The sequence below is a fragment of the Lissotriton vulgaris genome, chromosome 3_1, assembly GCF_964263255.1.
Source record: "Lissotriton vulgaris chromosome 3_1, aLisVul1.2, whole genome shotgun sequence".
In the NCBI taxonomy this organism is placed as follows: Eukaryota; Metazoa; Chordata; class Amphibia; order Caudata; family Salamandridae; genus Lissotriton; species Lissotriton vulgaris.
In genome coordinates, this window is record NC_141689.1 from 1,870,422,965 (window position 1) to 1,870,495,053 (window position 72,089).

Here is a 72,089-nt window from a genome sequence, read left to right on the forward strand (position 1 = left end):
TTGTTTAACATCGTTGCTTTTTGACACTCTGCTTCTGTCAAAGTCTACCTGCCTGAGATTCGTGGCCAAGGGTTTCATGTCGGTGTGACTTTGGGTGAGGAGTTTTTATTTTTCTCTGTCAGATTGTTTTGTTAGGGGAGCTTGTAAAGGGTCTGTGTCTACGCTTGCCTTTGTTTTTCAGGGGGTTTTCTCTCTGGTGTACCCAGTTGGCAGCATGACCATTTTTCTTTGCTACTATGCTCTTTATTCATCTATGCCATGCTTTTACTCTAAGGGAAGGGGATGTGGCATATAGTAGCATTTAGTGATTTCTTTCCATCCAAATTTAGCATGTTATTCTATTTCTGCTCATACTTATGATTATAGTATTTCTGTTCATGCTAATCATACCTCATGCAGTACTTGTTGTACATTATTTATTTGCGTACTTCATTTTTGTACTTTTATGCAAATGTCACACTTGAGGTATCTTTGTCTATGTTTCTTCTTTCTTTTCTCATTCTCTAAGGAGAGAGGATGTGTAGTAAACTACTTCTCTGTGGTGCTCTACTGATTAGAATGTTGATGACATCATAGAATGCCTGGGGTGACTCTCTGGCCCTTAACGTCAGTTGATCTACTCAGGCGGAGCTGATGAGAGCTGGCTCCTGGTTTTATCTATCTTACTTCTGTACCTGTTATCTTGGAAGGAACTTACATTAAAGGAACTTATATCTACAGTGGACTCCTGTACTTCCTTTTACCACACTTTACACTACATAGAAGTCCCTAATGCATAGGAAATGTACCCAGGTCCTGTAACTTAAACACCAGCTGTTGCCTGCAGCACCTATTTTGCTATCCACAGAGTGGCCTGGAAAACATACTTTCATGCCTACTATGTGTAGCCTGAATCCAGCAGCCTAGAAAGCTGCTGAATAACATGAACCACCAAAAATAACCGTCTTTGACAGGTGGAAAATCCTGCTTTTAAAGTTTAATACGTCACCCCTAAATATACCTTGTTGCCCACAAGATAGGGTGCCTGATATTTAAACGTGGAATATATGTAAAATTAAAATTACCAGATGTCTCCTTTGAACAGGCCTTAAGAGATTTTTTCAGTGGCAGGGCCGATGCTCAATCTTAGAAAATATCAAGGTCCTGCTGCTAAACTTTAATCTGTACCTTTTCACAGGAACTGACTATAAAACTAATTAAAGAATTTAAAAAACATTATTCAGTAAGAATTTAATTTAATGGTTTATTGGTTTACTAAATACATATTTCCTCTAAGTTAAGCCTGACAAGCTTTGTGCCAAGCTACCTTAGGGTTATGCCCAAGTTAATTTAGTGTCATTTCGTGGTTTTCCCTGACAAGGATTATGGTAGTTGCTTGAGTGGTACTTCCACACCCTCATTCAATAACCCAATTTCTTACAAGCACCTATTCTGCTACCACTAAAGTGCTAATGCACAACACGTCTTCAGTTCTCCCCTACAGCTTGAGTGAGCAGATTGAAAACTGCAAATCAATATAGCAAAGTAAAACATTTTCCAAGCCGATACCTTCTTTTTGAATGCTGCCATGTCACCTCTAAAGTAGGCCCTAATAACCATAGGATATGGTGAGTGGTATTTAAAAATCAGGACACATCTCTTCAAGTTTAACATAATCCGGGAGCAAAAAAACTCAATAGTCATTTTTTTCACTGTCACAATCCTTGCTATCCCATAGAAAAGCACTGGGTTACATTATAACACCATATTTTACATAACTTCAGTTTTGAGAATTCTGGGCCATATGTATCAAGCAAATTCACATTCGCAAAGGCCGAAATTCGCACAATTTCGGCCTTTGCGAATGCGAATTTGCTAAATGGTATGTATAAAGCAAAATCTAGTGCAAAACAAGGAATCGCAAATTTTGCGATTCCTTAAATGCAATGTATGAAGCAAAAAAATTAGCAAAATGTCCTTAAGGAATCGCAAATTACCACCAACTTCTAGTTGGTGGTAAGTTGCGAATTCCTTGAAAAATGCTAATTTTTGCATTTTTCAAAGTGCCATGTGACGCGCATACATGGGCATGTATGTGCGCCACATGTGCACCCATGCATATTTCAGGGGTGCAACAGGGTGTCCTTTGGACATCCCTGCACCCTTGAAATTATTCTCAATTTGTGATTATCAAATTGCGAATCGCAATTTGAGAATAACTTCCCATTCATTCCTATGGGCCTCCTGGCCCATAGAAATTAATGGGAAAGTATTCCTTAATTGCGAATTGCAATTTGCTAATTGCAATTAGGGAATTTTAAGAAATCGCAAAAAAATTTGATTTTGTACATACATACCTATTTGCGATTCTCAAATTGAGATTTCTTAAAAATCGCTATTTGAGAATCGCAAATCAGGTTGATGATACATATGGCCCTCTATCATTTAAGGACTCAAACTAATGGTTATTTTAAAACCAATCTAATGACAAGCCAGATTTTATATTACTATTTTGAAAATGCTATTTTTCGAAAGTTGAAATTTTTCTGTCTAAAGCCTTTCAAGAACTCTTTCAGATGTAATCCCCAATTGTCATTTGGCAGCCTGCTGGTCCACTGAAAGGGGGTGTGAATGGTTGCCAGGAAAGGGAACAAAGGGGCCTTGGCTGGGAGCAGGTGTAACCTTTTCCTGGAAGGATTATATGGGAGGTGTGTGCATCAAAGCGGCACAGGCAGATGTAACATACACCTAGGTCTGCCCTTACCATTGTCGAAGTAGCCAGAGTGGATATGTCCAAGTGGGGGGACCTGCTTTTGAAGTGGTTTTCAGGGGGAATGTTGTCATTTTCATAAACTCACCTCAGCGGTGTGCCCAGAGGTCTGCACAAGTGAAGAAATGTTCTGCCATATTGGTTTTAGAAATGGATAGAGGCATTCCTGCGAACTTGAACCCTATTGATTAGGAAGTGACCTGGAGTTTCCCCCCAAGGACATGCTGGCATGGGGCATAACAGTGGCATCCTCAGTTCCCTCTTCAGGACACCTCCCGACTTGTGGAAGACAGAAGAAGGGCTGCACCTGCAGTTGAAACTGTGGAGAGAAACCCCAAGGGTTGGACCTGCCTCCTCAACATTAGTACTAGGACAAAAGATTGGACTCCAAATGCTAGTTGGCTTATCTCCTGTTCAGCTCCAGGAACGCAAAAGCAGCAAGATGACCATATCTCTGCTGAGACCAGCTGACCAGCTCCAACTGGATTTGCCCTGGACCCTGCTTGTGGCTGCTGACAGTGCGGGTCCCAAATCCCAACTAGTGTCTACAGGGCCTCGGTGTTAGAGTGTATCTGCTCGCTCCTGTGAATGAGTGGAGACCAGGACTGATACCAAAGCTGTAGCCACCAATGGCTAATCACCAGTCAAACTTAATTTCCAGGTTTTCCCTGCTATTAGGATTTCAACTTGAAGAAACGTTTCTAGGTCAGCACGTAGAAAGGATTCACTGAGGTTGATGCCTAACAGCATGTGACCGCAAACAAGACCTTCTTTGTTGGTGGGCTTGTCTACTCTTGTCTTTTCTGCCATTGATGATGAAATTGCCAATTTTCCCACTGGAGCAGAGGATCCCACTGAGGAGCCGTAATTCACGTGGCTGCTGTTGTTGAGCCTTCCTTTAGACCTAACCTGCTGACAACCTGTCAAGAAGGTTTTTTCTCAAGACAATCTTCTAAGTAAGAAGTGAACTTTCCTCCAGGAAAATCTGCCCCTTGTATGTATCCTGCACTCCATTGCGGTCTGTCTTAACATTTGACTGTGAATTGATCTAGCGCAACCAGATACCCCCTATTGGAACTTTGAGCTTTTTTGAATCTAGAACCATCTAAAACTTTGACAAATCTTATCTCTGGTTCTCTCCTTCCGATGCTTGTTGTTTTGATGTCTATTTTTTCATAAAAATGTTTTCTATTTTTATAGGTTGGAGAGGAATTTTTAGTGTGTCGTTTTTGCTACTTTCTAACTATATTGGTACTGACAAATGTTTTAAGCATTTCTCCTAAGTGAAGCCTGTCTGCCGCATGTGACATCTACCAATGGTTAAGCTAAGATTCAAATGATTTGACATCTAACTAGGTCTAGTCGGGAATAGTGTCATTATTACTTAAAGAGGGCTTCCTTCCACTTCAACTAACAACCCACTTTATCACAGTTCCCTAATGTGAACATCTGCAAATGGGATGATCCAGAAAATGACTAACATGCCCACTGGCCAGTACTTCAAAGGAGCATACCTGAACAAGCTGATGACCAAAGAGGGCTGGCGTAAAGCCTCTTTCTGAATCTTATGTGTTATATATATTTGTGTTTGGTGCATTGTTTATTCGGTGTATTATGTTTGGTGACGTGAACCCTTTCCATCCATAAAGCTGTATGTAGCTGACCATGGAAGGGTCCGAAAAAACTGTTGTCTCTATTCACTTTTTTATCTCTTAATGTATCAATTCGTGTGTCGAGTGGTGTGTTTTTTTAACTAGTCTGTTGAACTACAAGAAGCTATTTTATTGGAGAGGGACACATGAGAAAATGTGATGAGATGAGCGAAAACACTTCTAATCTGTATGAATTATGACAAGAATGTTTGCACTTATTTATATTACTTCGTACTGCTGACTGGCAGTCGTATTATCGTCACCATACCATGCAAGTTGCTTCCTTTTAAAAAACAGTTAAAGATAGATTGGATTTTTATCCCAGAATACCAATACTGGCCTGTTCTTCGTTTCTGTTAATTAGCCTTTAGGTGGACCGACATTAGAACATCTGTCCTTATTGAAAATCCTCCCTGTACCACTTTGAACATCCCATCAACGAAAAAAAATCAACATAACAATCCCAGGGATGCGGAAGTGCATTATGGTACATTAATTTGCCACAATAAAACAACTTGAATTAGATTAAAATATGTCGCGGATAATGACTTGGGAAATTAATGGATATGCTTTCATAAATCTGTGCCTTGATATGAGGCATAAGCAATTAAAACACCAGAAACATATTTAAAATAATTAGCAATCTTATTAAGACAGACTTAGAAACATGGTGCATTATTTTTCTACAGCTGATTTTCTCTGCCAGAACAATTACATTTTTTGTCTCATAGCTTAATAACAGAGTGAAGTTTGACATCAAAGTTAGTGATTTCAAGTTGATCAGTACTTTGAACGATTAACCACCTGAATTTTCTCTTGCATGAAACATCATTGCACGAATTGTTCTTTCCGATAAAAAAAATGCTATTTGAAGAAATGGGGGAAATTAAATGACATTATGATTACACTGTTATGTTATGTTGTGTTATGTTATATAGTTTTATTTAGCCCAATAATGGGCATCTTGGCGCTATTGGCAAGGATACTCTTGATATTGATTGACGTTGCTTACTGAAATTCGAAACATATCAAACCCATAAATCAAACGTCTCTTTAAAAGTGCCAGCTAATGTTCTCTTGAAACGTTTTCCACACTGAGTCTGTTGCTGTTGTCAGCAAAATGTAGATAATAACAAAAACGTTTTTTTAATGTGTATAACACACTAAATCCTTACAATGTGCATACAGTATCTATCAAATCACTCAGACATCTGTGATCAGGACATATAATAACTTGTCATAGTTTTACCTCAGTATGATTACCCCAGGTTAAACACTACAATAAATACAATGAAAATTGTATGTAGCATCATTAAGAGTAAAGAAAATCCAATGTGTGTGCCTAGCCCAGGTTCGCAGGCTCAGGGTTCAGCCAATCACTATACCCAAAGCACTCTTTAATTCATGTTGTCAGAGGCGACCACATCTGCATCCCCCGTTTTCTGGCACTTTTCTGGCACTCCTCCCCCTTCTTATACAATGCTTTCTCCATATTGTACATACTCATTGACCGAGACAACCATTGTTGTACCGTAGTTGGCTCACTATCCCCCCAGCCTGCTACATCTAGACATGTTTCTGACCCCCTGAAGTGGGAGCATTTTGCTCTCGAGGGTCAAAAACAAAGCCTGCTCAGGATGGAGTTGCTTTACACCTGCCCCCAAGCAGGAACAGCATAATAATAATAATAATAATAATAATAAATAATAAAGCATTTATAAAGTGCAATAGTTACAACATCTCGGCGTGTCCCCGGGCTGGGTGAGAAGCAGAAAGGCAGAAACTCCTCCTTACGCCATTACATGCTGCAAGAGAACAGGTGAGTTTTCAGCATCCTTCTGAAATTAGTTTCAGAACTTTCCAGCCTAAGTTTCAGAGGGAGCTTGTTCCACAATTGAGCGCCCCGGAATCTAAAAGAGCGGCCGCCCACGGGTAACCAATGCAGTGAGGTGAGGGCTTTCTTTGAAGCCGCCCTCCTAGGTTGATTAAGAACAAGCCTCGCAGCCGAATTTTGCAGAACCTGTAGTCGGCCGAGACTCTTTTCCGTTGCGCCAAGATAAAGAATATTAGTATAGTCGAGGCATGACTTTATAAGCGCATGAACCATGGTCTTGTGTGCCTCAAGCGCGAGCAGATCCAGAGTTTTTCACAGAGACTCTAACACTCCAAAACACTTGCCGGCAACTCTTCTTATATGTCCTTCATAGGAGAGTGTAGGATCAACCCACACCCCCAGATTTTTTTCCTCATTACATGGGAATGGGGGTAGAGCCTAGGCTCGAAGGCCACCATTCCGCGGACCAACTCTTGCTACTGCCCCCTACCACCAGAACCTCGGTTTTGTTGCCATTCAGTTTGAGGCAGTTCTTGCTCATCCATAAAGCAAGCTCCTGCATACAAGCCCTGAAGTTAGAGGCAGTGCATTCTGGGGCCTGTGATAAAGAGCTCAACAGCTGGTTGTCGTCCGCATAAGAGACGACCCCAACTCCATAGCCCTGCACTATCCCTGCAAGAGGGGCCATGTATAAATGAAACAGCGAGGGGCTCAAGGCAGAGCCCTGAGGCACCCCCTGCTGCAATTCAATATCTCTGGAAAGATGCGCACCCAACCTGACCTGGAAGCTATGTCCAGTCAGAAAGGACTTTAGACATTCCAGAGCAGATCTCGAGACACCACCTTTGTTTAGACACTGCAGCAAAGTGTAGTGTGCTACAGTGTCAAAGGCTGCGCTCAGGTCTTACATTATTAGAGCCATGGTGTGTCCTGCATTCGCCTCCTGCCTGATGGTTTCTGTGGCCCTTAGGAGAGCAGTTTCCATAGAATAGCCTGCATGAAACACCGACTGAGCAGGGTGCAGGAGGCTAGAATTTTCCAGATGCGTCATAAGTTGGTCATTGACCAATTTCTCTGCCACTTTTGCCAAAAAAGGCAGAAGCGAGAAAGCCTGAGGTTGTCCAGTTTGCCCAAGCTTACGTTAGGCTTCTTCCTCACTGGAAGGACTAATGCATGTTTCCAATTTTCTGGCAGTGTGTGTGAGCTAAAAGAAACCTCTATCACATGTCTAATAAAAGGTTCAAGTACATCCAAGCTTTCCGTCATTACCTTGACCGGAGCGGGATCCCTGGGTGAGCCAGATTTAACACCGAGTCATATCCTCTTTATCATCTCCGGGGAGGGGACTGTGAAAAGGTTGAGTTTGGAGACCCCTTCAGACTCAATGATCTGAACTTCAAAATCTGCCCCTCCTTTCAAAGTGCCTGAAAAGGACGAGTAGATTGCCTTCACCTTCTCGGAGAAGTGGGCAGCGATACGATCACACTCCTCCACGTCCCCTCTGCTGGGAGCGGCCGTCTGGGTCAATGAAGAAATGTCTTTATATATTTTAAATAATTCCTTGGAAGCATTCTCTGCCAAGTCAATTTTAGTTTTGTAATACGTGGCTTTAGACTGTCGCAACAATTTCTGATATTTCCGATGGTGAGTCCTGTACACCAATTTGTCCTGACTAAGGAAACTTTTACTCCATTTCCTCTCCGAACGTTTACATTCCGTTTTTATGGCCTGCAACGACTGGGTGAACCAAGGAGCAGTTTTACGTTTCCTGCCCCCCTCCTTGTACTGGAGAAGTGGCGCCACCTTGTGGTACACCTTAATAATACGTTTCTCCAGATTCAGACAAGCGGTGTCACTATCCAGCCCACCTGGAGGCCCCCCTTCCATCAGCTCTTTGTTGAACCTCTCCTGATCTATAGTATTCCACTTCCTAAATTAGTGGGTGCCCATCCCTTCCCTTTGATTGTCACCTTTCGGTAGTTTAATCACCACCGGAACCAGGAAATGATCTGACCATGGGACTGGGACCGGCTTAGAAACTACCACGTCCTCCCAATTTGCGAACACCGGGTCCAGCAGGTGTCCGCATTGATGGGTTGGGGCTAGGGATTTTAATTGCAGTTGAAATGCCTGGAGATCATGGCGCAGATGAAGAGCTTCCTTGTTCAGGGGATCCTCAAAATGCAAGTTCAGATCACCCAGAACCAACAGTTTATCATGCCTTAGAGCTAAATAGGCCATAATCTCCGGTAAATTTGTCAGGAATCGGGTCGAAGGACCTGGGGGTCTGTAAATCAACAGTCCTTTCACTGGCATAGCTTTAATGAGAAAGCCCTCGCCTCACAATCAGGAATAGATGAAAGTTCGATCACACATTCAATAGAGGACCTATGAATTACTGCGATCCCCCCCTCTACCGACCGCTCTATCCAGTCTTGCTAGGGTATATCCTGGGGGGAGTGCCTCAACAATATGCGGGTCAGAATTTGCGCGTAACCACATTTCAGTTAAGAACAAATCCAGTTCTTGGTCTAAAAGTAGATCTAATATTTCAACTTTATGTCTGCTGAGAGATCTACAATTCAGTAAACCCCCGGACAGAGTAACCTCCCCTGCCTTCCTGGCCGGGATTGAGGCTAACTTAAATGAGCAATGTAGATAGCCACCATACTGTGTCTACATTTCCTGCTCATGGGAGGGCACCAAGCCAGCAATTCCTCTCTATCATATTGCACGTACCTCGCATCTTGACCAGGGGTAGTGGCCCCTCTCCCCGTCCGGCCGCGGACGGGCGCAGACGGGCTTGCCTTTGGCGCGCCTTCGGCGGGCCACCGGAGCGCCTGCTGCACACGTCCGCTGCGTGAACGCGGAGGCATTGTCCTTAAATCCCTCCCAGCTGAGTCCTGTACTGTGAACTAGAACGCTAACCGTCCCGCCCCCCCAGCCGACCGGAAGTGCCTGTCTCTACCCCTCCTCGCCCTCCGTGCAACAGTGCTATTCACCGCGTCGGACCAGGGCGGGTAAGGAGGAAATCGAGACAGGTATCCCTGCTTAGTAATGTAGGTTCCAGCAACATTCGTGGTTTAAAAATACAATATCACAACAGAGTTTTTAAAAATTCAAGTTTAAAAGTGCACGCTCCTGGTGCAGCACCTCAGTATTCAGCAGCGCGCCAGCATTGAGAAAGCCCTGCCACTGCCCACTCAATGCCGCATAGAAAGGCAGTGAGCCACAAAGGCTTCCTGTCCTTTGCTACGCTGGCCAGGCCCTCGCCAGCTAGTGGAGACGACACCCCCCCTCCCAACCAAGTCCCATTTTTGGCAGCAAGATCGGTGGGAAAAGTAGTAAGCAAGAGACATTTTTCCCCTTTCAGCTAGGGCCAACCCTAAAGTGCCCTGAGCTGAAGTGACCCCCTTCCTTGAGAATCCTCCAAAATGTTTTGGAGGTTTCTAGCCAATAGGGTTAGAGAGCTGCTCCCTCCCCAGAGGAAGTGCACATACAAAGGGTGTAGGCACCCCAAAGGTAAGTAGGCCATAAAACCCCCCTAAAATTTGTATTTAGAGGAAACCCTGAACCTTAAGCCTCAGGTTACCGATGACCCACGAAGAAGAGGACAAAGAAGAACCAAGGCTTGGCCCAAGCCCGGTCATCCTGTCTGTGAACTTTGAACATTGCAGGTATCACACAACTTGTCCTGCAGACCAGCGATCTCCAAAACCCTGGGACAAAGACTCCTGATCTGGCGAACATTCGCATTTCTAGCAATAAATGCGCGGGTTCATGCAGTTTTCTCAAGGATTAGCGAGATGGCGAGGAACAGGAGGAGGACAGCCAGGGGACGCCGCAGTATGGGTAAGTGGTTTTAATTTTTTTTAGATTATTGTTTAATCACTTGTTAATGGGGGGGTGTAGGCAGGGGTTAGCCAACTTCACTCCGCTGTGGAGTTTTTCCTTCTCTGCGCTCTCCGCGGAACACAGAGCAGAGTGGAGGTCTCCTCTCGGGGTTAGAAATATGCTTCATTAATTTATTAATATTTGACTACTGATTGACTTTAAAAGATTTGATTAATTAATTATTGATGAATTAGTTGATGGCTATATAAAAATCATTTACTACAAGACTTTTATTAATAAAACCCTTAAAACTTACACCTTATTGACTTAAAATGATGATGATGATGATTGTGATAAAAATATACTGGATGTATTGGCTTCCTCTTCTAAAAAAAAGCAAAAGATCCGTCTCGGCCTGGGAGAGCGGGAATTAGTCTTATGAAGGTAAATCAGAAACGTTGAATTTAAACCTTACTTCAGCAAACTTGGTGGTGGAGATATGGTTTACTTTGAGAAGAGAAGCTCTAAATAATTACCCCAATTTCGAGAAATGCCTGTGTCCTATTACATAATGCCGAGAATTTGAAGAGAGACAAGGTGCGATTTTGTGTGAGTATGAATAGGGTTATGCATCATTCATTTTGAACATTGTTGTGTTTACTTGTGAGATATTGGTATACTTGTGTTGAATAAATTGGTGATTTTATATGCTTATTTTGAAGAAATTGCAAAAGGTATCGGGCTTGACATTGGCTAAGGTCCTGAGATAGATAGATAGATAGATAGATAGATAGATAGATAGATAGATAGATAGATAGATAGATAGATAGATAGATAGATAGATAGATAGATAGATAGATAGATAGATAGATAGATAGATAGATAGATGGATAAGAATTGATATATGCTTCTTCTTGCCAGCTAGACATTTGTGGTGTAGGGTGTGAAATACAGTCAATGCCGGATGTTCTGGAGACAACAGGAAAAGAACTGTGAGGATGTTGGCAATCAAAACATTTCAAATGACCTAGTACTGAGAAAATAGGCGTACCATAGCATGCAAGAAAAATACTGTGTGTCATTTTGAGTAAACCTCTGCATGGCATGTCCTACTTATATATCTACACAGAAAGCCAACCAATTTGGGCAATGAAAGTGGAAGCCATCTTATGAGGCATCACAAAAAAAAGAAAGAGTCTCGGGGACATATTTACTAACTTTTCTTGCAATGCAGCGCAGCACCGAAAGTTGCTGTGCTACGCTGCCTGAAATGGAGAGAGCATAACAGTCTCATATCAGCTAAGAGGTTTTTCCTTTCTCCATCTGCTGGTACACGTTAGGCTGCATGTGACAACACACACACCCTTGAACTATGGTGCAAAGGTGTTTACATTCTATCAAGCATTATTTTTTTAGAAGAAGGGAATCAGAAAGAGGTAAAAATTAGAAGAAATAAGGATATTTCTCCTGGTTGCATCTACCTAGCGCCGCCCCTGGAGTTGCGTTACAATCTGATGCATTCCCAAGTTTACCATTCCTTGTAAATCTAGGAATGCATCACATTTCATGGGTGTTGAGAGGGAACACCAACAGCAAGTACCCAAGAAACACCCCTTTCACACAATGTTCTGTGTGAGAGGGGCACATATTTAGGCCTAGTAAATGAGCTGTGGCACATTGCACCACCAGAGCATCACAAAAGTGACACTCTGGTGACAAAAAAGTGCTGCTAGGGGCCTAGTAAATGAGAACCCTAGTGTGTAACTCAGGAACACATATCACTGCAATTACAGAAGCAGCATCAGCATCAGCAATCTTTATTTCGACAAAATATTGCTATAAAAGATACAAAACAGCTTAATAAAATATGAATAGTACATTAAAAACAAACATCTACAAAGCATTTTAAAACGAATGCATATTTCAATTTTGACAGTTATCCAGCATCCCTAATTAGTAGATGTCTTCTCTTATGCCATATACTTTCTAAGAATTTAGCTACGGCAAAAACAATCATATCAGATAAGTCAGTTTTAAAAACCCTGTATGCCTGCAAACAGTGAGAAAACCCTAGATTTTTGCAGGCCAGGACAATCCAGTGCCTCCTTGCCTGCGCATAGGCACGGCAGAAGAACAGTATATGCAGCTCAGTTTCCTGCTCTAATTTGCACCCGGGACAATGGCTTGGGGAGGACTCAGACCATTTGCTGGTATACGCTTGGATAGGCAAATTGCAAAACCTCCATTGTAGGTACAATTTCCTGGTGGTAGTTGGGAATATAATATCTAAAACTGGTTCAAATTTGTACATGTCCTTAGCCTTTAAAAATGATTCGGTCAGGGTGCCAGGATCTGTATTATGTATGTGTGCCGCAAGTTTACTTTCATAATACAATGTGACCAAATGCTTCCGTGATACCCTGGTGCTAGATGATAGAGGATCTGACCATAAGAAAGCTAATCCCAATCGCCCTAGTTCATTCTTTATGTAATTAAACCAGGGGATTTCCCCCACATTTGGGAGGGTCAGGATTTCCTGCAACTCTGACCTGTAATTAACTAACTCTGGTGTAGTCCATATCCTGCGCCAAAAGGTTAGGGGCCTAACGCCCAGTTCTTCATCAAGGGGTCTAAGACCCAGATCAAGCCTTATTGGCAACAGGGGAGTGCTAGGGGGTAGTAGTAATAGCTGCCTAATAAATTTGTTCTCTGTTGCCACTAGTTTGCGTTTACACATGTGGCCCCAGAGCTCGCCTCCATACATAACCGCACCCCTGGCCTGAACTTTATAAATCTGTAATGGCGGCCCAATCGGCTTAGTGGAAGATTTATTTCGGTTTGTAAGCCTAATAATTCCTCCCGCAAATTGGGCCAGTTTTAGTTGTGATTTTGTTTGATGGTGCCCCCAGGTCATTTTCTCATTTAGGGTAACCCCCAGATACTCAAAGGTTCGGACCCTTTCTAGCCTGTTTGCACCAATATGCAGGTTGGGGCGAGATTTTAATAGTGGATTAAAAACCATGAATTTGGTTTTCAGTGCATTGATCTCGAGACCATGTTCTCCACAGAACGCCTCAAAACCGTCTAGCACTCTTTGGATTCCCATGGGCGATTTAGACAGCAGCAGGGTGTCATCCGTGAACATAATCGCCGGCACCCTGCAGCCTGCCAGCTTAGGGGCATCACTGTTTTCCACCCCATTCAGATGGGCAATGACCCCGTTGACATAGAGGCAAAACAGGGTCGGTGCTAGCACACAGCCCTGTCTTACCCCCCTGTCAATGGGGAATCTGTTTGATAAGGTTCCCCCCCTGCCACATCTGACTTGTACAAAATTGTCTGTATGTAAACGGATAACTATATTTAGTAGGTGTTGCGGAACCCCCAAATTTGAAAGCACAGACCAGAGTTTTTTACGGGGTACAAGGTCGAAGGCCGCCCGTAAATCAACGAAAACAGTGTTGAGGCTGCCACCCTCCAACTTTACCGTTTTCCAAAATATAAGAGCCAGGCAGAAGACTTGATCTATAGTTGAAACTTTGTTCCTGAACCCAGCTTGATATGGGCTTAGGACAGAGTGATCAAGCATCCATGCTAATAGGCGATCCAGAATCAGCCTCGCAAAGATCTTTTGTGGGACATTGATTAGGCTAATAGGCCTGTAGTTAGCTGGAAGCAGAGAAGAGCCCTTCTTGAAGATGGGAACAATCTCTGCCCACAGCCAAGTACTAGGCACAGCCATCCCTCCCAGGATTGCATTAAATACCACCTGAAAGTATGGGGCCCAAACCGTAGGTTCGTGCTTGAACAAATCTCCTGGTAGTTTATCCAGCCCTGGAGCTTTTTCTACTGAGAGTCTGGAAATAGCTGCCTCAACCTCCGCCACAGTAAATTCATCCCACTCCATTGAGGGAATAGGGGGAGGGTCTACTACAGAGCTATCTGAGTCCCCTAACTGATCTATAGCTGCTTGGACATACAAGGAGCAAATATGGGCCTCCCACACACTTGGTGCGATGTTAGCTTCGACTGCTGGGGTCGGATCAGCAGAACCGGTTTTAACAATCTGCCAGAATTTGCGGGCGTCTTTAAATTTGAGAGCACCCATCATGTCGGTCCAATTGTCATTGTCCCTTTCGATCTTGGCATTTTGGATTAGGTCTTTATATTCCTTCCTCTTAGCCCTAACCAGTGCGATGTTGTCCTGTTGCTTCATGGCTTCCAGGAGACCAGCTTTGGCCTACCTACAGGCAGCGTTGTACCATGAGGCTCTCATCCCTTTGCCTTTCTTTTTCTGCACTACGGGGTTCAATACCTCCGCCAGGGTGCCAGATAGTTCCAAATAAATATCCCCCAATTTATTATAATACTCCACGCACGGAGATTGCGTGATAAGAATTTATGTAAGGCTGGGACTATTTTGGCATAGAGCCACTGAATATCTTTGGGATTTCCTATAATTTTTGCCCATCTAACTCTACGTCTATTACTAGATAGAATCGCTCTAGGGTCCGGGAGGTCATCAACCCACTGGGAATCAATAGTAACATCCGGAACTGAAAAGGTTAAAATCAACGCATTATGGTCGCTTTCATCTCGAGGGATTACATTAAAACCAATGACTCTAGCCCAATCACGCATCTCCACTAAGATGTAATCCAACCGGGATTTGTGCCCTAGTTTGTTAAAGGTGGGTTTTGGAGGGATATCTCCATTGAACTGAGGGGTCCGCCAATGGAGGAATTGACCAATGGTCATCTTCCTCCATGGTTGCACCCTCCAAGAACGATGGTAACGGCTCGAATTGGCAATTGAAGTCACCCCCTACCACGTAGGAAGTGCCTTGCGGGATAGTACTCAGAAACAAGGCTAAGTCCTCAACGGCAACTGAGACATTAAATACACCCACTGGGCTAGAGTATACATTGACCAGTGGCAATTTGAGAGCATTGGCCACTCCAATAATACACATTGAACATCCACGGAGTTTGTCTCAAGGGATCTTGCCTTACACCCTAAGTGGGAGCCCACCCAAATATGGAGTCCACCAGACGGACGACCCTTCCCCCCCATTTCGCTGGGATTGAGAAAATGACAAATCCTGTACGCCAGTAATCTTCCCTAGCCCATGTTTCCTGGAAGAGGCAGACGTCTTGCATGTCTATAAATGACCCCCATTCCGGGGACTCAAGTTTATTCAGTAACCCAGCCAAATTCCAGGAAACAATTAAGATTGAACCCAAAACCCCATTATCACTCGTAATACAAGTACTTGGCCTATCTGCATCCGGGTTTTGTAGAGCCTGAGATGCTTGGGAGCAGTTCAGACCACAGGGGTGAGTACTCCTGTCATTAGACCTGGAAAATAGTTGTTCACATACCCCTATTTGGTTGGATGATTCACTATTAACATCTCTGGACTTGCCTTTACTCGAGTTGTTAAGAGTGGGTGCCCTTATATATACACTTCTGCTAGGGTCAGCTGGAGTAGTAGACCACCGCTGATCTGCCCCCGCCCTGTTGTGATGTCAGTCAACCATATCCAGACAACTGAACCTATTGGGATGTGAGGATTGGCTGTACAGACTACAGCAATAGGGAATATTCCAATCGCCCCTCCCACAGACTCTAGGTGGCGGCCTAGACCAGTTCTCTCTTTGTGGTCTTCTGGGTATTAATCAGGACCAGCCCTCATCCGCCTCTCCCCCAAACCGCTCAAGTTTGTCAGGGTAGAACACGGACAATGGCAAGGCCTGAATGGAGGTATCTGGGGTTGCTAAAGGCCATTTACAAATGTGGGCCACTGTCATCGGGTCCCTGAAGTTTATTAGGACACAATCGCCAGTGGTATTTCTCTTTGTAGAACCCACCCACTGTACTCGTCTGACTAGGATAATATCACTGTTAATCCCAGGGGGGAGGGGGTCTATGTTTATTAAGCCAGCTTAGGACCTTGTTTTTTAGGGATGGAAATGTTTCATTCACAGAACAAACAAGCTCTGGACCCCCGCTTAGGACAACCACAAACGGGGCTGCCTCAGGGGGAAGGTGTATTGCTCGCTTATTATATTGAGTTTTTTCCTCCAAAACGTTACGCCCCTCTGTCTCCGTGGTCCTGTTTGTACCAGTGGCAGAATTATTGGGAGGAATAACAGGAGGAGGGGGCTGAATGGGTGGGGGTGGGTTACTCGGGAGAGAGGGCACTGTTGTAAGTAACGTCCCCACTGGTTTGGCAGACGCATTGTTGTTACCCGTGTTCCCCTGTTGGAGACTAGCTGATTTAAGGTAATCTATAGTAGCCCCTGTTACCTCTCCTATTTTGGCCAATCTAGCCTCCATTTTAACAAGTCTAGCTTCTAGCAGATGGATTAAGGACTCCAACAAACTGGCCAAATTGTTGTGCTCTGCTACAACTTCACCCACCCCCGGGGACCACTAGCTGATAGTGAACTAACTAGATGTACAGGCTGATGATCTGCCTGATTACTATGTTGAGCACTAGTGTCTATAAATGTTTGTTCTACGTCGTTCCTCCCCCTGTTGTTCTCTATAAGGTTACAGTGCTTGGCAACCTTCGCCTTTTTACCCCCTGATGTGTGTGGCCCACGCTTCCTTTTGGGGATTGCTCCTTCCCTATGCCCTTGGGACAATCGATTTTGTGGCCTGGCATTCTCAGTTACAGGTGAAGCTACGGTAATATTCGAGGTTGGGACCGACTCCCAGATGACAGAGACATTCAACAGAGGGTCCCTCAGTAGTGCAGCGGCACTCCCCAGGTTCGACGGAGTACTAATTATCACATTTGTCTCCACAGGAACTGGCAGTCTAGTGGGAGTCAGGACTTTCGCTATGTGACCAAGGGAATATCGCTTAGCATTCTCGATTCCCTGGGAAAGTCTACGCTCCAAGGTTGCAATTTTATGTGTCAGAAGAGAATTAGCTCTGACAATAAAATTATCCATAGCACCAACTGTATGGGCAGCAGAATTTGCAGCTTTGCTCCTAGTTTCTAGGCTCGCCATATTATACCAGAGTGTTTTCGATACCTAGACAAGATAAAATTTGAGTCTTACCCCTATAAGTAGTTGGATAAATGTCCCAGAGCAAAGGCCAAGGGGGGTGGCCCGGTCCGGTCTCAACCTGTCTCGAACGGGCTCACACAGGCCCGCCATTGGCCCGGGCTTCGCCCGGCACCCGTCCGCGTAGCTTAGAGCGCTTTGATAGGAGGAGGCTGAAAGACACCACAGGTGTGGCAGGTTGCTCAGCCGCAAGGCACAGTGCTCGTCGCAGTCCCGACAATCAGAAAGGCTTCTAAATCGCCGTTACTCCTCGCAGTCAGAATGAATAGGTCCTCGAAGGGGCAGAGAGCAATGATTTTGAAACTGGCACAAGATCCCAACTTCGAGCGGCTCCCGCGGAGCGGGGGCCGCAAGTCATTCCTTAAACACCAGCGGGAGGAGGCGGGAAGACACCACAGGTGCGGCAGGTTGCTCAGCCGCAAGGCACAGTGGTCGTCGCAGTCCCGACAATCAGAAAGGCTCCCAAATCGCCGTTACTCCCCGCAGTCAGAAAGAATAGGTCCTCGATTAGCAGAGAGCAATGATTTTGAAACTGGCACAAGTTCCCAACTTCGAGCGGCTCCCGCGGAGCGGGGGCCGCGAGTCATTCCTTAAACACCAGCAGGAGGAGGCGGGAAGACACCACAGGTGTGGCAGGTTGCTCAGCCGCAAGGCACAGTGGTCGTCGCAGTCCCGACAATCAGAAAGGCTCCCAAATCGCCGTTACTCCCCGCAGTCAGAATGAATAGGTCCTCGAGGGGCAACGAGCAATGATTTTGAAACTGTCACAAGTTCCCAACTTCGAGCGGCACCCACCCCAACTTCAAAGCAAAACCTACCTATCTGATTGAAAGGGTGCTTTTTGATATTGGCCCTGATTGTGGCTGTACCAAAGGAGGAGATGTTGCTGCTGCAACTGTCACTTACTATATAGCAAACATTAAGCCTGTGGAAAGGAATGGTAGAAAGCATCAACATAAGTACATAAACACCTCACTCTATGGGTAGCAACCTGCACCTGAACGACATGTGCGTAATGTGTACCGTTTTATGAAGGAGCATCACCATTAGTATATTTAATAATCACTTTACGAGGAGAAAGGCTTACATGAATGACGTAGAATTCGTACCTATTTGTGGAAGTGGAGATGTCTACTGTTTGTAGAGAGTGTGAAATAGGTTTGAGTCAAGAGCTTGTTGAGACATAGATGGGTGTTGATCTAACCTGACATGTCAAAGCGGTTCACTGGAACAGGCAGGCCATACAGCAGGTTATACGTATGACAGAGAGGGGTGTGAGACGGCCCGGGATCTCGGTCTTTGACACCTCTCTCCTAGGAAGCTCGTCCTTCTCCTGCCTTCTTCAAACTTGCACCAACTTCTTGATGCATCTGAAATGCATTTTCCACCCCAATACATTCCAACATTTAATGAGCCAGTGACCTTCTGCCACATAGACACTTTCTGCAGTGAGGCTGAACTCTAGTTATAATTCTTCCTCAGTGAAGCTCCTCTTATTCATGAGTGGGATGGTGTGGACCATGGTGTCTGCAGGTGATGTCGGCATTTATGTTGTCTCACAGCTTAGGGGAAGAGGGCAAACCAAGGGTGTGGCTTGCATGTATGTGCTTCCAGTGTAATGTTTGTCAATTATGTGTGTTTTTTATCAGGCCATGCCTGTTTTACTTTCTTTTCAATTCTTAGTTCTACGTAGCACACACATAGATGTACACCTATTGTATGTAGAACTCTCTTTTAGTGATGTACTCCTAACATACGTAAATACATTTACTAGCAGTGTTGCCAGTATTTTCAATTGTGTGTGACCCCCACCTTCACATACTTCTACTGTTGGGCATAAACCTCTGCCTTGAGTTGCTAGGTTGCACCTAGGGGGAGATTTACACCCAGGTGTAGGTAGAAATGTGTGTGTGCAGAGATCCCTACAAGTATATTTTACTTTGTGAGACTGACATATTTTTTTAACCTCTGCTTATTGGTTTATCCTCTTCTCCTGTTCTTGTATAAGAGACCCATTTCATCATTTGGAGCACTGAGTAGCTATCCATTCTCCATCTACCATTAAACCCATCAAGTAGTATTCATTGTCCTCAAATCTTACAGCTCTGACAGGTGGTAGTATTGCTTTTAAGTTGAGAGATGTTCTTATCCTTCTGTCCACCTCAGCAAGCCTCAATGCAGCTGTGCTCTTCTGCGTTCAGCCATGCAAAATTTCTCATCGGGCATGGCTTAGGTTTCTGCTTGCTTTTCTACTTTATTTATCAATACATGAATGGGCTGCAGAAAGGCCTAGACACAAGTACCGTATTGCAATATTGGAGGCAGCTTACCTGATTAACGAAAGTTAATTGTATATGGGAATCTATGTCTCATCATATTTATTAAGAATGATGAATTCTATTACTACAAAGTTACTACAGTGGTGCTCTAGTATCCTTGTAACTCATAAAAACTCAACTTATAAACTATTACAAAGGTCCTTGGTACTCACTGAGGGCAAGCTCAATCTACTTTATTCTTCTGAAGTAGTCATTTAAGAGGAAAACTTCAGACTACAAATTGAAATAACCAGCGACTTAGCTCTGTTCGGATTGCTTATCATTTGTTCTGTGCTTAAAAAATATGGTTATGCTATGCTGATGTTTAAAAAGCCTTTTAGGCAATGTGCATAGCACACCTTTCATGAAGCGTGCCCAAAGTATGCTTTAATAATGCTTTGTGATATAATTAAAGAGTTGAATAACACCGACTGAATGCAATGTGAAAAACATAATAAGGCAGACTCTTACTCGGAGCTTAACGTTAAAGAAGCAGGAACTGTCTCATTGAAGAGCAACTGCCAACAAGGAGGTATCATATTTTCAAGGATGACCCCGTTGTTAGCAGATAGGTTGTGGTTGATGAAAGACAGTGGCATGGTCGCTAAAAATTGAAATTGGGCACAGAGCTGCCACAGTGTTTGAATAAAATATTGAGTCCAAAATATTGTGTGGACAAAAGTATTTGTGAAGGTATTGTTCTATGGGTAAGAAAAATGTTACTCTGCTCCACGTATATGTCCCTTGATGATATATATATCTTCAAGGTAGGTAAATACCTATTTATACTTACCTTCTCCGTATTTTGGTCCTCAATATTTTCAACCGGTTATTGTGTCCAGAAGCTATATTTAGCATCGATATTCTATCAGACAGTCACTGTCACAGCACTCCTTTTAATGAGTGGGCTTTTCAATGCCTCAGAGTCAGATGGATTTGTTGAGCATCTGTCAGAAACAATGCACATTGATTCACAAAAATCATGTTTGCAGGAAGACTGTTGGTGCATTTTATTGCACAAGGCACAGGCTCTTTTTTGAATTACTATCTTTACTGTAGGTTGGAAATAATCCATTACATTTGTAAAACTTCAATGACACGATTTAATCCATGAGAAAACGTTCAAGTGCCACATGTGTTAACCTCGCTGAGGAGAATCATTGTCACTTTGTTTCATCATTCTTATTTTTACTGTGGTGATATCAGTTAAATAGTCCAGCTCTCATACTTTCATACTTTTCACATTTTGAAATGTCAGCTCAATCTCATCTGAATTATACTTTGGTGTCAGTACGTTGGTATTAGTACTCGTATGTGTTTAGTCTCCCTTCATCCAGGCTGTGGATGTCCAGGCTGACAGGCTACGACACGTTTGCCCTGCACAAAAAGTCAAAGAAAATAATGCTGGGTGCTCGTGTAAAAGTGCCTGTATTCCATACTCCATGCCCTTTAATGACATAGATTCCGATTCCCTTTCTGAGTGGAGCATGGAGAGGTCTGTTTTGCATCGGTTCTTTCACACTTTGATAATTTGCTATCTGCTTAGAGATTTGTTTCTTATTTCTCTTCGGAGAGAGTTATTTCAAATTGTCAATTAACAGGAAGGGGGTTATTAACTTGCAAGGAGTATACTCCTATCAACTTAATACATCATCTCTAGTTAGGTCAAAACACAGTTCTGAGAGAAACTCTGCTCAAACCACAGTAGCTCTGGCCCAAGCAGCAGCCAATTCCCAGCGAAGTGTGTATTAACTTTGAAAGGTTAAAACACAAAACAATACCGTTACCAAAGTAATATAGCTAAAATCTGAAAAATAATAAGCAAAAAGAGGCTATAATTAAATAAGAGCAACCTAAGAAATTATTTTTTACAGTTTTAAGATAAAAAAAATCACTGTTGGTGGTTGACCTGGACATAAGTGCAATTTCATGGCTGACCATGATGGAATGGAGGTCGAATACACCAAGAAGTTCATGCTGTAGTGTAGTTCCTATATTCCCAATAGGCTCTGCGCATTTAAATAATATTTCCTATAGATGTGACGAAGGACTTATGTCTACTAGGTCGCTATCGAATATATTAGACTTAATTGTGAGTGCCAGCTATCTCAGAGGTCACTAGAAACTTTCTCGAGTTCACAAGAAGGGATAAGTTTCTGGCAACCGCATAAACATGACAACTTTGTTTCCTCAAGATGAAACGTATCTTCAGAGTCGTTGAAACAATAGATAGATATTTTACTCAGTCATTTGTTCATGCTTCGTTTCACCAGAGGTGCAGAGAAATAGAGAGAAGGACGTTTTCAATAAAAGAATTTATTGAACAGTCTTCTTTCTCATGCAGAAGAAATGAACTGCTACAATCGTAATATCGGTTGCAAAGTATAATGCGTGCAGTAAAAAGAGTAGGATAAAATAATACTGTAAGAGCATTGTATGGTTCCGAGACCATATATAAATACGTACATAAATAAATAATGACTAAAAGTACTCAACTAGCGCTTCTAAAGTACGCCTACCCCGATGTATCTAACCTAAGTCTAGTACGAAGGAAGGAGTAAGTGAGGTATAGCATAAATGTAGTATTCTTTTGCCAGGAATTCATCCAAGATTTCTCTTAAGGTCTGATCAGCTCCGTACCTTGGTTTAAAATGAAGAAGGTCAGGCTCAGGACTCGATTTCCCAACAACCCGCAAGAGTAGCTTGGAAACACTAGAGCTGGATTTCTCGGCAAGAGAAAACACAGCATCTCTCTCAGTGTGTCTGCTGGAGGGTCGGCTTCCTTTGGCACTTGATTTAGCAGGATGCGTCGGGCAAGTAGATAGTCGAACTGCTCCAAACCACAGCGTGTTTGCTTGGGCAAGTGTGGGCATATTAATACTTTGAAGGTGCCAAGATTGACGTAAAGGTGGACATAATAACGTCATCAAAGAGACTCAGGGCCAGATGTAGGTAAATTATATTTACCGACCTCTTAAATACCGAGTCATACCGACTCGGTATTACCGAGTAGGAAAATGAGATGTAGGTAAGAATGCCGGTAACAAATACCGACTCGGAACCTGTCGGTAATCGGAAACGGTATTTACCGTCTCGGAATATACCTACACGGTAAAATCCGAGACGAAAAAACCCAAACCGATCCACCGGTGCCACGGCCCATAGGAATGAATGGCAACTCCCGACCCGGAAAATACCGAGTAGGTAAAAACCGACCCGGTATTTACCGTGTCGGAACTAACCACCGAAGAATTTGAAACTGACAAACATGTGTGCCTGTGAACCAATCAGGTACTTCAACCACACCCAAATTCCTAGCCACAGGGGAACTAACCAATCAGATCCAACCACCACACCCCAGTACCTGGGACAGGCCACGCCCATGCAGGTGCAGAAACAAACAGTCAGGAGAGCAGGAGGACAGAGTGTGGAGCAGCCTTACCTGAGACAAAATACACAGCAAGATGGAGAGCCAGGAGGCACAGAGAGATGCTGCAGAGCGCAAAAGGAAGCAGAAGTTCAGCCAGGAGGAACTGCAGGTGCTGATTTCGGAGGTTGTCAGACATTATGGCAACATTTTTGGAAAGCAAACTCTGCATGTTGCTGAATCAATCAAACGCAGCACCTGGTTGGACATACAAGGCAAGGTAAATGCCATTGGTGTCACCCACCGTGACCTAGAAGACCTAAAAAAACGGTGGTGTGACATCCGCATAATCACCAAAAAAAAGCTTGCTGCCCACCGCAAGGAAAGTGCTGCTACAGGCGGAGGAAGAAACAGAGCCCCCAGACTCACCCACATCGAGGAGATGGTCGCATCCACCCTTGAGAAGGAATGTATTCACGGAATTGGAGACGCAGACAGCTCAGCAAGAGGAGCAAAGAAACCAGGTAAGATGCAAGAACATTATCATTTACCCTTTTACCTATTCCCCTCACAGGACAAATCAGACTCCACAACAGGTTTAACTAATGTCCTGCAATGCATCCTGTGAAATGTAGTCATATGTAGATACCTCAGAGCAGTCAGCGTGCATTGCAGCAAGGGGAGCAACAGACAAGTAGCATAGGCAAATGAGAGACAGGCTAAAGTGCTATAGAAGTGTATTTTATCTCATGACACAGGTGAACAACATTACTGACACAATGTCCATGTCTGTCCACAGGAGAGTCAAAGCGCAGCACAGCTGAGGTCAGAGAGAAGAGGAGGGAAGAAGCCGGACCTAGCACATCTCACGGAGGGCAGGACCAAGAGCAGGCAGCCCCGATACCTGAGGAGGCAACTGCAGAAAATCCACAATCCCCTCTCCTATTCGGTAGTCAGGACACAGGAGCGGCAGAACTATCACCCACCCCCACATCACCATCCCCAGTGCTGGGAAGAGTCAGGAGCCATGATGTGCCCCCTCGCAGAATACTGCAAACATCATCGGAGGAGGAGGAGGTGGAGGGTGACACACAGGACAGAGGCAACACCGAGCAGCAGCCCAGTCCCAGAGTCACGCGGGCCAGTGTCCGAGGGTGACGGCCACGGGAGGTAGAGGATGTGCGGCAAGTCCAAGGTGTCTTCTGCGGACTGGAGGCCACCATGGTGAAGGTGCAGCACCTGCAGGCAAAAGCAATGATGGGGGTTCAGAGGCACGCACGCACAACAAATAATAAACTGGAAGCAGTAGGCAAGGGCATAGGGGAAATGGCAGAGAGCATGCAATCCATGGCGTCAGGAATATCAGATATAACACAGTGCATGACTGTCCTGTGTGACAAATTGGACAGGGACCATTTGGAGAGACGCAAGGCCCGTGTGGATGTGCGCCAGCAAACCAAGGCCCTGAACAGGTCAGTCACGATGCAGGATGCCATAGTGCAGTGCTGCAACAATTTAAGTGAAGGCATGGCCAGGATGACCTCTGCAATGGAGCTGGTGCTCGCGCATCAGACTGGCACTGGAGGCGACACTTGTGCTGCCGAAAGCGAGGGGTCCACCAGCAGGAGTGGTGCAAGCACTCCTGTGCATGAGTTACGGAGGAGTGGCAGGCGTGGGGGAAGTGTGACAGGCCAGCGTGAGGACATTGATTCACAGCCACAGCAGCCCCGCCCTGTGGCCCGTGCCCACAAACAATGACTTTGCACTCCACCCAAGGCTGTAGTCACGGTGGTGTTAACCGTGACATCACACTCATGGAGTGTTTGTATTAGTGAGCCCAATGTGAGCAAACAATGCTGTGGCGTAGTGAATATTAAACTACTTCCACAAAGTTACATTCATGCCTGTGTCTCTTTACTCACTCAGAAATATTGTTGTGTAACCTCTGCCCGTCTCAGTCTCCCATCTGTAGCTGCTGCTGCCACTGTAGCTTGGGGCTCTGCCACCTCTGGGTCGTCATCAATGTCCTCATGATATGTGAGCTCCACCTCAGTGCCTTGCTTGGTGGCGAGATTATGCAACATTGCACAGGTCGCTATTATTTTGCAGCAGATGATTGGGGTGTACTGCCGTGCACCTCCACTCTTGTGGAGGCAGCGAAACCTGCTCTTTAGGAGTCCAAATGTGCGCTCAACTACGCTTCGTGTGGATCTGTGAGCCACGTTGTATCGCCTTTCACTCCTGGTGGATGGGTTGAGGTAGGGAGTGAGCACAAAGGACCGCAGGGCATATGCACTGTCGCCTAGGGGGAGAAAGATAGACATTAATTGCAAGTACATGAGACGTAGATCTAATGTGAGTGTCAGGGTGTGTCAATGTGATTTACCTAGCAGGTATCCATTTCCAAATTCTCCGGCAAGTAGGCGTGTGTATATTCCACTATTCTGAAAGATGTATGAATCATGGGTACTTCCGGGGAACTTGGCTACGATGTCAGTGATGAGGTTACCTGCATTACATATGACCTGGACGTTGATGGAGTGCGTCGATTTGCGATTCCTGTATATGTGCTCTGTGGCTGCAGGTGGACAGAGTGGGACGTGGGTGCCATCGATGCAGCCGATCACGTGAGGGAAGTGTGCCAGTTGATAAAAGTCAGTCTTGGTTTTGGCTAATTCTGCCGGTGTAACAGGGAATGAAATATAATGCCCCATCCTCTGCATCATGGCGTCAAGAAACCTCCTGAAGAAGCGGGACAGGCAGCCCTGGGACACGCCACCCACTACAGCTATCACACTCTGGTAGCTCCCTGAGGCCAGCAGGTGTAAGCTACATAGCACCTGGACATGAGGTGGGATGGCATGGGCCCTGGGTGTTGGGTGGTCCAGGAGAGGGTGTAGGTCCCTGATCAATTGCTTGATGGTGTCTGGGTGTAGCCTGTACCTCTGCAGTATTTCAGGCTCTGTCAGTTGGAACAGTGTTATCCTCTGCCTGTACACTTGTTCCTCCCTTAGCCATTCTCTCTGTCCTGCTGCCTGTAGTCTCTGCCGTCTTGCTATGATGTAAAAAGCCGCCATCATGGGTCCTGAGGTGCATTTTGGGACTTTTTTTATAGCCCTCCCTTGGTTACCACCTGCTTTCAATGCATGGTAAATACCGACTAAAAAATACCGTTTTTCGGCAGAATCGGTATTTTTGTGCTTACCTACATCTCCAAGGCTAATTTTTACCGTTTCTGATTTACCGAGTCGGAGAATACCAACTCGGTATTTATGTATACGGTATATTCCGACACGGTAATTTTACCGGGTCATTCTTACCGAGTCGGTATGTTTCCGACTTGGATTTTCTAAAATCGGTAATTAATGGCCTCCTACATCTCATTTCCTCGGTAACGCCCGATTTTACCGGTTTTCGGCCGTTACCACCCGGTAAACGCCTACCTACATCTGGCCCTCAGTGTGGTATCGTCCACATATAAACTCCCCCGGCGCCTCGCATGTAATGGGGCTGCTCGCGGTGACATCACTTAGAATGTCACCGCGACCAGCGTTCCAAGGCGAGCGCCGGGGACTGTGAGGAGCGGCTCTAAGAAGCGAGGCTGTGGCTGAGGTCACAGGAGTTGTATCTTGTGAAATAAATACTTCCTTTGTCAATCACCATCCTGAGTCGTGGTCTTCCCTTGGTGATTGCTACACTGGCGACGAGGGTGAAGCCTTCCTGTGACCTCAACACGCCCAGGGAACGTGAAGGAGCACAGCCGACCATATGACACTGAAGCGGGCGCTGGTGAAAGCTTCCGATCGCCGCGGCAACAAGTGGTGACAGTCCGGAGGATCATCGGGTACTGGCAGCGGTGAGCGGAACTAGGCGTATTGAAGACGAGAACCAGCCTGAAGTAAGGTATTCCCTTATGCCCACTGCGCGCACTCCAGCAGCACAATTACAGATTGACTCACGCAGGCGCTGGCATTTGTGAAGCGCTGGTATCTCAGGAATTTGAACGTGCCTCAGCCTGGCGAGCAGAGACTAATAGAATAACTCTCGAGGAGCGTAGTATAATGAAGGTGCGAGCTCCGCTCGAGCTCAGTCAGTGACGGACTGTCACGAAATTGTCTTTCCTCAGAGAATTTCATTGCACGTACTTTCAAAGCGCAACAGGGCAGCGTTGTGTGTTGACGCCTCAGGGGCGTGGGAAACCTGAAAGAAAAACCACCCTCCTCAGAGACTCCTGTGTCATGGTGGCGCGTGACAGTGATATGCCTAAATCAGAGGAAGTGCACAAAGGGCAGCGCGTGAAGAATAATTAGCGGGATTGGAGGGTGAAGATTCCCACCACGTTGGATGTCAGAGTGTAGTACATCGGGCTGCTATTAGAAGTGACTAAAGTTGAGCGCTGCGAAGAACCAAGGAGCATTTACGGCGGCAGGAATGATTGTGAGCGGCACATCAGAAGGCATCTAGAAGCGCGACGCAGGAGGCAGAGTGGTGCATAGGAGCGCAGCATTTCGTGTGGAAATTTGAAGCATTGTACTTCAATAACTTTGAGTTTAAGTGACAGCGCGGCGTGGGAAGTGCAGAACGCGAGGGAGTGCAGCCGTGGTGTAGTAGCACAAGCAGGGTGACAATATTGACTGCACATGGGTTTTTGTTCTGAAAAAGTGCTCATCCAGATGCATTGAAGGGTTCCGGCCGTTTTGTCTCTCCACCACAGGCGTGGGTAAAGCCAGGCTACACTGAGAAATGGTTGGAGCGTAGTGTGGTGCACCAGAAAAACGTGACAATAATAACCAGCACTATTCTACACTCGAAGTTTCTGCTCTTCATCCCTTTGCTTTAAGGATTGTGCAAGCATTTTTCTCTCCGTCTGCTCCTGTTTAATGTCACTGGGGGGAACTTGAAGTAAAGGATGTGTACTTTTTATGGTGTATGCTAACCTACTTTTATTTTTCTAGCGTCACTGTATCTTGTGGGTGCGTATTTTCTCTGGGTGCCAACAGGGGAAGACGTAGCACCTAGTATGCAGAGTGTGACCCCTCCACCTTTTGTCTTGACCACCCCTGGGGATCCCAATATTCAGTGGAAGAAATGGAAAGAGGTGTTCTTAAATTACGCCACTGTTTGCGGGCCAAACCTGGGTTTAGAAAGAAAGGTTGCATTATTTGCCTATTATCTAGGTGCGGAAGGTGAGGAGGTCCTGGATCATCTCCCAGATTTAGGGACGCAGGAGGCGAGAGGTCTGAACGAGTTTGAAGTGAGTCTTAAGAAGTTGGATTTACACTACCTTCCTAAGACAAGCACGATTATGGAGAGGTATCACTTTGGGAAGAGAGCACAAAAAGAGGGTGAATCGATAGAAGATTTTGTATCCGAGTTGAGAAAGTTAGCCGCCACTTGCAAATTTGGTGGAGCAAGTGAAGAAAGAATCAGGGACCAATTTGTTTTAGCATGTAGGATGGAACGAGTGCGTGAAGAGCTATGGCTCAAGGACGACCCGCCACTGCGGGAAGTGCTCATTATAGCCAAGCAGGTGGAGCATATGCTTCAGTGCGTCAAAGAAATAAAACAAGACGCAGGGGAGAAGAAGAATGAGGAAAAGGCTAATGTCAGTGAGGTGGTGCCTGAAGGTGAGGCTGTGTCGGTAGTCAAAGGCCAGAAAATAGTGAGTAGAGAACACAAAGAGGGCAGGCCGGGGGGAACGTTTAGAGGCACTTGCTATAGGTGTGGCAAACAGGGGCACCTGGCCAACGACAGAGAATGCCCCGCTCTCAGATTCACGTGCAACAAGTGTGGGAAGAAAGGACATTTCAAGCAGTACTGTAAGAGTGGGCAGGGAGTCAGCAGACAAAGCAGAGACAGGACGAATGTAGTGTGCGACGAGATTGTTGTGCAGGTACAGGAGTTACAAGCCCCCAATCCTAGCAACCCTGCGTGTGCGGAAATAGTGGTGCAAGTCGAGGGAGGACAAGTCAGCAGTCCTAAGGACACCATAAAGGTTGGGGAGGTTGAGGTGGAAGCATTATTTGACTCTTGTTCTAGAATTACCATTATCAATGCCAAAGAGTTCTCACGTGTGTCAAAGGGAACGATAACGTTGAAAAGAATGGATCTTAGGCCAGGGGGGTATGCCGGTCGCCCCATCTCTATGAAGGGGTATTTCCTTGGGAAAGTAGAATACAGCAACAGAACAACGGTCTCCAAGGTGTATGTGTCCACGGTAGGAGACAACATTTTGGGGTGGCAGGCACAGAAAGAGCTAGGGGTCTATTTGAATCCTAACTGTGATCCCCAGATTCTGATACAAGAAATTATTGAACACAAAGCAGATGTTGTAACAGAGTTCCAAGAGGTGTTCAGGGAAGAATTAGGGTGCTTGAAAAACTACTGCCACAAAATAAGACTGAAGGAGAACGCCAGGCCTGTCGTGGCCAAAGTCAGGAAGCTCCCCATTGCCATCCAGGAGGAGGTGAAGTCTGAACTGGAGAAACTGTGCAAGGCCGGAGTCATCGAACCGGTGGAAGCAACAGAATGGTTGGCCCCCATTGTGGCAGCCAAGAAGAAGGATGGGTCGGTCCGGCTCTGCATAGACTTAAGGGCATTAAACAAGGAGGTCGTGGTCGACCGTTATCCCTTACCCAACATCACCCAGATGATGAGCATGCTAGAAGGTGCCAAGGTGTTCTCCACCCTTGACCTCACCTCAGCCTATTTCCAAATAAAACTACACGAGGAGTCTCAGGAACTCACGGCATTCGTGACACCCATGGGCGCCTACAAATTCAAAAGAATGCCATTCGGGCTAGTCTCGGCGGCCGCCGTGTTTCAGAGAATCATGGGCAACATGTTGAAGGACATCCCAGGCGTCATGTGCTACCAGGATGACGTACTCATATTTGCAAAGAACCATGAGGAGCACGATGGTAGGCTGAGATGCGTGCTTGAGAGGTTTCAGTCACAAGGTCTCACAGTGAAAAGAGACAAGTGTGTGTTTGGCTGTGCTGAATTGAACTTCCTGGGACATAAAGTGACCACTGAGGGTATATGTCCGAAAGCTGAATTGCAAAACACCATCGTGAACCTGACACCCCCCAAGGGCAAGGACGAGATCAAGTCGTTCATGGGGATGTTAGAGTTCTACAGAAAGTTCATAAGGAACCTGGCGGGAAGGACATATGCCATCAGGTTACTGTTGAAGAAGGAGAATGAATTCCAGTGGAGTCAGGAGTGCCAGAAGGAGTTCGAGGACGTAAAGAAGGCACTCGCAGAGGCCCCCAGCTTGAAGTCGTATATACCCAACCGGGCAACTATAGTCACCACCGACGCAAGTGCGAAAGGTTTGGGGGCTGTCCTCACCCAAGTCGGAGATGAAGGAGAAGAAACCATAGCTTTTGCCTCGAGGTCACTCCATAAGTCCGAGAACAACTACTCGGTTATCGAGAAAGAGGCTTTGGCAGTATATTGGGCGTTGGGAAAATTCAGGGACTTCCTCTGGGGAACTCAGTTCACCCTCCGAACTGACCACAAGCCGTTGGTGGAAGTATTCAGTAAGAAGGGCTTGGATGCCATCTCCAGCAGGATAAGGCGGTGGGTAGTCGGCCTTCAAGAATACACCTTTGATGTCGAATACGTCCCCGGGACACAGAACCTTGCAGCTGACTGTCTATCCAGGCTCGTCGGTGATGAAGGAGCGAGAGAGAAGCAGGAGATGGTGGATGAAGAAGAAGAGGACCTTCAGATGGAGGATGTCTGCACCATCCAGAGGGCGTTGGGAGAAGAAACGTGGAGAAAGGCGTTAGAAGAAGACAACATTTTGGAGGAGATTTACAAAAGAGTAAGAGGCGGTTGGAAGCACGGTGACAAACAGGATGAAAACCTGCAGCCATACCTGGCCATTAAAGACGAGCTGTCCATAATAGACGGATGTCTATTCAGGGGTATGAGACTGGTACCTCCTGCAACTGTGAGAGACAACCTGATCGAGCTAGCCCACGAGGGGCATTTGGGCATCACCAAAACCAAGCAGAGACTCAGGGAGAGCTATTGGTGGCCGAGCATGGATCTGGTCACCGAAAGGAGAATCAGGGAGCGACAAGGTCCTAAGGCAACAGACGCCCCCTATGGTGTGCAGGCCGCCCCCTTCAGGACCGTGGGTTGAGTTGGCATTGGACATCGTGGGCCCCATGTCTGGGGAACAGCGGACACCCTACATTTTGGTGCTTGTGGACTTGTATTCCAGGTGGCCAGAGATAAAGTTTGTCAGCGAAGTCACGACCAAAACCGTCATCAGCTTCCTAGAGGAGGTATTCATCCGAGAAGGTGAGGAAATAGACATTTTTATGTAGCCAATGTTTCCCCCACTCGCACCCTACCCATGCACCCATGTTCCATGTATGTTGTGTAATTCCTTTCCCGTGCCTGCCATGAAGACGCATATGCATTTGCGTCCATCATTAGCATGTCAGTTATTCAGTTCACTTAGAAAATCACGTTAAAGTGGCTTTTAGGCCTATGGTGCCAACGTCTTTACATGGTGCACTTTTAAATTTTGCCAAGCACACGTTCTTCACGTTTTTCTGGCTCAGCCGAGCCAGGCCCTTAAATTAAGGCTCCGAGTCTCTTCTGCCTCTAAAAGCTGCAGTTTAGGTATGCATCCCTGACCTCTACCTTACATCCTGCCCAGGCGAGCGGTGCCCGGCTCGGCCTGGCCTGCCTGCCAAGACGGTATTTTGCCTACAAGTTATCTGCTCAGCCTCCGCAAAAACACATTCCAGTCTAGTAAAATAGGTAAACATATTTCCGGCTACAGAGCAAAGGGCCCAGCTTTCCTGTCTCCTTGCACGTAATTTACTGCACCCGTTACCATGGTAGACCCATGGCCCCCGCGCATTACATGAAGAAACATATGCACCCACTAGCATTCAGTATTGAACGGCCTCTGCCCGAGAGACCTTTTACTTCAGACAACACATCCTCCAAACATAAGATATCAGATATGCTATAGGTGCAGGTCGTTCTGACACCCCAGACATCAGTCTCCTCTACTAGTGCTAAAGTCAAGCCCCAGTTCTCCCCAGTTACACGTCTACACCACGTCATGCTCAGTTGCGCGCGCATCTGTATCAAAGGTTTCTGCTGATCCTGCAAACTTTCTCTAAGCATCCACCCACTTGTGACGTTTCTCTGACTCATCAAGTACACGCCTATGTGTACGCCCTTTTACACGCCTCCTGTTACGCACATGTGTTCTTATCTCTCTCTTTTCGATTGTTACGCCTACTGTATTCATTTCCATTATACAGTTTTACTATTGTGTGATGTTAATAAAATGTTGATATGTCCCTTCCTGGACCTTAGTGGTGATGGAACTCGATGTCCAGTATCCCGAGATACTTAATTAAAGCCCGTATGACTCAGATACCACGGACTCTGCCTCTCATTTCTGAGCTATCTTTATTGTCATGTAATGTATAGAAAAATAGTCCGGTAAATTTATTTACCACATAATCTGGCGCCCGAATAGGGACCCCTCCCCTTCCCTACGCGCCGGCGATGTAACGAAGGCCCCTGACCCCTTCTACAGCCGTGACTGACTCCTGTGCACACCTGCGGGTTTTCCTGCTATCTCCCTCAGGCCCACGCAGGAGACGGAGACTGCGGTCCGGCATCCAGACGAGGCGGTGAGGAATGCGGAGAGTCCCGACCAGAGCCCAAGCCGAGAGAGCAAGGTCCGAGGTATCTGGAAGCCCACCTGTTCCGAAGCGAAGTAGTAGTAGCAGCCAGACGCCGTAGCAGTCCAGTTCAGTCCAGTGTCGAGTTTCCGAGGCCTTCAGTTCTGTTTCCCGGTGAGTACCGTTGCTGGGGAGCATCTAGACGGGTTCATTAATTTGTGCCCGGTCAAGACGGGTCTGGGTACACAGATCCGGTCAAGACGTGTTCACTTAGGTGGATTCGGTATGACGTGTCTCTTTATGGGACCGGTATGTCTGTACTGTTTTAGCAGTGCATCTAGTGATTCAGTATTCTAGTAATCCAGTTTTCTAGTATTGTTTCTCGAGGTTTTCAGAATTTATGTTTTTCTATGTACCAGGTAGTATTCAGTCTGAAAATGTTTTAATGTGTTACATGTCGTGGTATGAGTGATTGTTTGCTTTTCATTACTGTGTTTATTGTGTTCATGTTCAAGTAAGGTTCAATTATGCCACTGTTTTCGAGATTACGTCAGATAGGAACTAGGAAAGGGATACTCGAAGAAGCAGTTCCCGTCCCGCCTAGGGACACTCCCGGACATTTTATGTACCATAAGCATGGCTTAGATGCCATACTGTATTTAGACTTATGGGTTGAGTATACAAAGGATCTGGAAGAGAAGGATAGATGGCCTGTCTCAGGGACATGGGATGCTGAATGCATCATGAGGGTAGAAGAAGCACTATGGAAAAGGAAAGCCAGACAATCCCAGAAGGATGCCATAGAATTATGGCGTAAAGAATCGCATAGAAGAACAGAGAAAGAACTTCGAAAAGCAGAGAAAAGTAGAGAGGAATCCGAAAAAGCCAGAGAAAAAGAATTACTAGAAGAAGGTGAAAGAGTTAGAGCAGAACAATTAGATCGACAAAGAAATGCCCTTATTACAGGTCTGTATCCTGTTCTCGCCGAGGGTCTACCCAAGGCGACCCCGGAAGTACCCAGTAACTTGCCGCCACCATTGGTCCCGACTAAACTCCGCCATAGACAGACCGCAGCGGACATTTTCCTTTCTTCCTATTTAGATGACGTTGCTCCAGAGTATGCTAATGCACGTGTACCACCTAATATTAATAATCCTCCCAACCCTGCTCATGACACGACTCCTCTTACTGTTCCCGCTGCCACTGGTCCTGGCAATCCCTTTACGCCAGCAACCCAGGACCAACCTACATTACCTACACCTACTGTACCAGCTCCATTACTACCACCGACAGCACAACCAGTATTAGTTGACGATCACACTCCAGGAGGAGCTACATGAGGTCTCCCTATCACCCCGCCCCAAGTAAAACTAACCACACTCAGAGAAGCAGCATTACAACGCACACCGAAAGTAACTGCATACGCAGCCCTTAAACAGTATCTTACTGATTGTAGATATGATGCAGTACCTGGCGAAGACCAGATGATCCTATATTCAATACGTTTACGACGGGTTACGAACTATTTGACTATTTTTCCAGATATGAAAGCACATTTAGATAACATATACCATTTTATCAGGACAGGGGAGAGACCAGACAGTATTCAAGAGGCCATGGCACACAGGAAGGTGGAGACTCAAAATATGATCTTACAGTTTTTGATAAATTGTTTGATAAGGGAACGAGACCAGCCCGGTTATAATAAAGAAGAAATGAGAGTTCTGACAAAATGGAGTGACAACATAGCCGATGGCAAACATAGTAGACAGGCTTGTATAGAAGCCATGTACAGAAAGATTCGTAAGATAATTATAGACATACACGAAAGAGAAAGAGCAGAAAGAGAAGCCTATAAAGAGGATGATGAAGTTTCAGAAGACGATGATATACAAATCGAAAACCCTGATAATCCAGATAGAATAGCATACGTAGGTAGGACAAGACCTTTAGACAGACCCATACGCCTAGAAAGCAAGAAACGTTTTCTTTCTCCCATACCAGAACAATGTTCTCTTGAGCATCTATTCCAAGCCACTGATAAAGTACTAAAACAGCGAATAGGTTATAGTGAGCTTAGCTCCATGCATGAACAGGAACTAGCCCGGTCAGCAGTACAATGGGCTGGCAATACTAACGTATATAAAGATGATTCAGTAGCGCAAACATTTTTGAATCTTTCCCCAGACGAGCAGCGATTAGCCGGTATGTACATGATTCAACATCTCATTACATTGTATGAAAGTCGGCATTCTGATCCAGGTCCCTTATATATTATATTGGACGAGTTACTCCTAGGTAGATGGAGAGGCCTAGGTACTGATTTAATTAATGTTATTTTAGAACAGCGACACAAGTACAGAACTTTCCTAACTCCACATTTTGTTCCCGTTCCACCCCCAGTAAGGAAAACATTTCACATAGACAGACAGAACCCCTTACGAGAAGTTCATCCAGTCCGGAGGGCAGATGATACGCTTGAACGAGTATTCGTATACACACCCTTGACGAAAATGGAATTATTGGAAATGAAAAAATTAGTACCCTGTCATGATAAAGATCCAGCAGGGTTCCACCGTGAATTAAAAGACATGCTCCTCATGGGGGAGTATACATATCCCGATATTCTTAAAATGTTAAAAGTACTGTTGCCTGCTGGCATTTACGAAAAACTTAAAGAAAAAGAATGGGAGGTGGGAGAGAAAAAGATTGATTGGACAGTATTAGAAAATGAAGAAAATACACGAGTCCCTGGTACTGGTCTCGGGGAAAAAGCCAAAGCATTACCCGAGTTATTAATACAGGTCTTGCCGAGGTTATTGGCAACTAAAAAGGAAGACTGGGATGCAATCTCAGCCTGCAAACAGAAACAAGATGAAGATACTAGTGATTTTTATTCCAGATTCGAGAAATGTTTCATTATTAATAGTGGCCTAAAAACAAGTAGTGAATCATACCCGCATCTTTTTGTGACTAAATTAGTAGAGAATTCCTTACCACAAGTTAAAAATAGAGTACTGAAAGTCGAAAGTACATGGCAAGCTAATACCCCTTCCCAAATGTTACAAATGTTACAGTACCATCAGAACCGAATTCGAGAAGAACACGATCATGAACAGAGACGTATTAAAGACACAAAAATGAAAGTATTAGTTGCTCAGTCTGTCCCAACTGACGGTCAGAAGAAGGGTACGGCACCGCCAGGTCATTCTGTAGTTCCTGTTAAAGGGAATTGCAATTACTGTAAGCAGCCAGGTCACTATATAAACGAATGTGCTGTTCTAAAATACAATATAGCTACTGGCAAAACGAAAGAAAGACCGCGTCGACCTAGACAAGAACATGTTCCACAAAATATTCCGCAGAATACGCAACCTCAACAGAATCCACAACAGACAGTAGCTGTACCCCAGCCCCAACCTATTGCTGCCACGCAACATGTCACGCAACAAATGTACCAGTATGCTCAGTCAGATTACCCAGATTATCAGCAGTACTCATGAAACAGCCTAGAGAGGGAGGTTGGCTTGCCCCTTATTGAGGTTCCTGTAGATCAAGAGGGTCCCTATGTACATAGTCAGGTATTAGGGAAAGACAGAAAATTTTTGATTGACACAGGGGCGAGCAGAACTACCATCAGTCATGACGAGGTTCCAGGGGCACCCCTCTCAGGCTCACAGAATGTTTCCCTGGGATTTTCAGGAAAGCCTATTGTTAATGAAGTGTCAAAACCAGTTCCCCTAGAAATTGGTCCGTTATCCCGTACTACAGACTTGTTGCTTACGAAATCATGTCCAGAAAATCTGCTTGGTATTAAAACATTGAAAGCACTAGGTGCAGTAATATGTTGTTCTCCGGAAGGAGTGAGATTGTTTTTACGTGATTTTAAAGGACATTATGTGTTAAGAGATTTTGATCCAAGACTTCAGAATGTACCGCAGCATTTATGGGCACAAGGCCCGACTGATGTAGGTTGTATGCACATTACACCTTACCGTGTTACTCTCAAACAAGGAGTTGTACTGCCTCGAATCCGACAATACAAGTTACCACCTGAGGCTGTAGCAGCCGTACTGAAAATTGTTGACGAGCTCATTGCACAAGGAGTGGTTGTAGAAACTGACTCTAATGTATGTAATTCCCCTATCATTCTGATTCTTAAACGAACTGATCCAAATGCACCTCCGGTCTACAGACTAGTGATAGATCTTCGAGAATTAAATAAATGCATCATACCGCAGTACCCAGTGGTCCCAGACATTTCTTCGTTATTGACTGCTATTGACTCAGAAGCGGTGTTCTTTACTGTTATCGATCTCAAGAACGCCTTCTTTAGTGTCCCCATTCACCCTGAAAGCCAATATCTTTTCGGATTCTGTTTAAATGGCCGAAGCTTCAAATTTGCACGTGCTCCTCAAGGATTCACAGAAAGCCCTAGTATCTACAGCCAAGCTTTAAAACGACAACTAGACAGTATTCACATGCCTACTGACACTGCCCTACTCCAATATGTTGACGATCTGTTAATTACAGCACGGACCGAACGTGACTGCGAACGCGCATCACTGACTGTCCTGTATTTCTTGGCCGAAAAGGGGCATAAAGTGTCCCCTTTGAAGCTACAATTCTGTGCCCAGCAAGTGGTATACCTTGGACACTTGCTGTCCAAGAGGGGTAGACAGCTGACACCTGATCGTATCCAGTTAATTGCACATCTTCCACAGCCCAAGACACAAAAGGAAGTACGGGCCTTCATTGGCCTCACTTCTTACTGCAGACAATGGATTCCTCAGTATGCATATCTAGCAAAGCCACTCATACAGTTGACAACGCAGGAGGCAGCGACTTTGACTGTCCTCCCTTGGACTCAGGAACATACACATGCTTTTGATGAACTGAAGAAAGCCTTATGTCAAGCACCTGTTTTAGCGACACCATGTTACAGCAAACCTTTTACACTTTTTGTTACTGAACGCGATGGCACAGCATTATCTGTTCTCACACAAGATCAAGCAGGCAAACACAAGCCTTGTGCTTATTTTTCTAGTACATTGGAACCAGTAGCCCAGGCTTTGCCTGCATGCTTAAAATCAGTTGCAGCAACAGCTCTAGCAATCAGACAAAGCGACTCAATAGTGTTAGGACATCCCCTGACAGTACAAGTTCCACACTCCGTGGAAGTTCTCCTAAACAGAACACAGACTCAGCACTTGACCATAGCACGACTGACAAGATATGAATTGACACTGTTTCAGCCACACATTGAGATCAGACGTTGCAACACTTTAAACCCTGCCACATTGTTACCCTCGAGCACAATTGACCCTACACCACACGACTGCGTGGAAGTCATTGACACAATTACGAAACCAAGACAAGATTTGACAGACATTGCCTTACCCGATCCAGACCTGACACTTTATGTGGATGGTTCATGTAGGAGAACAAACACAGGAAAGTTAGTGGCCGCATATGCAGTGACCACTGAAACTGAAGTCATAGAAACACATCGTATTGACACACTGTCTGCTCAAGCAGCAGAGCTCATTGCTCTGACCCAAGCCTGTATACGAGCCAAGAACCTGAAAGTGAACATATACACAGATTCACAGTATGAATTCGGAGTCGTTCACGACTTCGGTATCCTCTGGCAAGAAAGAGGTTTTTTGACCTCCGACAGAGCCAAAATACAGCATGGTCCCCTCATTCAAGCTCTGTTAGAAGCAATACACTTACCTGCATCCATAGCCATCATGAAGTGCAAAGCACATACTAAAGTCACAGACACTATTTCCCAGGGTAACGACCTGGCAGATCGAACAGCCAAACTCACAGCTCAGACTCAAACAGACATACCGACTGACATGACAAAGGCAGAAGTAACTCCATTGACACATTGCATGACAGTCAGGGATCCCACACAAGATGTACTCGATATACAGACACATGCCACTCCGGACGAAATCAAGAAATGGACTGAACAAGGAGGGATCCAGACAGATCAGGGATGGTTGACGAAGGGAAAAGCCACATGGTTTCTCCCCGATTCTATGGTTCAAGTTATCATTAACACAGCACATAGTCCAGCACACTTAGGAGAAAAAGCCATGTTAGACAGCATCCAGAATCTCTGGTTCAACAAGCATTTACGTGCAGCAGCAAAACAGAAAGTGCGTACCTGTATGATCTGTTGTCAGTTCAATCCAGGCAAAGGTATTCCTGTGGAACAAGGGGGATTCCATCCTCCTGACCATCCTTTTGAAGTCCTCCAGATGGATTATATCCAGATGGACAGATGCCGAGGATTCAAGTATGTCCTCGTAGTTGTATGTGCCCTTTCCCGATGGACAGAAGCTTACCCAGTCCCAGATTACACTGCTGTAACCACTGCCAAATAACTGGTTCATGAATTTTTCCCGCGATACGGCTTGCCCCGTGTTGTATACTCAGACAATGGACAGCCATTCTCGTCCGAACTCATGAAACAGGTATCACTCCTGTTAGGTTACCAGTGGAAATTTCACTGTGTACGACACCCCGAAGCAGCCGGTCTCGTTGAGAGACATAACCAGACTCTGAAAACACGATTAGCGAAGGTCTGTGCAGAAAAAGGTGTAGATTGGATAGTAGCCCTGCCAGTTGCCCTCTTTTACATGCGTATGGTAGCTCATTCCAGAACCGGACTATCTCCCTATGAGGTAGTCTTCGGCCGACCTCCAAACATGTGGGGTACGCCTATGCCTCGTAAAATTACCGATGTCGATAGTAATATGCTGACAGATTACCTGGCTTCCTTGATGTCTGCACTACACTCTTGTCGTTCACAGGTCGCGGCTGCCTTCCCGGACAACACCCAAGTGAAACCGCATGAAATCGTTCCAGGAGAACTGGTGTACGTCCGCAATTTGATCGCACAAGCCCTCTGGAGCCCAGGTGGAAGCAACCGAAATTGGTGTTGATGACCACGAGGACCGCGGTGAAGGTGGAAGGAAGAAAAGGGTGGCTCCATTCCAGCCACATAAAACGCTTTCATGGACTGAATCCAGAGACTGTTCCCAAGGACTGCCCCGTTTCAGATACTGACTCTAAACTTCCCCTGTTAGAGAAAACTCCGCAACAGGAGTATAAATTAAAGTTGAGGTCTAGTAAGTCAGACAGCGTTTAATTGTTTAAGTCCCCTCCTGGGTGAAGCGGTTAGACAGGTTTCTGACATGTATAAGATAAACCCAAGTAGTCAGAGAGATAGACGAATCGAAAAGAGAGACAAATATTGCAAAAACCTGCACAGCAGATGCGTTATTACGTTAATTGTTATGTTTATTCTGAGTTTCTCGATTATATGTATAAGCTTGATGCTACATGTTTTCTTTCCTCCTCTTGACTCACATGTACATACTTTTTCTAATGACACCATAGAGCACACTTTCAGTGACCTGCCCCCACACGAACTGTCCTATCGATTAGCAATGCGCAACAACACTTTCATTCGTATGTTACACCATCCTCATCAGACCAGCAATGCCACGAATTGCTGGGTATGTGGCCGACTCCCACCTTATCAGAAATACAAGGGAGCTCTGCCTCTCTTTCCTTACCCGTTTACACATAATGGTTCGTGTGGTGCATGGTTTACATTAATGTCATCTTTGGACAGTGAGTCCCAAGTTTCCCAAGGCGATTGGATATGGGGAAACCTGAACACAGTTATGAATCAAGCATGTTTCCCAGACAAGGACGGTCTTCCCAAAAGGACAGGGACTGATCTAGAAAACGAAGTGTATGGATTAGGAAATTTTACCCTCAATCTCATGATTCTGAACGTTCAGTCCGAGACTAATTCGGACTTGCCGTTTATAACAGTTTTACCAGTGAAAGGCGAATTATGCGTTAGAAAGAATGGTTCAGTACATCTAGGACACAGTGATTGTAATACTGTGGTCGAATTCAGTGATAAAGTCTACTTTCAGAGCTTCCCGCCATTCTTATTTTATTTGTGGTCAGACGGCTTATGTGCGTCTGCCCTTGGATTGGGATGGAACTAAGCATGGGCGAATTTTGCGAATCTCGTGTTCGCGAATTTAGCGGATTTGCGAACTCGCAATCCGCAAAATCCGCAAATTCTCGCGAATTTGCGGATTTTTTTTTGTGTTTGCCACTCTCTGTCACCACTGCCACTCTCTGACTACTCATGCCACCCTCTGGCCCACCCATGCCACCCTCTGTTTCATCACAGCACCCTCTGGTTGTCCAGTCAGTGTACATTATTGTGGCAAAGCAAAGCACACCTTCCCTGCCTCAAGTGACCTGAATTAATTTGGGGCTGATTAATGTGTCACAGAATATTTTTTTAGCTGGCACCTGCTTCCTTAGTGCTTCCTGATTAGTGATCTTTTGCACTTGCTAAGTGCTTTCATTGTTGCAAAATTAGTTACAACACCTGCCCTGCCCCAACTGACAATAATGAATTAGGGGCTGATTAATGGATTTGAACTTCCAGCCTGGCTCCTGCTTGTCTCCCTTAGCTGTAATTCAGGACCTTTGTGGCATATGTGTAACTATTCTGAGGTTCAGAGCAGGGTCACATAATAGTTGCAACTGGCAACTGAACTCTGGAGGGGCCCCTCAGGAAGCACTACAGGAAATGGCTACTAATGATGAGCCTGAACTTTTGAACCTGGTAAGTAGTTTCAGTTTTGCTAAGATCGTATTTCTGCAATTTAGCGCTTATTCGCGGGGCGCGAAGTTGTACTGGGAAGCCGCAAACTCACGCGAACAGTGCGAGCAAGCCATAAAATCCGCTGCTCGCGGATTTGCGGATTTTGCGGGAGATTCGCGAATCTCGCGGATTGCAAATTTACCGAAAATCCGCAAAATCCGCGAGCGAAACGGATTTTCCGCCCATGCTTAGATGGAACGTGTTATATCGCGTTCCTATTACCACCTGTTTTTCTAGCCCCACCTGATTATCATCGAAATACACATCTTGTGCATATAAGACATAGAAGGGAGATCAAGTCCCCAATTGTCGATCAGACTGAGACAACGTGAGAACAATATACAGATTTCAATAAAGGATTCTTTTTCTTTGTAGGTCCTGTCCAAAACAGTAAACTGATACGCAAATCGACCAGAACTCTTGAAGCAGTAGTGAATGAGACTACTTCTGCCCTAAGTAACTTGACCGAAGAGCAGTCTGCTATGAGACTTGTTGTTCTTCAAAACCGCCTTGTCCTTGACGTCATCCTGGCCGATTGGGACGGGGCTTGTAGAGTGATCGGATCCAGTTGTTGTATTTTCATTCCTAATAACGCACCATCAGTATATAAAGCGATTACAAGGCTTCATGAGATAGCTCATCAGATGCACCAGAATCCAGGCACCTGGACATGGTCCGGTTGGCTCTGGAGCGTGATATCAGCCTGGGGATGGAAAGTACTGTCATTCCTAGGAATAGTACTGCTCATAGTATTCAGTTGTTGTCTCTGTCTGCAATGTGGGCCAGCGATTTGCGGCTTGTGCGCCACAGCTTGTATTCCCCGTCCAAGTTCACGTTCCCGTTCCCGAATGAAAGATGAGCAAATGATGTTATATGAACAGATAGATGGTCTCATGAAAATAGATATATCCTGAAGGGTGAAGTAGGGGCCAAGGAGGGAATGAGGAAATAGAAATTTTTAGGTAGCCAATGTGTCCCCCACTCGCACCCTACCCATGCACCCATGTTCCATGTATGTTGTGTAATTCCTTTCCCGTGCCTGCCATGAAGACGCATATGCATTTGCGTCCATCATTAGCATGTCAGTTATTCAGTTCACTAAGAAAACCACGTTAAAGTGGCTTTTAGGCCTATGGTGCCAACGTCTTTACATGGTGCACTTTTAAATTTCGCCAAGCACACGTTCTTCACGTTTTTCTGGCTCAGCCGAGCCAGGCCCTTAAATTAAGGCTCCGAGTCTCTTCTGCCTCTAAAAGCTGCAGTTTAGGTATGCATCCCTGACCTCTACCTTACATCCTGCCCAGGCGAGCGGTGCCCGGCTCAGCCTGGCCTGCCTGCCAAGACGGTATTTTGCCTACAAGTTATCGCTCAGCCTCCGCAAAAACACATTCCAGTCTAGTGAAATAGGTAAACATATTTCCGGCTACAGAGCAAAGGGCCCAGCTTTCCTGTCTCCTTGCACGTAATTTACTGCACCCGTTACCATGGTAGACCCATGGCCCCCGCGCATTACATGAAGAACCATATGCACCCACTAGCATTCAGTATTGAACGGCCTCTGCCCGAGAGACCTTTTACTTCAGACAACACATCCTCCAAACATAAGATATCAGATATGCTATAAGGTGCAGGTCGTTCTGACACCCCAGACATCAGTCTCCTCTACTAGTGCTAAAGTCAAGCCCCAGTTCTCCCCAGTTACACATCTACACCACGTCATGCTCAGTTGCGCGCACATCTGTATCAAAGGTTTCTGCTGATCCTGCAAACTTTCTCTAAGCATCCACCCACTTGTGACGTTTCTCTGACTCGTCAAGTACACGCCTATTTGTACGCCCTTTTACACGCCTCCTGTTACCACATGTGTTCTTATCTCTCTCTTTTCGATTGTTACGCCTACTGTATTCATTTCCATTATACAGTTTTACTATATATATTGTGTGATGTTAATAAAATGTTGATATGTCCCTTCCTGGACCTTAGTGGTGATGGAACTCGATGTCCAGTATCCCGGGATACTTAATTAAAGCCCGTATGACTCAGATACCACGGACTCTGCCTCTCATTTCTGAGCTATCTTTATTGTCATGTAATGTATAGAAAAATAGTCCGGTAAATTTATTTACCACAAAGGACTACCCAGCAACATTCTGACGGATAACGGTGTACAACTATGTTCGAAGGAAATGGAAGACTTCCTGGAAGGAAGAGGCATCAGACACAAGTGTTGCGCCCTTTACCACCCCGAAACAAATGGCATGGTCGAACGCTTTAACAAAACCCTCAAAGAGAGCATCCAATTGGCCAGAGCCAGCGGTATAAGTTGGAAAGAGGAGGCATGGAGACGGTTGGAAGCTGACAGGTTCACGCCACATCGGACGACGGGGGTCACCCCGTTTGAATTGCTCCGCGCCAGGATACCCAACACAAAGCTAACCCCAGGATGGATGGAGTGGCACAAGGGGTGGTCAGACCGAACTAAAGAAGCTGAAAGCTTGAAAAGGCAAGAGGAAGCCATGGAAAAGAGAAAAGAAGGATATGACCGGCACAAGGCCACCCAGGAAGTAGAATTCAAAGTGGGAGACAGCATTAAAATGAGAGCTCCAACAGGGAAGGCGAGTTGGTCAGAGTACACCAACCCTACCAAGATCACTAGACTATTCAAAAATGCTGTCAAGACGCAAGAAGGGAAAATATGGAATCTTGGGAGGGTTGTAAAGTACCATCCACCTGTTAAAGACCCTGAAAACTCAAGGGGACGGGAGGGAGACCCTAGGCGGGACCCTAGTTCCACCACTGAGAGGCAAACCGTGGTCCCCCACCTAAGCACCAGGCCTAGCAGGAGGGTGACCAGACCTCCTAGGCATTTTGATCAGTATGTAATGATGTAACCGGTACCACCCTGTCTGTTTGGGTCAAACCTCTCTCCAGGCCTAGTAAATATCATAGTTACACACCCCGTTGGGTGTCTCTGTGTCACCTGCTGCGTTCTACAGTTCATGTCATTGTTATGTTTTCCTTTTCACAGGGGAAGGGGGATGTGTGGTATCGTCCACATATAAACTCCCCCGGCGCCTCGCATGTAATGGGGCTGCTCGCGGTGACATCACTTAGAATGTCACTGCGACCAGCGTTCCAAGGCGAGCGCCGGGGACTGTGAGGAGCGGCTCTAAGAAGCGAGGCTGTGGCTGAGGTCACAGGAGTTGTATCTTTGAAATAAATACTTCCTTTGTCAATCACCATCCTGAGTAGTGGTCTTCCCTTGGGGATTGCTACACTCAGTTATTTGAAAACTCCATGAGTTCTTGCACAAGTCAGTATTCGAGCAAAGGGAAATCCCTAGCTGCTGAAGCCGAGTTTTCCAAGAAATCATTGTGGATTTTCAGAACTAGTGGAAGTAGCCATGCCGTTTTGGGACTGCATGAGCTATGTCTAAATATAGTTATGATTTCTACGCCTATATAAGGATATGGTGATTTATACCTATATAAGGGCATGAATCTGGAAAATTACAGTAGGATCCTAAAATCCTATACAACAATACTAGTCAAATGTTTTATCTTCCGAGGTAGGGCTACATATATCAAGCTTTTTTCTGGTCGCAAATGAGACAATTAGTAGAAAAAGCATTTCGGTATGTATCAAATCTAAACTGTCATTTGGTATCACATTACCGAATCACAATTTTAGTTTGCAACCAAATATCGATCCAGTATTTGGAAGAAGCGTCCCTTCCAAATACCAAATTGAAATGGTATGTAATAATGTTTTGCGACAGAATTCCGTTTGGAAAACATCTATGAATTCCCAACTGCAGAACCGCAGGGGTAATAAATTTGCAAATGGGACGGGGACCCTCAGGACCCCTTTTTTATTTGTGAGTGTAAAAAATAAGTTTGTTGAAGCAAAGACAGTGGTCCACAGGATCACTGTGTCTTCTTAAACAAACAAAAGGAAAAGAAAACTTTTTTATTTAAACGTATACCATTTTCCTTTAGGGAAAACGGGAAAGGAAAACAGCTTTTTTTTTTTTAAAGACTTTTTTATTTAAAAGCAAACACAGAGATGATTGTCTGCATTTAGCAGGCCATCATCCCTGTGATGGCAGCAATTCCCAATAGTTCATAAATTGCGACCTACCTCTTTAATATTCATGAGGTAGGTCGATTTGCGACCCACTAGGAATCGCTATATGAAACTATGAGTTTCATATATTAGGAATACAGGGGAAACCGCCATTACAATGCGCCCATTACCATGCATTACCTTAGCAACGCGCACATAGAAATTCGTGTGCCATTACCACACATTATCGTTATCACGCATACCTTGACAATGAATTTCATTGTAAAGGTATGAATGGTATAGGCATAAAGTTTTAAAATGAAGAATTTCAATTCAGCACATGTATATTACAGACAAGGGCCAGTAGTTAGTTATAGTTAGGATGTAGTTTCCATAGGAAGAGCTTTTTTTTATTTGCCAATGACTTTGGTGTCGTTTGATGAATCTTCGCGAAATTTTAAAATTTGCCAGTCCTTTTAACTGCTGTGTCAAAAAGTTCGAGGTGATCCATCAAAGGAGGGCTCAAACACTTTTTCTCCATGTTAATTTCCATAGGTACTTTAGACACATCTACAGCCAGAAATGCTGTGTGGAATTACACCAAATTTTGCAGAGCAGTAGCTGTTGGTCCAAAAAGCGCCCTTTTGTTAAAAGGTGTAAAGCTAGTTTCTGAGATATTTAAAGAAATTACCAGTTATATATCTGGGGACCCAGAGGATCTGGAATCCCTCCAGATATCGTGCTGAGACTGGATTGGTTGCCAACACTTTTTTTTTAAAGAAAAGGGGGCAGGGTAGAAATACCCTAACACCCTGGGCCTTTTGGGGGTGTCCCACAGGGACCTTCCACGTCCCAAAAAGCATTAAATATAAAATGTTGGCAGGAGTCACTGCGGATTGTTGTTTGTGGGCAGGCCACGTCCATAGAGCAAAGCGACCTATTGTCTCACCTCTGTGTGGGCCTGCAGCCAGGGCTCTTCTACGTGGCCCCGGGCTGCAAGGCTGTGCCTAAGTAACAAGGGATCCCGGCCATGGAGTTTCCTCCGACATCAAGAAAAGGCGCGTGGCCAAGTCAGAGGAGAAACCAGAAGAACCGTAGCCAAGTCGACGGAGATCTCGCTCCATATATTGCCAGTCCTCCAGAAGCCGGAGTCTGACGGTCCCGGGGTCCAGAAATACCGACCACGGGAGCAGCACTGTGGTGGCCCTATGCCGGGATTTCGGAAGGTGAGGCTGGCCACTTGTGCATTTCCAGCAGCCGTCTGCACGGCCCGGAGGGCTCTAGGAGGCCACGCTAGTCTTCTGCCCAGTGCTGGTTGGAGTATCCCCCATTGCTACAAGCTGCACAGCATGGTTGCGGGCAGCTACAGTCTTTTTGTTGGATATCGGGGGCTTGCTCTGTTGATGGAGACGAGGTGAGTTACCCTTCCGGCCTCCCTTACTTAAGGTGGGGAAAATACTCCACAGTGTGGTGGCTCGGGCGCTCTTCTTTGGACCAAGACTGGTTGTGTGCTACACCCCTCCCAGGATTAGGGTGCGCTGGGCACCAGGGTCTTTTTATAACACTGAGGGGTGAAAGTACTTCAGTGACCTATGCCTGGGCTGGATAATGCAGGTGCCTGTGAGCACCTGGTGTGCTAGTAGGGCGCAAGGCCCTGGAGTGATGTTTTATTTCAGTTCAAGGGATATGATTACAACGCATGCACTCTAATATAATTGCTACGAGCACTGCTATTGGTGTCTAGGCCATACTATACTGACCTATTCCCTAGGATACAGTTTCATCCCTGAGAGGGCATGATATGTTTGTGATGCACAGTGATGCTATGTTGGTAATGTGTGCACTCTTAGAAGGGGTAGGTGACATGCTGATGCTAATGCCTAATGTGGTGTAGGCCTAATGTGTTTTATGCCTAATGTGTAGTAGGCTAATGGTTAATACCAGTAGTTACTGGTTGTTTATTACGTGCCTGATCTAATGGTGATAGCAGTGGCCTGATTGGCCCTGTCCTGTAAATAATCCCCTGTAACTTAGTACCTGGTGCCAGTTGGCACAGTTTGTATGTGTGAATAGGATCTAATGTGTTTTGGATAATACAAAGGCTATTTGTTATATAACCTTGTGCGGAGTTTCTTTTGTGGTGTGCCTAGTGTGTTGCTGCTGTGTGTGTGTTGCGCAAACGCTTCACACATTGCCTCTAGGATAAGCCTGACTGCTTGTGCCAAGCTATCAAGGCATTGAGCAGGGGGTATATTCAGTGTGTAACTCCCTTGCCCTGACTAGAGTGGTGGTTTCTGCCTAGCTTGGGCGCATGCCCTGGCCAAGCAGAAATCCCATTTCTAACAACCACCTACCAACGGCTTATGATTTTATACATGGGGGCCTCTTGCTCTTGAACCCCCCCAGAGACCACCACCTCCCCAGGGTTTATGTTGAAACTAATGCAGGGGGACTGCACAGATCCCTCCAGCCCCAGGAACTGCCACCTCCCCTGGGCTTTAAACACAAATAATGTGTGGCCGTCTCTTGCACATTGCTCACCTCTTGGACATTGCAGTTTGCAATGGCTTCCACCAAGCCAAGGCAAACTCTGCTCCGCTTCGAGTAAGTGAGAGGAGAAAATGCTCTTGCTTACTCTAAGTGGAGCAGATCTGCTTTTGGACAGAGGGAGCTGCATGTTAGGAGAGCCCTCTGTTCAAAAGAAATGCTGGCACCCCCGCGACCCTAACAGATACGAGTGGGTGTCCTAGGTGTCTTTGGGATGGGGTCCCCAGGTCTAAAACCACCCGGGAGAGGGGCTGCATGGCCCCCCTTTCCTTAGTATTTTTTTTTTTTAATGAAAATTGCAAAGGCCGTCTTAGGGAATGGGGTCCCTGGGTCCCAAAACAGCCCAGGGAAGGGGGGACCATGCAGACCCCCTTCCTAAACAAGCATTTGCAATGCAATAGGTCTCGCAATACTGAACATTTTAGCTATTGGTGTTTGATTATTATTTGCAATGCCAATAGACTCAAGCTTTCAGTAATGAAAAACCTATTTGTGACCAGGGGGCGGAGGGGGTCTCCCTTCTCCGACACCCACTCCATGTCTATTCCCCTCTTTGTCTCCAATGCAGCAGCCTGAGGTCTGGAAAAGAGAGACTCCCTTCACTTCGACCGGCCCACGCAATGAAGAAGGGCACTGTTTCTTTAACTGGGCTGAGTTCGAGCCCGGACAAGCCCCCTGGTCAGCTGGGATACGGAAGTAAATACCGGCTCTCCCGAAAGGCCAGTGTGTTCATCACCCGGAGGAGACGAGGACGTGTGGAGTGGAGGCGAAGGTGTTAAGAGCGGAGAAGGCAAAGACGGTGAACAGCGAGATACGGAAGGAGAATCAGCAGAGGAGACGCGGCAACCGACTGGAGAGCCAGGAGGCCAACGACAAGGCGTTTCACCCAGTCGCACTTCAAGGGAAGTGTGGCTCAGCCAGGTACGTGATCGTATCGTGGGCTGGGCGGGTAGAAGAGGTTTTAAAACTCCTTAGATCACCCAACGGCGATATCCCTGCACTGTTCCCCACCCCCTCATTTCACCACCGGCACGACGTAGTTTTCTTGTGCACGCGTGATAGTCCTCACTCCCTTTCCCTTATCACGTTCACAGAACCAGAGCGCTTGACTAAAGCGGGTCTATTCTTTTGTTGTTTGTTTCCTGAGACCCGACGAGCAAGACGGACGCGAGAGCGACTACATCTCCCAGACGTCCACGGGAGGGAGGAAAACCAGGCGTGGACCAGAGAAAGGAGAGAAGTTCTCCAGCGCGTCGAGACACCGAACCACCCCTACCCTATTATAGAAGTGTGACGCGGCGAAGGGGATTGTTAAAATCAATAAAGCCGGTGTTACAAAAACCCCAAGCATTTGTGTTTTCGTCCATCCCGCCACACTATTGCATTTCAAACGCTTGTTTTTTTCTGTGCTACAAAAAAAAGCATCTTATATACTCTCCTCTTACCTGGTGACTCAACGAGGAAACACAAAGCTCCCTCAGAAGAGAGAGCTTGACTTCTGACCTTGACTTGTGACAAGAAAAGGACAAGATTTAAAGGCATGTTTATAGAAAGAGGGTTAATGGAAGAATACATTCTACACCCTCTGCTCTTACATGGCTACTCAACAGGTTTGTCACATTAATTCTCTCACTTTGAAGTCAGAGAAAAAAAAAGGAAACATCAAGCTCCCTCAGAAGGGAGAGCTTGACTTTTGACCTCTGTCTTTGAATTCACCGCAAATGTGACATGATAGGAACACTAATTAAAGGCCTGTTTACAGAAAGAGTGTTCATGGAAGAATACAGTAAACAAGGTTTTGGCAATGGGAGTGATAACCTCAAGCTGGACTGCTAAAGTAAATATAGCCAGGAAATAGAAAGCCAGAACATGTGAGTTACAAACCACAAAGCCAATGGTAAGCAACAGTCGGAATGGATTCTTTGAATGTCTCCAAGATGTCGTTTGCAAACCAGACAGCTGTTCTGTCTGGTAGGCTTCGACTTAAAAAAGGCAACACAATTTATTCACAAGTTGCCCACCTGACCAACATTTTGTTTATTCAGACCAATTGCCCTGCTAGGTCTCTCATAGCCAGAGCATCATGTCTTCCTGTCAGTAATGTTTATATGCCCTATAAATGTGTAACATTATCACAGGAAAATAAAAAGCTTTAGACAAGGATTCTGTTTTTAAAAAAAAATATATTTTTATTAAGTTTTCACTCTTTCACTTAACATGGCACAAACCAAATATGTATGGTTATGGTACAGTCAGGACAACAATGAACATAGGCAATAAAGAGAAGAAAACAGATAAAGAAAAACACTTCTCACTTTGGGCTGATTATCCGACACTGCATACTGCATGTTATAATAGTACTTGACTTTGTTTCAGAAACCCCACCGATAGATTATTAGCATAAACAAGACAACCTTTAGGGAAAGCAACCAAACCTTCTTACCACCTTATCGTACGGCCAGCACAGAGTTTACCGTAGCCAGTCCTTGACAGGAGCCCAAATTGAGTATCCCAGAGGCCTTTTTCTCCTCCTTATAAATTGAGATTTCTAAATTATAAGTAGCTAATAATCTTGACCGCCAAATAATAAAAGTGGGTGGATTGGGACTAAGCCATTCATTGATGATACATGATCGGACCATGGCCATAGCGATAAATACAAAGCCAATCATAGATCTTGGCCTTGGCCTTGGATGACCCTCCCAATCAAATCCCACACCCAGAATTACTGATTCCCCGGTAATTTTTATCGGTGTCCCAAATATCACACCCAAAACATTCTAAATTTCTTGAGAAAAAAAACCCTAATCTACGGCAGGAGAAAAACATAGTGACCAAATCTGCAGCTTGTAGTCCACACCTATTTCATTTATCCCCCTTCAATCCCCCCTATTCAGCAATATTCCATGGGGTATAATATGAATCAAAAAGAGAAATCAGATGCTGACTCCTTAGTCTACCAGTCATTAAAATCTGGTTCCCCAGACCTAAAGATTCTTCTACACTAATACCAGCAAACCCAAGCTTATTCTCCCATTTAGCATTCCACGTATCAATGTCATCCAGAAATGTTTCCAATATCTGTCGATATTCCTGTCCTACTGAAGTTTTATACTCACTTTTTCAATCAGGGGAACTCTAGCCAACTATAGCTCTTCTCTTGACCCAAGCCGTCCTAGAAAGCTACAAACGTGAAGATATTTTAAAAAGTCATGCGTTGCTAGGCCGACCTTCTTCTGTAAATCTGCAAAGGACAGAGATTGGTTTCCTCCAAATAAAACACCCAAACAGGTAAGATCTTTCGGTCCCCATCTAAATATGACTTGATCCCGAAAAATAATGGGAAACAAAACTGAAGCATTAAAAGGGGTATAGACATTGAGATTTGGCATATTCAGCTTTTGCCTAATCTGCTTCCCAACTTGGAATGCAGCCTTGAGTATCTTAAACTTAGTTTTTTCATAATAACTGGGCTCCAATATCCTAACCAAACAGCTGTTGGCCTTATCGCCTAACCCCAAGACATAAAATGGATGGTCTTTTAAAAACAGGATGTCCGCCTTTCCCCCAACTAAGAGAGGGCCCATATAGTGTAACATGGATGCCCAATAAAACACCAAAGAAGTATGGGATACCCCATCCTCCCCGATCTCTTGGTAGAATAATTTTTTTTAATGCCCTTCTTGGTCTCCGATAACTTCAAAGAAATCTGGAGCACATCCAGTCTAGTATAATAAAACAGGAAGCAGAGAACTCAAGGGGGATTGTTCTAAACATATAAAGTAACTTAGGAAGAACCATCATTTTTAAAACATTACAGCGCCCAGGAAGAGAGAGATGTAGGTGATCTAATCTTTAAGGAGTTTTATTAACGTTATCCATTACTGGTGTTATGTTCAGCTCCGGTATCTGGTCCACTACCGGTGTAATTTTAACTCCCAGATATGTTGTTGAGGAAACTAATGTAAATGTAGTATACTTGTAAAGCGCACAGCTACCCCAGCAACGGGGCGTCCCGGCGCTGTATAACGCTGTGGAACCCTTCCTGGCTCTCCCTGTGAGATGCCACTCCTGGGCACCCCCAAGGTGAAGCCAGGCATCCCAGTGTTGTTGGGGCCGTTGTGGAGATTAAGCAAGCTATTGCCCAGAGTTGAAGAGTGGGACCCATGATTAGAGTAGGCGCTGAGGTGAGAATTATCGAGTCCTCGGACATTGAGCCCAATATCCTGCCGCGTCGGGACTTGAACCCTGGTCCCGGGCCTGAACTCTGCTTCAGTGTCTGCCGCTCTAACCAGTGAGCCACACTTCTCCTCTACACTTCTCTAATGGTATGTGTGCCGGAAACTTAGTGCCTGAGTGAAGCATCCCAGTTTTATCTATATTTAATTTGTAATGGAAAATCTACCAAACTGCTCAGCCAAAATCTTTATAGCAGGAAGTGCTAAGGTAATGTCACTAGTGAGAACCACAATGTCATCAGCATATGATTGTTGTGAAGGGTAGCGAGGACGACCGTGCATCACTTCCAGTCGGGAGGGTGGAGTCAGGGGTCAGTGGGCTAGGTTATTTAGTGCCATGCAGTACATGACGCGCAGCGGGCGCGCCGCTGCGGGCAAGCCCGTCTGCGCCCGGCCGTGCCTGGCCCGGGACCAGCGCCAGCCATGCTGCTGGTTGCCCCCTGACTACCCCGCGCTGCTGGTCCAGGTCTCAGCTCTTGATGCTAAGAAACGGCGCCTGCACCTCTGCAGTACGGTGCAGTCTTTTGGGGCTTGAAATGCAGAATTTTAGTTGCACGCAATGTTCGTTTGCTTTGAAACCCTCTAGAAAATGTTCTATCATGCAGGTAAGGAACCCCAGGCCGCTTATTCACCCTGTGACCTGCAAGGCTGGTCTGCTTAACTGTCGTTCTCTTCCTCGTCATGCCAGTAATATCTGATTATCGCTCTCTACCCGCACTTAGGATCTCCTGTTTCTGACAGAGACGTGGATTAAAGATTCCTCCAATCCTGATATCAACCTGACTACCCCCCCAGGCTTTTGTTTTGTGGGTATAAATCACGAGGGTACAAAGGCGGGTGGGGGATAGCTGTTATTTTACGATCCCATTTGAAAATTATTACCAGGAAAATTGCCAACGTGGGCCTTATTGAAGTGATGTACTTTACTATCTTGGATGCCTCCTCCTTCATTTTAGCAGGCGTCCTAGTATATAACCCCCCCGGGTGCCTCACCCTCCTCACTCTCTGCTCTCCTTGCCACGATTGCGGACCTTTCACTAAAGCATCCCCACTTCACTGTTCTGGGAGACTTTAATCTCCACGTAGATGTGGCCGCATGCACACAGGCTAGTAACTTTTTGGATTCTATGCTCGGCCTGAACCTGACTAAGCTGGTAGAGGGTTCTACACATCTAGCAGGCCACACTCTTGATATCTTATTCTCTAATCACACTGGCCTAACTACTCTTACTTCTTTACCTCTCACCTGGTCTGATCACTATCTGATCCGGTTTGAGCTGAACGTGCTGCAGCCATCTGGCTCTCCATCAAAAGTCAGGGACCATGGTAGAAAATGGCACAAGGTTACTTGTAATGCCCTGGAACCCATCTTTACTAAATTGATAGGGTAGCCCTCTAACGATCTGAACTCAGACGTATCCAAGTTCACCACCTGTCTTTCCTCCTCTATTGACCTTATTGCTCCGATGCTACCGCTAGCTTCTTTAAGATCAAATCCGTCTGCGCCTTGGTTCTCTATGGCACTGCTTGAGGAAAGGAGCAGATGTAAAAAATTGGAACATAATTGGCAACTGACTTATGATTCTGCCACTAAAACTACCTAAAGAACTGCTCTAAAGAACGTCTACAAACGTAAGTGCGCCAGCATGAGGGAGTATTTTGTCGAGAAAATCAAGGCTGCTGAAAACTCATCAAAGACCTTAGTAACATCATTAAGGAATTTTCTAATACCCCAGTCTTGGCCTGCCCGATGGCCCCTTGTCAAATTCTTTGTGATGGTCTTTCTGACTTTTTTCATGATAAAATCACTAATATCTCATCCACATTCAATCAGGACTGTGCTCTTCCTTCGCCTGACCCTAAAGCCGCTTAAGAGGTGGCGTTTGTCTCATTTAAAAGTCTATCCATGGAGTCTGCTCTGACTATGTTACGCTGTTGCAAATCTGGGTCACCCCTTGACCCGGCTCCAGTACAGGTCTGTTCCCCACCGCATGGAAGCAGGCTATGCTGATTCCAATTCTGAAGAAGGCAGACGCCGACCCGTCACTGTTCAGCAACTATCGGCCTATATCAGTTTTCCGGAAGCCGGTAAAAATCCTTGAGAAAGTGGTGCAGGAGCGATTAGCCGATTATCTTGAATCCAAACAACTCCTTCATGACTCCCAGTCCGGTTTTGGACCAAGTTTTAGCACAGAGTCCGCTTTGCTTGAGGTGTCTGAGTCCATTCGGGAGTGCGTGGACACCGGCGAGGAGGCCATGCTGGTCCTCCTCGACCTGTCCGCGGCTTTCGATACCATTTCCCATGACATCCTATTAGATTGATTGTGCAATATTGGTATTGGGGTAATCCTCTGGCCTGGTTCAGATCTTTTTTGATGGGTAGATCTCAGCAGGTTTTTCTCCGGCCTTTTGTCTCAAAAGAAAAACCTCTGCTTTGCGGTGTCCCGCAGGGCTCTGCACGTAGTCCTCTTTTTTTCAATGTTTACATTACTCCCCTGGTGGAAGTGCTCAAATCCTGGGGGGCCAGAGTGATCTCTTATGCTGATGACACTCAGCTCGTGTTTTCTTTTAGAGATCACTATGATGGCTGCCTGACCAACTTTCGATGCTGCCTTATTAACATCTCCTCTTGAATGACCACTAACACTCTCCAACTTAATGCGGACAAGACTGAGGTCTTATTCTTCAATCAAAGTTCTCCACTTCCCTCTATATTGTGGTGGTCATCAGAGTTGAACGCCCCTCCGGTTCCAGTTTAAGCAGCTCGCAATTTGGGTTTCCAATTCGACGACAACCTATCTTGCAAAACCCAAATCAACAAAGTCACCGCAGCCTGCTTTGGTAAACTCCGTATGATAAGGGAAATTTTTCCTTTTCTTCCCCTTGATTCTAGCAGGACCGTCACACATGCCTAATCACCTCTCATCTTGATTATTTTAACAGCATGTATGTAGGAGCCCCAGCTTACCTGATCAAGCGGCTGCAGATTGGGCAGAATGCTGCTGCCAGGCTGATTTGTAACATCCCTTACCGCCATTCTATTACTCCATACCTGGTGAAGCTACACTGGCTGCCAGTTACCTGTCGCATTCAATTCAAGGCATTGGTCCTTGCCTTCAGGGCCCTTAATGGCTTCGGCCCGGTCTACCTGAGAAATGGGCTTAAACCCATCCACTCTACCCGAGCTCTCAGATCCAACCATCTTAGCCTTCTCTGTACCCCTCGTTTTCGCCGTTCTAGAACGGGGGTAGAGCCTTTGCTGTGGTGACAGCAAAACTCTGGTACAGCCTCCCACTGGGCCTTCGGCTCATTACATCAGAACCGCTGTTTCGAAGCAAACTGAAAACCTGTCTGTTCTCCAATCTTTAGCTGCGTCTGACCTCTCCTGCTGCTCGTCGTCCATAGCGCCGGGACTCCCCCGTTGGGGGTAGCTGTGCGCTTTATAAGCTTCAAATAAATAAATAAAAATAAATATGCAATGCTATGTATTCATTATTATGAACTCTAACCGGTTTAATATCAGCACTCACATTAAGTTTATTAAGAAATAAATTAATATAGAGTGCAAAAAGCAGGGGAGAGCATGGACACCGCTGCTGGTGCCTCTAATAATACTAAATGGGCTTGACTCCTGCCCATAAATCTGTATATCTGCAGCTGAATTAATATATAAAGCCTTAACTGCTTGAATAAATTCTGAGTAAAAGCCCTGCTGGTGCATTACATCCCATGGAAACTGCCAGGAGACCCTGTCGAACGCCTTTTCGGCGTCCAACAGGATCACTCTCAACGGAGACTCTGTAGCCTGAGGCCAATCTAAAAGCGCTATTACACACCTCACGTTATCTTTCTTTTTAAAAACAATGATAGTAGTTTATTACCAAGAATCCGGAACTGAACCCCGTTGAGCAGCTTGAAATAATAACATAAGTTCTGGATGAAGCATCTGCCGAAATGTCTTTAAAAATTTGAGGCGGATACCATCTGGCCCTACTGCTTTACCAGTGGCTAAAGACACAATAGCTCCCTCCACTTCTTCCCAGGTAATATGTGCAGCCAGTTGCTCATTCCGATCAAATGATACCTTATTTGTCTCCACTTCTAAACTAAATGCCTGCATCATATTGTTTCCTTCAACAATCTCTCCCTCAGTATATAAATGGTGATAATACCTGCTAAACACACCAAGAACTTCTTCCGGGGAGTCCTGAATCTCGTCACCCTGATCCTTAATTCTGTTGATTCGATTAGCCACTTCCCTTTGCTGGAGTATCTTTGCTAATATTATCCCAGTGTTTTCCCCTATTTTATATACTTGAGCCTGATAACAGGCAGATTTGGTGGCTACCTTCTCTGCCAAATGTTGATAAATCTTCATTTTGAAGATAGTAATAGCTTTATGAGTTTCCTCATCACTTAGATGCTTTACATTGTTCCCCATAAGCTCTATTTCTAGCAGTCTTAGCTGTTAAATCCACCCCTTAAATTCCGCAAGAAAATTCTGCTGGTTAGATAGGGAGTAACTGAAAGTCTCTCCCGTACCCCAGCCTTGAAGGCATCCCACACAATAGGATCGGGAGCTGAGGCCCTGTTAATTTAAAAAAAACTCTTGAATCCAATTACCCAAGTGTGCACAGTATGCCGAATCCAGTAATAGTTTTCTTTCAAAAGTCCAAGATTTTGGCTGTCTCTTAGAACTGACTGGTAATTCAAAAATTAACAGGTTATGATTTGAAACAACCCTGGGTACTATCTCTATCTTAGCTCTCTCAGCTTTTTCCATTGGAACAAAAAAAAGTTAATGCGCACACATTTTTTATGGGGGGGCTGAAAAGAAAGTGGCTCCAGGATGATTTCTTCTATGTCTATGCCACACAAACACCAGCCCAAACTCCCTAACTAACCCTTGAGTGGCTTTAAAAACGTTGGTTTTTCTCCCCATATATGGGAGATTACCAGTTATATCAAAGCAGCTATCTAAGTGTAAATTAAAATCTCCACAAACAATTAAGGAATGAGGCCTTGATGCTAATTTAACACTCAAATAGTGCAGCACTTCCGGGTCATCTAAATTTTATCCATAAATGGAGCAGATTGACAGCAAAGAACCATTGACCAAGAATTTAATAATAACCCACCGCTCCAAAGTATCCTCTTTTACAAGTTTACAAACTCCTAGGCTGTGTTTAGCCAATATGGCTACCCCTCTAGTCGTAGAGGGGTCTAGTCGTAGAACTTTGCCTAGTCCAGCCAAGCACATCCAGACCCAATTCCGTCAACCACCCCCGAATATTCCAAGGGATATGGGTTTCTTGTAAACAGAGCAGGACAATATGCATAGCCTTATACTCACAAGGGCCACATCTTTACTTTTTCTCGTAAATATGATGATGTAGTCAGCAAAACACAAGAAAAAACTGACAAAATAGTGTTAGTGCTTCCTCTAGTAACACCTCCTTGTCCTCAATAGAAAGTGACCCAGGTGAAGGCACCAGCACTATGGCCACAGACAATACTCCGTCTGATTTTTTACGGGAGGTCCAAAGAATCCGCTTAGGCAATCGGAATTAAAATCAAAGCCAAGAACAAGGCGGGGTGGCACAAAACACAAGGGCAGGCATAAAAGCAAGGGAACAGAACACCACCCTGAAGAAATAGATGGCCAGGTCAATTGTTTAGAAACCATTTCTGATGATAATTCCAATGCAAATGACATTAGTGTTGTTAATTTATCAACTAGAGCTTTGACTGATAAAGAAAAACATGTATTATGCAAAGGACAGAGGGGCATATTACCAACAACTAGCGATAATTTTTGTCTCTAACTTGTTTAGAGACAAAAATTATCGCCGCAAATCGACGATTTTTATCGCAGATAAACCTTGCTATTAGCAACGTTTATCGCAAATGCGATAAAAAACGGCCGCAATGCATGAATATCGCTGAAAAGTCAGCGATATTCAAGCATTATCGAGCAAATGCTCTTAGCCATGTTATCCACCTCCCATTGGATAACATGGCTAAGAACTGCTCAGGGCAGGTGTTAGCTTTTGGAGATATTCGCTCTTAGCGCGAATATCTCCAAAAGTTGGTAATAGGAGATAGCTATGTTAGGGACTGTTTCCAGTCGCTAACATCTTGGCACGCCCACTTTGCATGTCATTAGTGATAAATATCACTGACATGCAAAGCGGGGCCCAAGATGGTCGCTATCTCCTATTAGCTGTCACTAACTGGTGTTAGCGACAGCTTGGTAATAGGGAGATAATTTTATCTCCGCTTTCTTGGCTTTTAAAGCCAAAAAAGCGGAGATAAACTCCCTTGATAATATGCCCCTAAATTTTTGTCCAACTGACCAGGGTAATTTTGATGATGTACATGTCGATCTTTTCAAATTTAGAAGGAATTAAAAATAAAAAAATTCTTTGCTGAACATCCTCCTTTGCCTCCTGTGTCAAAATCCATCCTCACCTTGGATGTACCAAGTATTAATGATGTCCGTCATTCCCATATGCTAGCTACCCTCTATGATGAGGATGAAATTGGAAATGTTGTTGAGTTTACGAATCTGTTGGGTTTCTATGAAGATTGCAGCATTGATAGTGGCTTACACATGACTTCTAAATTCATGCCTCCACAAACTAAAGACTCTAGCATCAATGAATTTTTCAATAGAGTTAGTCTGGATCTCTATAAACTTGAAGAGGATCATTCTAAGACTCAAAAATGTAGACATCACACTAATATATCTAAAACTGATTGGACTCTACTAACTGCCCTTAAAAATGATGAAAACCTAGTGATAAAAGAGGCAGATAAAGGAGGCAGTAGTGTTCTTATGAACAAAAGTGACTATCTTGATGAAAACAATAGGAACTATCTGATTCATGCTGCTATGAAAAATTTAACCAAAACCCCACGTCCAAAATAGAGACTTTGATTACTGGAAAGCTCTATGAGTGGCATGAATCATGTTTACTATCTGATCATGAATACCGGTTTTTACAAGCACATCAATCCATATTCCCATGTTTGTACATCTTGCCTAAAATCCATAAAGGGGGAACTTTTCCCCCTGGAAGACCTATAATTTCCGGTAATGGTGGACCTACGGAACATCTTTCGGAATTTGTTGATACATTTATCAAACCGTTTGTACAAAACCTTCCATCCTACCTACGAGACAGTGGCGACCTGCTTTGTAAATTAGACGATTTTGCTTGGGAGGATACTCAGCTACTGTTTGTTACAATGGATGTTGAAAGTTTATATACCTGCATTTAACAGAAACAAGGAATACGCGCACTTAAACATTTTTTGTTTAAACGTGACTGTAACAGACTAGAACATACTTTCATGCTATTGGAAATGGCTGAATTAATTCTAATGAATAACGCTTTTTTGAGCAATGGTGACTGGTACCAATAGAAACGTGGCATGGGCTCCAGATTTGCTCCATCCTATGCCAACCTCTTTATGGGGTTGTTCGAGGTGAAGCATGCCTGGGGCCTAGGAGCCAAAAATTGGTGTGATCAAATAATATTTTATGCCCGGTGCATAGACGACATCATTTTAATATGGAATGGACCAGTAAATGATCTTATGGCCTATTTTGACCATTTAAATGACAATGTCTTCAATGTCAAACTGACTATTAAATATTCCGCTGAGGAAATAGATTTCTTGGATTTAAAACTGTATGTCCATGAAGGAAAAATTCATAGTGATGTGTTCAAGAAACCTACGGCATGCAACAGTGTATTGCATGCCACGAGCGCACACCCCCAGTCCACCATTAAGGAAATTCCTTATGGTGAAATGGTACACGCTAGGCGCAACTGCAGCAGGGACTGTGACTTTACAAGAAATCTATCCCAAATCAAACAGAACTTTAAAGAAGGGGATATGATATGAATTGCCTTAACAAAGCAGAAATGCAGGCTCACACTTTGGACAGGGCACAAATCTTGAGTTCCTCTAAAGTAAAAAAGACCCAGCAAACCTAATTGGCCCATGTACCCTTCATCACCAAATATAATTCTTACAGCAGTCACGTGTTCAATATACTTCGGAAGAATTGGCATCTTCTTAGATCAGAAAGCATCCCTAATGATATAGTATCAGCTAGACCTAAGATAGTATACAAGAGAGGATCGACCCTGAAAGACAAACTGTGTCCCAGTTATGTCAGATCCACCCCTCTTAAGAAAACCTGGTTTCCTGAAAAACCGAAAGGCTTTTTTGTATGCGGGGGGTGTTGTATCTGCAAATTTGGTATAAATAAGATCACCCATTTTTCATATAATGGCTCTAAACACTTTGAGATCAAAGAGTTTATTAATTGTAATACCACTTTCACTATATATGTAATACAATGTTCATGTGAAAAGACATATGTAGGAAGTAGTATTCGATGTCTAAAAATACGTGTACAAGAACATCTAAGAGCCATTAAAAATGGAGATTTAAAATATCCAATGGCTAATCACATCTGTACAGAGCATCCTTATGAAAGGATAGTAAAATTCCATGCAATTGACCATCTGCAAGCTAATATCAGAGGTGGAAATAGGGAATGTGACCTCAGACAATTAGAATCAATATGGATTTGTCGTCTAAGGAGTGTACAGTATGGATTGAATCAGAATAATGAATTTCACCATTTTTATGAAACTGTTTACAGATCTTAGCATTGTTATCATCTGTCAAATGTCAAGTTAAAATTGTTCTGTTCATATAAAGAATTTGTAAACAATGGTTATGAATTATATGTGATTGTTCACACAAATGGGACTCTTTTCTACCCATATATATTGTAGGAGTAGACTGATCTCCTTGGATTATAATTTAGTTATGGATTGAATCATAATAATGAATTTAACCATTTTTTTTATGAATCTGTTTACAGATCTTAGCATTGTTATCATCTGTCAAATGCCAAGTCTAAAATGTTCTGTTCATATAAAGAATTTGTAAACAATTGTTATGATTTATATGTGATTGTTCAACCAATGGGACTCTTTTCTACCCAGGATATAATAGGAGTACACTGATCTCCTTGGATTATAATTTAGTTCTGCTTTGTTGTTATGTTTGGTTGTCTATATGAATAGGGACTTTTTTCTACCTAGGATTTAATAGGATGATATAGGTCGCTTTCAAAATATCATAATCGTGCATGATACTCTGTTCTTTTTACTTTTTGTTTTTTTATTCAAAATGCAACTTCAGATTAAATATGAAAAACAATGATTTCCTTTCTATATATTAGAGTTGCTTGGTTCTTTAAGACTAAATATGAGTAACTATGATCTCCTTTCTATATATTTGAATTGTTTGGTTTTCCAAGATATCCCAAAATGGCGTCCGCATCTCACTCCAGACATAACACTTGAACAGCAGTTCTCTTCAATACATTAAAATCTTACGATCTTACCCCTAAATGCTCTTTTTTATCTTTTTCGTTATTATTATTTCTTTTTGAAAAATTAAGAGTTAATTATTTTGGCATCTCATCCACAAATAATGGTTTTATATATAACGATTATATTTTTGTAGGACATTCCAATATGGCCTAATTTTTTTTCGTATAAAACCCTATGTTCTTACATCTAAGTCAATAACTCAGGCTTTGACAAATCCAGGTCTTTAATCGTTGAAATTTCAAACAGACTTGATTTGGTTCTTATCTTTATTGCAATACGATGTTTATCATGATTTTCGACAGAACCTGTTTTCTTTTTCTTTTTTTTAAATTTAATTAATTCACTTAAATATCACACTTTTATATATAATCTTTCCTTACTGATATTTCAATCAAGGGGATATGTCCCACGCGTATAATTTAATGTGTGCATTTGGAAATGGACATTCAAAGATGGCCGCCAAATTAGCTTATACACAATCGATACTTGGACCAACTTCCGGTTCACGCGACTGAGGCTCCACCAACACACAGGTTTAATCAATTATCCAATTGAGCCTTATATAAAAGACAGTTGTTTTGCAGGCTCTTTTCTGTTGCTGCACTACACTTGCTGATCGAGTTTCTAAGGCTACCATGCCGTTTTCCGGTGAGTTCGGCCGCAGGCTCTGTTGAAATATGGTTAGGATAGATTTTCATGTTTTTTCTTGCTTTATTTTGTTTTGGCCGTTTATAGAACGTAATTTAAGGATCTTATACCAGATTTCTTCTTTTCTTTTTTATAATATTATACCCTCTTGTTTAGTGGCACATTCCATACAGTTATAACAAGCAGCTTGCTGAGTGTTACTCGTACAGACATTACAAGATGTCTGATAGTTTGGTCAGGCTTCCGGTCGGATACACACGATCGCAATTTTTGCACAACCAAACCGGAATGATAGTATCTTTTTGATCATTTTTATACCAGATTTCTTCTTTTTTCTTTTATAATATTGTACCCTCTTATTTAGTGGCACATTCCATACAGTTATAACAATCAGCTTGCTGAGTGATACTCGTAAAGTCATTACAAGATGTCTGACAGTTTGGTCAGGCTTCCGGTCGGGTACACACGATCGTAGTTTTTGCACAATCGAACCTGAATGATAGTTTCTTACTGATATTTCAGTTTATCATATTTTTATGTGTTGTTAGGATAATTCTACAGGTACAGGTAATGATATTTAGGTGAATTTTCAATTTAGAGACCATACAATAATACAACATGTATATTTACTCTTCTCTCTCAACAGTATCTTCAGGATACTAATCTGAATTGACAGGTATATTTTGTTTAAAATATTTTTAATAGACAATATTTACTTTTTCTCACATTAATACAATGAGATATTATTTATGATACTTTCAGTCTCCGAGCCAATCACTTTAACCATTATGTCATTGACCTTCAATACCTCGAGGTGACATTCTTATATATGAAGCACAAAATGAACTGATGTTATTGGTTATTGGTTTTGATATCTTAGGAAAATCTTCTGACAAACTGTATCGTTCTGAATGCCATTTCGTTAACAAACTTGGTACTAGTAATTGATGCTCTAAACCTTCTCCAATATACCTGCCTAGACAAATGTATTAATATGCAATTTTTATTATTGTCCTGGGGTTATCTTTAATCTAAGAAAACTATTTTCATGTAACATTTGGAATAGTACCAATTGTTCAATACAATTCAATCTGTGCATATTTTCAGATCATCTCAATTGTGCTTGAATAAAGGAACCTTCCTGTTTGTATTAATTTCATAAAGACAGTCTTTATAAGGTATGATCTGTACCATTTTCCTGAACTTTCTTTAATTGAACACATTTTTCAACACTTTTCTATGAAATTCTCTTCTCTGATGCTCATTATGAATCTGATTATAAAGTTTAGTGTAGAGACTTTATAACTTCTGAACACATTTCCTCAATATTTTCTATGTAATTCTTTTTTCTGTTGCTCATTATAAATTTGACTATAAAGTTCAGTGTAGGGACTTTACAACTTTTGAATGTTGGAATTTAAACATATGAATATCGAATTTGTTTTCAATGAAGCTGAATATAATCTATTCTTACCCTGAAATAACTCGGACAGATCCAACTTGTTTTTAAACTTGTAAATATCAAAAAAGCAATTGTCTTTGTAAATAGTGTATGTTTGTACATATATGTGAATTTGTAATATTTTGTGTGTTTTATCTTTAGCCCTGAAGAAGTCGCATTTATTAGACGAAACACGTTGGCTAAAAAAAGAAAAATCTGCTGTAATATTGGATCGTTTTTTCTACTGTTGAATACTACAATAAAGAATTGAAAGATAACTACGTTCAATTTGGGACCTGATAATTTGAAATGAATCCTAGTAATTGATTGAAGGAAACTAAAGACTATGGAAGATACTTTTTGATGGGTGCTGATTCCACATCTTGTAATATGCATAGCCTGCAGCATTTCAGCAGTCACTCCTCTTTTCCTCCTATCATTCAGACCACATATATTCCAGGAACAAATACGTCAGCTACCAATCATCATTAACTCTGAAAAAATTCAACTCAGGTCGAATCAGCCCATACCATAAGCTAAGTACCTTGAACACATTAAAAAAACATCTTCTCTCACAAAAACACATGTACCATGAGCATAATAAGAAAACAGCACCCTACACCGCCAGTGCCATCTCCCCTCCTCGACCTCCACCCCACCCCAGATCCACCCAAACCTCCTTCCCCTTCCCCCTCCCCCACTCTCTCCCACATGAGTCATAAAGACCTTGGTCCTCTGTGATGGAAAGTGGATAGTGGGCCACCCCCCCAGGTCCCTCCCCCCCTGATATAGACAAACTATAGTACAGTCCGAAAAGCAAAAAGTCCACATTTTAGGCTAGAAACCAGAGAAGGGCAATGCAGGTACCATACAAAATAAAGGAACAAAACACCTTATCCACCTCAAATTGTACTCAAAACTCTTTGGCTAGTATTTCAGACACAAAAAATTGTGTCTGGCTCCTATGTGTGATTTTCAGTTTGGCTGGGTTGAATAAGACTGCCAGAGCCCCCTTTGCCTGGAATAAAGGGATCATTTGCCGAAGCTGCCACCTCTTTTGGACAGTTGCCTGACAGAAATCTGGGAGGACAAAGAATTCAAATCCCTTGCCTGCTCTCTTTCTGTCCAGTCGTGCCAAATCATATATTGCCTCCCACAACAAAAAATTATTAAGGCATATAAAAATTGCTCTGAGCTTTTCAATTGACCCCCCCCACGCCTACTTTGACTGATTAAATGGGAACCGATGAGCTCTCTGTAACTCAACTTTCCAGTCCCACTGATGCAACTCAGGGAGGGCTTCTGCAAAAGGTTTAGCTACAAACTGCCGGACATCATTGCCCTCCAATCCTTTAGGCACTCCCAGAATCCGCAAATTGATCATTCTGGAGCGATTTTCCAAATCGATCAGTTTCCAAACCGTATCATCTTTCTGAGCCTTCAGGGATTCATTTATGACTTTCTGCTGTGCAAATTCATCTTCCAATACTGAAATTCTGGTTCAGCTTCCCCGATTCTAATTGCAAAATCCAAGCAAGATTTAGATACTCTGCGCTTGGCATTCTGCAATTTGCGCACCGCCCCCTCGGCCCAGAGCCCTTCCACCCTGGTATCTTCTTGATGGGCCATTATGCTTTGATAAATGATTCCGAGAGTAATTTCAGGTGACTCCCCTGACCCAGCATCTTCTTTGAGGTCCTCTATTTAACCTATTTCATGAGCAAGTTGAGGGGAGAACGAATAGTCCCAAACTAAAGAGCCTGCAGTGCCAAGAGCCCCATTTACCAGAGAGTCACGCACCCCCCTTTGCTTCCAGACACTTCCATCATCTGCCCAATCTTTACCCAGGCTCTCATCCTCCGAAGAATTAGAGGGATCAGACATAGAGTAGAACTTGCCATCCAAATCTACTTCTTTAGTGCCAACTGTGGTCAATTGGTCCAAAATATGCAAGCCCTGCATTCCATGCATTCCACCTTCCTTCCTTTCCAGACTGCCACAGTCCACATTATGGCTACTAGCCTCCTGTACCTGACCGGTCACCAAGGGGTTAACATTAGGAGTTGCTGCAAAGACAGGGACCTTAGAATCATTTTCCACTGCATCTCCAAAAGTCTCATTTCCTGCTAAACCCAGCTCATTCGCTGATGAAAGTATAGCCACTTGAATGTCTCCTTCCCTTATAGCCCCAGCAATCTGCATGTCACTTCTCAGGCCTCTGAACATCCCTGCACTACCACCCTGCCGCCATTTGCTTAATTAATAGTCTCCCCAACATTTAGCTCGATACCTTGTATCATCAGCGAGGTTGACCCCGCCGCAGCATTGTTTGCAGAGCTCTTCACGTTGTTTAGCACACACTCCACTGGCACAACAACAGCTTCTGCCGGGATCTTGCTTTTACCGATTTGTTTTTTAAATAAACTCATCACCGTATGACGGCTCCGATTTAACATACCGTCCTTTACTGCAAGAACTACAGAAACCCTTAAAGAGCCATTTACGTGTCGAAGAACAACCCTGTCTCCTCCTTTCCCAAGGCTTGTCTTCGCTGTACTCCCTGCAGCTGGAGCTGTGCCTGTCGGACGCGCCCAGGTCTTAGCGCCCTTGGCCATGCTTTTTGGGGGCATCGCAGCAAGTGTGGAGAATAGAGCTATGTGCCTCCTAGTGAGTTGCCACAGAGCCACAAAGAGTGTGCTTGAAGTACTTTGAAAGAGTCGGACGCCAAACCAAAAACGGCCACAGCATATTTAGCTTATTCGCCGATGATATACATCTTTCTCAGGTTCTCCGGTTTTCTGATTCTCCGATATACCTCCGATATACCGATCACTGCAGGGTTGTACAAAACGGCGGGGGAGAGATTATTCCAGGAGAGTGCCAATATCCATTTTATACGTCCGAGCAAGCGGCCACCATCTTGCCTCGGTCCTCGGTATCCGAGTAGACTAGGATTCTGTACGTTTGTTTGTATTTAATTCCATTAAACTATTGCAGAATATTCATTTTTGTGCTGCCTTAATTTTTCTTCTGTCACACAATTGTGAAATAATGCGTGGGACATTGTATGCAATGGCAAAAAGTGGCCTCATGTCATGTGGGGCCCATGCAGCCAAGGTCTTTGTATTCTAGGACCCACAGTTATGCGGTAAAGACCACTAATTCATGAAACAGAGGATAGAAAATTATGTGGAACAGAAACGCAAATCATACAGCAAGATATGAGGAATAGACAACTGTATGACAAGTTCAGTGGCTTTCATACCATATTGAAACAATAGGGATCCCAATGGTATAAAAATGCTTAGGCTTAAGAAACAATGTGCTACCTATTTTGCGTGTATCCGTCAATATGTTTCTCACCAGTAACTAAAGAATTAACTTAAGACAAAATCCTAAACTTACTACTTTTGGTATTCACAGAATGAATTTACGACTACTAACTTTCCGTCCACACTCGGGCCTGAAATTCTGGCCAGGAGGAGGCGCTTGTGGCCTGGAGGCGGAGCTTATTGCTTGGAGGCAGAGCTTGTGGCCCAGAAGCAGAGCTTACGGCTTGGAGACGGAGCTTCCAGCTCGGAGGTGGGATTTAGCTATGACTGAAATCTTCACCTCTGGTCTGGAAACTCCACCTCCGGTCCGGAAGTTCTTCCTACAGGCCACAAGCTCCGCCTCCAAGCTGGAAGCTCTGCCTCCGGGCCGCAAGCTCCGCCTCCGGGCCAGAATTTCCAGCCCTAGTGCGGACGTAAAGTTAGTAGGCGTAAATCCATTCTGTGAATACCAAAAGTAATAAGTGCCATCTGTGAATACCAAAAGTAGTAAGTTTAGGATTTTGTCTTAAGTTAGTTCTGTGAATCGGGCCCACGATCTTTTGTGGAAATACAAGAAAGGCATCCATCCATTGAGAAAAACCCATGCAGATCTTTATGGTACATCTCAAAATACCTACTTTGAAAATAATGGCTGCCCTTTAAATGTAAATATACTTGAACAGTAAAGCATGATGTTTTCAAAGGGAAAAAGCCAGTCTTCCCACCATGTTAGGATTGTTTGTTTCTTACTGTAGAGTAAATACCTTCCCTTCTTCCATCGCGAGGGGATGATCACTCCATCTGGTCAACATATTGATGACAGCAATCAACAGCTGAAAGGCGACAGGTCACTGCACCATATGTGCAACATTGCTAAAGGGTTTTGAATTGTGGCTTAGATAACATACTTTGTGAAAAATTCTTATTTATGCAGCATATGGAATGGCAGGGGAACAGAAGGAAGTGCATATTTACATGCAATAAGCTAGAGCTGTGTAATCACAATTTCACCCCTGCAAAGAGGGTTTAACACTCCATTCATAAGTCACTGTATTAATGCATGCTATCTTACTCGCTTCTACCATTGTTACGGCATCGCAGGTTCTTTCCTGCATTGGTAAGAAATATCAGCTCTCAAGTGGATGGTTCTTTAGACGCAAAGGGTAGAGGAAATCAACTAATGGGGCCACACAATGCAGGTCAAGACTTGGTCATGCAGGAATGTTTGGCCTTAAGAGGCCCAGTCTCTCTATGAACTCAGCTGCCTGAGGCATCACTGGCTGCAGCTGGAAATTAAACAAGGCAGCTTCTGTGCTTGCAGCCTCAGGCTGGCCCACGAGAGAGCCACCCCCAGCCCGTGGCAATCTGCCTCTGTGAGGTCCTGCTGGCTGCCCAGTGCTGGCTGCCCTCAGAGTCCTGGCAGCCACTGCAACTGACAGTCAGTCACTTGACTGAAGACCGTCACTGCACTGACTCTATCCCGTGGTCAGAAATATTCACTGGCAGATGGTGGTCAGTATTTACATTGTAGCCCCCACAGCGCCGGTGGTCGGCCATCGGTGTGAGCAGTGCTGCGGTGGACCGAGTGCCATGAAACAAGAGATTGTAACCAGAGCAATGGTTGTTGGCATGAAGTAGCCAGTGGGAGGAGGCAGGGCTTTTGGCTGACGCGAATTCCAGGACCGGAGGAAGGGCCATCTCGCGCTGGGCCAGTGGGAACCTTGAATGTTGGATGGGCAAATAAAATAAACAATGAGTGAAATCACCAGGGTGTCAACTAAGCACCCAAAGGCAGGGTAGTTCAAAGCAATGGACCAAAAGAAAGCCAGCATTTCAGAATGGCAGAACAACGAACCAATTGGAAGTAATGGGCTTGGTTAAAGTCCAATTTTTTGGGGAGATCATGTCTTTTTTTTTTTTAAGTAATTTTTATTGTAGACACACATTTCACAGGCCAGTATTCATACATATACAGTATCAATCAGGGTGCTGTAGTCTAGTATATCATCTCCCAATTTACACAGCCTGCAGGCCCACATCCCAAAGGCCGGGCGGCGGCAAAATCTCAGCTCCCACTTGCCCGGTGTCACTTCTATAGGAGTATCATCTCGCAGTAGAGTGTGTGTGTCTCCTTTTAGGTTCTCATCTAATTAATCATAAAACTCCCCCCAAGTCCTCCCCATCCCCATAGAAACAACCCCCCCTATGCCCCTCCTCCCCACCATCCGCTCAGGGGTTACTTGATGTGTACGTCTAGGCTTGGTCGACAGTCACTCCCAACTACCGGCTCTCTTCTCTCTCATTACTGTGAATTGCTGCCCCTGTCTACGCCGAGGTCCTCCACTTCATCTACCACCCCACTATCCCTGAGGTTCTGCACCATCATCTCCCAGGCCGTCGCCTGTTCCAGCGCCCTCGTGTCAGTGGTTCTGCGCGCCATCTGATATCTGTATGTACTATCGCAAGCCGCACATTTCAAAAATTCGTTGTACCACCTCCTATGCGTTGGGCCCGTCCTTGCCTTCCAGTTTCTAGTTATCTCACGCTTGGCTATCATCAAACCCATATTTATGAATTTACTTGAGAGCTTGTTTTTGGGGGTATGTGGGAACCAATGCAGGAGGCACGCCGCTGGGTCAAAGTCAACAGTCCGGTCCGTCACCTCATTCAAGGTCTCTCCCACGTCCTGCCAGTAGTCCGTCAGGGCCGGGCATGACCAGAGCATATGTACCACCTCAGCGCCCTCTGCCGCACAGCGGGGGCACCTTGCGTCTGTCGCGCCAAAGTATCTCTGGATCCTCCCGGGGGTCATGTACGCTCTGTGCAGTATATAATAATGGATAATTTGAAATCTTGCGTTCCTCGTGCTATTACCCGCCCGTCGTACTAATTGTGCCCACGTCGTGTCAGGTATGGACTTGCCCAGGTCAGTCTCCCACTTGAGTTTCAGCGTTTCTAGGGGCCGTAAATGTTCACGGAGCATTCTGTCATACAAACAAGTCACCGCCTTCACCGTTCCCGCCACCATCATGGTGTATTGGCAAGCCATAGCCGTCTCAGGCTCCGCCAGTCCCAGTCCCCAGTGCTTTTGTATCGTTCTGATCAAAGCTGCGTGAAGGAGGTAACCCCCACGCGGGAGGTCGAAGCGTTCCTGAAGGGCTCGGAACGGAAGGAGCTCCCCGTTTTCAAAGAGATCTCCTACTACCTGTACTCCCGCTTCCTCCCACTGCTGCAGGCGGGACCAACCGCCCCCGTGCGGTAGCGCTGTCAGCATGCCCAATTAGAAAGAAAAGGAGGACCCGGTCACTGATTTTGGTTCTGCTGTCTTTTTTATTTAGAGCAGAATCATACACTAAGGTATTTATTCCTTAGATGTATATTTTTATTTTAAATTGATGAAAAGTGAAGAAAATTGCTTCAATTTTTGCACAGTTCTGACAGTCCGAAGATTTACTCACTGTCCTGCACAGAGACACATATATTTACAAGTGACTACAAACATACATTACAAACGGAAAAAATTAGACATTTATAACAATTCTAAACAGAAAATATTCAACGAATAAATTACTTTTTTTGTGTGGAAGTACCCTGTCCACTATTTCTATATCAGGCCACTGGGGAACAATTGTTTTTCTATGTTTTTAGCCTGATAGCGCAAAGGCAAGTATTGCAATGAACATTCAATTATGTTTGATTTTATAAAACAAAGCCTTATGCGCGAAAAAAAAGACATTCGAATTTAAGACGAATGAAAAGCCTGTAAGCCGACGCGTTTCTGAGCCTGTCTCTCTACTTGTTCAGGCTCTTCTTCAGGGCTTCGGGGCTGGGTACCTATGTGAATATAAGTAGAGGGCATATTAAGTTTGGGACCCTTACTTTTTTTGTCACTGAGTTATTTGAGCATGCATCATTATTACCTTATTGGTCAATTTGACAATTTTCTTGATCGTGTATTCAGTTTCTTGGGGGACTCCTTGTATTCTGCAATAGAGGCAGTAATATAATATCTGTCTCCTAATGATATTTTGTGACGCTGTTTGTTAACAATCATTGGCACTTCACTCACGTGATTTCCAGGCAAAGCGTTTTCAACTAAGTTGTGGATTTTGGTTTATGAAGTTGACTGTTGCTGAAGCTGAAATGTCAACAAACGTGTTTTTTTTAGAAATAATCGATCTTTTAAACAAAGGAAGCGAAAGCTTTGCAATATTCTACAGGCAACTGATTGTATCCGGACTTACTTCTTAGTGTTCAGTGAGGCACGGCGCGCCTGGCTTGTCAAGGCGTGGGACGCCACCTCTTGTCTTTTGGATATTACCGGCGCTGAAAGGTTTGAATGAAGTTACATTTTAGTTGGACATCTATTTAATCGTCCTATGTGTTTTGAGGTTTTTAATAAAAATAAGACACCTACTTGCACTTCGTCTCTGGGCGTACCTGACGCCAAGCCTTTGCTGGACGGGGCGTTGCTCGTTTTCTTGTTCCGTGGGAGCCGTTAATGCTATGAACAATCAACGGAACAAGAGTTTTAGAATTTGGAATCCCCCGTTTTTGTTAAAACGTTGTCTAGTTAAGGCGCATGAGATCATTTACCTGTAGAATCATTGCGAGACGCTGCTGTTTGCTTGGAAGTTCCTCGAGTGAGTGAATGCTCAAGTCACGCGGGGATTTGGAGCTTAAACATGTGACTTGGTGCTTCTGGGACTTGTAGTCCGAAACGTGCGTTTTGATTATTTTGCGGTGGTCTGTATTACCAACGACCCAGTTACTGATTCAGGCATTCAGTATGTTCATTCAATCCAGCACTCACGCAGTCATATTTCAAAATTAAATATGCTTCCCTTTTTGATAGCAGTGCCTCTACATTGCCCCCTCTTGTAGGGACTTTGATTTTCGATAACACTGACCACTTCAATTCTTTTTCTGTGTGACCAAGGTCAATGCAATGTTGTACCATTGGTGCATTGAGAACTTTTTGTTTTATCCTGGATCTATGTTGAGCCAATCTTTGTGAGACCTGTTGTGTAGTTTTTCCAATGCAAAGTTTGTCGCATGGACAAATAATTACATAAACTACATTTTTACTTTTGCAGTTTGTGAATTCCACGAGGGTCCATCTGATGCCATGGTGTTCAAAAATGAAGCCTTCAATGGTATTTGTACATGAAATACAATTACCGCATTTATGGTGTCC